This window comes from Symphalangus syndactylus, chromosome 8 (genome assembly GCF_028878055.3).
Source record: "Symphalangus syndactylus isolate Jambi chromosome 8, NHGRI_mSymSyn1-v2.1_pri, whole genome shotgun sequence".
Classification (NCBI taxonomy): Eukaryota; Metazoa; Chordata; class Mammalia; order Primates; family Hylobatidae; genus Symphalangus; species Symphalangus syndactylus.
In genome coordinates this window covers 94,774,818-94,846,906 of record NC_072430.2, presented here as the reverse complement: position 1 = coordinate 94,846,906, position 72,089 = coordinate 94,774,818, and the positions used below count along the sequence as shown (strand labels likewise).

At 38.9% G+C, this 72,089-nt stretch overlaps 1 protein-coding gene across 10 annotated transcripts; it reads right to left on the bottom strand.

The window, feature by feature from the left end:
- Positions 1-23,791: 23,791 nt before the first annotated feature.
- NAB1 (NGFI-A binding protein 1) lies at positions 23,792-68,816 on the bottom strand. 10 transcript variants are annotated; one of them, XM_063644830.1, is made up of 9 exons: positions 68,726-68,816; positions 67,686-67,837; positions 57,345-58,182; positions 46,804-46,937; positions 43,482-43,533; positions 32,823-32,912; positions 31,000-31,162; positions 29,277-29,393; positions 23,792-26,300 (listed from the first exon to the last, which is right to left on the bottom strand). In XM_063644830.1, the coding sequence occupies exons 2-9, from the start codon at positions 67,691-67,693 to the stop codon at positions 26,212-26,214; spliced, it is 1,491 nt and encodes a 496-aa protein (XP_063500900.1). In that variant the 5' UTR covers positions 67,694-67,837; positions 68,726-68,816; the 3' UTR covers positions 23,792-26,211. The 10 variants fall into 10 exon arrangements, with proteins under 10 accessions (XP_063500900.1, XP_063500898.1, XP_063500902.1 ...); XM_063644828.1 differs by having other exon boundaries at positions 67,686-67,822; positions 68,726-68,797; XM_063644832.1 differs by having other exon boundaries at positions 31,000-31,159; positions 67,686-67,822; positions 68,739-68,797.
- Between the last annotated feature and the right edge of the window lie 3,273 nt (positions 68,817-72,089).

Below are 72,089 nucleotides of genomic sequence, written 5' to 3'. Positions count from 1 at the left end.
CCTAACTCCAGCCACCAGCTGTGTTCACTCTCTCAGAGTCTCTTTGGCCATCATTTTAGGCAGCCTTCCCCCTGGCCTCTGCCTTTCTGGAAGGGTCTCCCTGAATGTCTTCATTAGTTATAAAACAAACAGGTTGGCTGGGCTTAGTAGCACAGCCTGTAATCCCTGTAATCCCTGTAATCCCAGCACTTTGGGAGGCCGAGGTGGGTGGATCACCTGAGGTCAGGAGTTTGAGACCAGCCTGGCCAATATGGTGAAAACCGTCTCTACTAAAAATACAAAAATTAGCTGGGCATGGTGGCAGGCGCCTGTAATCCCAGCTTCTTGGGAGGGTGAGGCACAAGAATTGCTTGAAGCCAGGAGGCAGAGGTTGTAGTGAGCCGAGATCACATCAGCCTAGGCAACAGAGTGAGATTCCGTATATATATATAAAAGTCTAAAACCCAAGAAGGCCAATTCTCAGTGTCCACACCTACATACTTCCTTCCCACAATCATGCTAGACAGTACTAATCAATCAGGCACTGGATTGTTCTGAGCCAAGTCGTGGCTTTGGCATCCTACTCAACCCAGTGCTCCAGGCAGGCACTATTAGCCAATTAGAAGAGGCCTTGAAAATGAAACTTTAAACACTCAGGGAAAATGACTGTAATAATATCCAAGAAGGGAATATGAAAAGTGTCCTCCTTAGTAACTCAGATCCTATTTTTACACCATTCTTATAAAGGGGCCCTCGAAACAGAGAGATACGGGGACAACGTGATCTGTGATACCTCATGTTTGAATGTGATGTGACTGCTGACTGTTTCTTGTCTTCTATTGTGGGCTCACCCAGTTCATTCACTAAACACAGAATAACCGCCCTACATTTTACTTGATTAAAAATTTTAGCTTCTTGAGAAAAGTGTGGTTCATTGAATGGCTAGAGAAATGAGCAGGTCTCATCTAAACTGGATTATAAATTCCTTGAGGGTGTATCTTTCCAAGCACACTTTTTGTCATTTTCTGTAATTTTGAAATGAGTAGTACTAAATTTAAAGCCAAGAAATGTACATGAAAATGCCTATTCTGCCATAGTGCAATAATTGTACTCTCTGGACAGCTCACATTACCAAAAAATTTATTATAAACATAATTGTTTCCATGGGTGATGCGGTTAGGATCTGGAGGGTCTCTAACACAATTCTAACACCTTCATTGTTATTATAGACAAAACACAAAATTGGTATAAGGAAGAGATAAAGAAAAGAAATCAGAGTTAAATGAGCAGCCAGCCACACAGCAAAGCAGTGATGTATTCCCAGACTGTGCTGGCCACAGCTTTTTTATTTTTCTTATTTTGGTGTAGTTCTTGATTGTAACTGTTATGATCAAAGATACCTGTGTTATGCAAAACATGCTCCCTAATTAGCCAATTGTCTTTCAAGCAATTCATGTTAAGAAAACTTGTTTTGAGGAGGAATTGTCTGTACTTAATACCAATAAATGAAAGTGTGGTTCACCTCCTTCTAATCTTTTAAGAAGGTGCAGCCCATCCTCCCAAGCCCTTCAGAGCCTCTGATTTTGACTATTCATCCTATTTTGGTTCCCCATCTTGAGCCTCAGTCTCCCCTCAAGCCCCTGGTTAGGCATCCTGATTTCAGACTTAGCACCTCAGAAGCATCTCCAGGAAACAGTCTCAGGTACTCCACCTAGCCTCAAGCATCCTAACCAGGGATGAGAAGAGATCTGTCCCTGAACACTTGCCACAGCCCCCGAAATCTGCCAGCCTTTGCCCGATTCTCACCTTTTAGGGGAGGGATACTGTGTAGGTGTGACCTGTAAAGAACGCTCACCAGCATTCTCAATTCTTTTCAGACTAATCTGCGAATTACTCATTGATCTGAATGATTAGAACAAGACAGATTCTTGTCCCTCTAGGAGGTTTGATCCAATCTAGTTTAGAAGAGAAGATTTGCACTAGACTAGAATTTCTTCCCATCTGGTGATTCCATAACCTATTCTTATCAGTGCTTGCAACTAGAGAACCAAGTTATTTTGGGTGAGGATTTGTGGTTTACAGCTCAATTCCTTTAGTGTGAACAGCAAGGCTATTTATAGTTATCTCATTTTATTGCTTTAATTTATGTATCTGAAAGAGTCTACTCTAATTGTGGGTGATTATCAGAAGGGAAATGTGCTCTCATGCACCTCAGGGGATTTGTTTGTGGGCCTATGGTTTTATATAGCCCATTTATTCCCTAGTGGGTAGAAAATCAATTTTATGGATCTTCAAACATATATAATAACCATCATAAATAGAAAAGTTAAATATTAAAGTGGTATTAGCACATTATATATTTGCTTTACTGATTTTTCCTTTTGGTCTGTAAACAGCTACCTACGTTTCTACTATGTACTTCCAAGGGTATTTCTAGTGTAATACAAAACAGAGAGATTTTGCCCCTCTCTGTGGATTGCTGGGAGTAGTTGAGATCAGCTAATGGCACTGATGTGGAGACACAAGGCCTCAAGCAACAAAGAAGACTCTCCAACGCATAAGAAAAGTAGGGTTGAATTTCTACTTGCTGCAGGTGGCCTTATGGAAATTTGACATGTCCAAGCAAAGCTCAGCAGCCCTGTCAAGAAGCATTTGATATGTACACCTTTCCAATCTGGTCTTCTCACTGATACTAGAGTTGTATTTCTCAACCAAAATTTAGGTGAGAATATTATTCTGCTCAAAAACTGGAATGCATTTTTGTCCTTAAATTCCTAGCATGATTCTTTACCCATACCGTTTCCCCAACAGTGCCATATTCTCCAACACTCTAGGCCTTTCTTATGTAATTTCATCTGACCCTAATGTCATTGTCCCCAATCAAAACCCTACTCACACTGAAGGATATTAAATGGCATCACATTCAAGAAAACTTTTCTGATCAAAGTCAACCCTCTGCAATCAAAATCAACTCTCCTCCATCCTCATTTGCAACCTCTTAGTTATTTCATTTTGTGCATCATGACTAGTTGCTGACATACTTACCTTGCTTGTTAGCTTGCATACTTCTGAAATTCAGATTATCTCATTTCTTTGTGTATGTACCATAAGGTTCACAGGTATCTTCTGCATATAAGTTGTGAAGGAAAAGTTAAGTAATTGCTGCCTGAGCACAATACTGAGAGGTGGGATGAACTAGAATATCCGTCTCATTGTTCTAACCCTATAAAAGGGAAACTTGGAATTTAAAGCTGATCTAAGCCTAAGCCACCCCTCTCGGACAGCTGGTGTGGTAACCTATTGAAGAAACAAGTTCAATTGGGTGCAGTGGCTCATGCCTATAATCCCAGCACATTGGGCGGCCAAGGCGGGAGGATTGCTTGAACCCAGGAGTTCAAGACCAGCCTAGGCAACATAGAGAGAGACTGTTTCTAAAAAAATAAAATTAAATTCAATTAAGTAGCTGGTTTTTGTAGCTCACACCTGTAGTCCCAGCTAGTTCGGAGGCAAAGCCGGTGGGATTCCTTGAGCCCAGGAGCTTGAGGCTGCAGGGAGCTGTCATCATGCCACTGCATTCCAGCCTCAGCAACAGAGCAAGACACTATCTCTAAGAAGAAATAAAAATAAAAAATAAAGAAGTGCTTTTGACACAACAAACAGTGAGTTCCATTTTTCTCAAAAGGGTAAGAGAAAAGCCAAGCTAACAGAAGAAATAACCGTTTTTAGATGTGAGTTTAGACGGTGTTCTCTTAGGTAAAAACGTGAGAACTTGTTAGGTAACCAGTGAGGAAATCAATTGTAGCTCTCACGGTGGGGAGACTGAACAGCCACTTTCACCCTCATTCAGGGGCCTGGAGCCCATCTCTCCCCTCCAGAGCTGACTGAATAAATAGCAGCGCCCCAGAGAACAATTTTTCAAAGCCTGAGGACCTCAAGCTTTCAAGACTCAAAAAAGGTTTCTCTGGACAAAGCTTCCTCTTCCTTATGTGGAAGGAATTTCCCTAGTTACAGGATGGGGCCCTTAGTGGCAGTGCAGAGAGATGGAGGGAAGAAAGCATGGAAGGATGGATCTCCAAAAGGCATTTTCCATTTAAAGCCCAGGTCAGGAAGGACCTCTCCTCAGGTGGAACAAAGGAATGTGGATAGAGCCACAGCCAGCACTTCTCACACTGCCTTGCAGACAGATCCTGAGATCTGACCCTCCCTTGGGAAAAAGCAACAAAAACACAGGAGTTCCCACAGTCACTGAGGCTCCATTTCGTTTGGCCAAGTTCAGACTGACAGGCCAAAAGGTTGGGCAGAGACAGAACTGGAGGGGACTTTGCCCCCAAGTGGGTTACCAGAAGGGTCCTACCTGGTAATGGCAGTAATGAGGAGACTCATGGCCCACAGAAGCAGGGAACATGATGAGCCACAGAGATGGCCACGCTGGAGTCCTTGATTGTGCCATATGTCAGCAGGGAACATCCTGAACAATTTAACAGGAGGGGCCTTGTCATTCTCTGGTGAGGAGGACTAGGGATTCCGATTTAGGGTACCACAGTTAGACCATTTGCTGAAATAAATCACTTGTGTAATGGGAGAAAGCGAAAAATATCTATGAGGAGGCCATACTGAAGACAGCACTGCAGACCGTCTGATCCCCCTTTCCAGCCGGCTAGTGCCAGAGCGTTGTCCCTCTGCTGGGTTAAGTTTGTCAGGGGATGTCACAGTCTGCACTGTATAAAGCTGGATGCCAAAGGCACCTTTTTAGAAGCTCAATTTAAAGCCAAGCAGGTGCCCAAAATCACTCTCAATCTGAAGGGGCCAGGCAATAAGAAATCTAGGGATGAGACAGCTGGGCGTGGTGGCTTACACTTGTAATCCCAGCACTTTGGGAGGCCCAGGTGGGTGAATCACCTGAGGTCAGGAGTTCAAGACCAGTCTGGCCAAGATGGTGAAACCCTGTCTCTACTAAAAATACAAAACTTAGCCGGGCACGGTGGCGGGCACCTGTAATCCCAGCTACTCAGGAGGCTGAGGCAGGAGAATCTCTTGCACCCGGGAGGCGGAGGTTGCAGTGAGCCGAGATCACGCCACTGCACTCTAGCCTGGGCGACAGAGCAAGACTCTGTCTCAAAAAGAAAAGAAAGAAAAGAAAAGAAAAGAAAAGAGAAGAGAAGAGAAGAGAAGAGAAAAGAAAATAAAAGAGAAGAAAAGAAAAGAAAAGAAATCTAGGGATGAGGCAGCACAGGACAGAAGGTTTGAAGTGCTGGATGCAGGATGCTCTGAGCCAAAGCATATACTTTGTTTTTCCAGTGAGCCAGGGGCTCTGGAATCTGGATAGAGAGAAAACTCAGTGGAACTGACTTAGCCTGAAAAAAATGCCGGCCTAGGGAATTTGGATTGTGTTCTATTAGCAGTAGAGAGTTGTTGACATTGCTTGTTGTATTGTGTTTTGTTTTTCGTTGACAGAGAAAAGTAGTGTTGAGAGAAAATTTTCTAGAAACAATATACAGAATGGAGTGGAAAATAGAAAAAAAGAGAGGTTGAAAATGCATGAGATGAAAAGGACTGAATTAAGGAATGACGATGGGACTAGAAAGAAATAGGAGTGTGTGTGTGTGTATGTGTGTGTGCGTGTGAAAATACAAATGAAGAATTAGCAGGCTTTCATATCTGACTAAACATGAAGAGAAAGATAAGTTTCAAAGATGACTCAGGGTTCAAGTCTGAGTGAAGACAAAAATCTTGGCACCATTTAGGAGTAAGAGTAGTTGGTGTTTCTATCGTCTCCTTCTTCAAGTTTACCCTAAACATATGTTGGTGGGAACAGCTCATTTTATGAAAGTTGATAAGCTTACAATTTTTGAATCAGACCACTGAAGCAGGAGAAAGGAAAGAATGAAACTTTTTCTTTATTACAAAATTCTTCCAACTAGATAGGGAAGATAATGTAAGTGGAGCTCAACCAAGATATACCATCCATTCAAGCCAATATTACTTAAATACTGTTTCATATGTTCAGAGGGAAAAATGAATTTTTTTTAACAAAAGTTGTATACTTTTTTTGTTCAAAAGAGTTGGTTTATTATTTGAACTGTAGCATAAGATTTTCACATTTCAGTTTTTCCATCACTCATGTCAATAATATCAATCACATTTTGTTTGGCTGAATCAATTGGCATTTACTTCATTTAGAAAAGAACATTTCCAATTTCAATCAGCTTTCAGTTACACAGTCATAAAAGTAATTATTTGACCCAACAGATATCCAACACACTGCTTTATTTGATTTTTCCATATCATAATCAGGAAATAAAACCTATTTTGTATAGGAAACTTGTTATTTAGACAGGGTCTTGCTCTGTCACACAAGCTGGAGTACAGTGGCACAATCATGGCTCACTGCAGCATTTAACTCCTGGGCTCATGTGATCCTCCCAAATAACTGAGGCTACAGGCACCTGCCACCACACCCAGCTGATTTTGATTTTTATTTTGTAGAGACAGGATTTTGAGATGCCAAGGCTGGTCTTGAACTCTTGGACTCAATCAGTTTTTCCACCTCAGCCTCCCAAAGCACTGGGATTGCAGTTATGGGCCACCATGTCTGGCCTGTAAAGGAAACTTTTGGAGAAACAGGAAAAAAACGCATTCATTTAGTGCTTTACTCCTGCAGCCCAACGTCAAAACTAAAAAGAAAAAAAAAAGGCAAAAATTATCTAATTTTTCTATAGATTTTTCCCCTCCCTCCCATTAGTCTTTTTTTTTTTTCTTTAGTAGGAAACTTCTTGGGAGTTCTATTACAGGTTTAAATTTTAGACTGAAACAAATTACTTGTTTTGTGTATATGGCACAGTGTCCTAATTGTAGCTGACTGAGACCTCAGAAGACTATCAGCTGATCTCACATGATACGGTTTGGCTCTCTGCCCCCACCCAAACCTCATATTGTAGCTCCCATAATTCCCAGGTGTTGTGGGAGGGACTCAGTGGGAGAGTAACTGAATCATGGGGATGGGTCTTTCCCATGCTGTTCTCTGATAGTGAGTAAGTCTCATGAGATTGATGGCCTTAAAAACGGGAGTTTCCCTGCACAAGCTCTCTCTCTTTGCCTGCCGCCATCCATGTAAGACATGACTTGCTTCTCCTTGCCTTCTGCTATGATTGTGAGGACTCCCCAGCCATGTGGAACTGTAAGCCCATAAAACTTATTTCTTTTGTAAATTGCTCAGTCTTGGGAATGTCTTTATTAGCAGTGTGAAAATGGACTAACATATCATGATTGAGACCCAACTGACATGCATGTGTATGTTGAAAGATACTCCTCAGAGATTTTTGTTTGGTATTTCTTCTCAAGAACACAAAGGAGCAGGACAGCTAACATTTTTCCCATTATGCAAGGAATTCATTAACAAGCACAATATTCTCAATTTGTTATGGTGTGTCCATATGAATTCTTAAAGACCGGGGTCCCAACAGAGTAAAGAAGGTATTTACCTTTTAAACCAGCTCTGAGTTTAAAATAATTTCTTTTGTGGGAAATCCTCAAAAATTAAAGTTAGTTGGTATGTTTCAGAGAACTTTGTTAGGAAATCACATTAAAATGTGGCCAACACACTACCTGTGAGGCCACTGGTCGCCAGCTGAGCTGAAGGTGGAGCTTTTTCTTCTGTTCTGTAGTTTTACAGGATAAAACCAGTGTCTTCTCTTTGTCCCTAAGAAACTACAGTTGTAACTCAGCGAATCTTTTAGTCCCTGATATTAGGAAATCCATAAAATGCAGAGATCTAGAAAGTTCCTTCAGAAAACAGTGTTCTGGTGAATTAGTTTGCTAAGACTGCTGAAACCAAGTACCACAGATTGGGTGACTTAAACAGAAACTTATTTTCTCACGGTTTATAGAGACCAGAAGTCTGAGATCAAGGCATCAGCAGTGTTGGTTATTTCTGAGAGCTGTGAGGGAAAGGTCTGTTCCAGGTCTCTTTCCTTGGCTTGTAGATGGTCTTCTTGTGTCTTCACATCGCCTTCTCTCTGTATGTATCTATGTCCAAATTGCCTCGTCTTCTAAGGATATCAGTCATATTGGATTAAGGCCCATCCTAATGACCTCATTTTGAATTGATCACCTCCTTAAAGACTCTATCTCCAAATATAGTCACATTCTGAGGTCCTTAGAGTTAGGACTTCAATATATGGCTTTGAAGAGGGACACAATTGAGCCCATAACATCTGGACACAAAGTTTTGTGGATCTTAAAGATCTACTCACTTTTAGTCCCTGTTTGAGTTACTGCAGGACCTTGTCCTATAGGGCAAAATGAGTCCTAAATGTGTCCCCTCACCACAACAGCACTGCCCAACATGCACCCTAGCCTTTCTTCTACCTTTACTTCAGCTTCGCTTCGTCCCATCAGCTCCTCACAAGGCTGCTGGGAGAAGAAGGCTTGCTTTGGCCACCAGCCTCCAAGACCTCCAGAGTCCTTGTCCAGGGTGCAGGGCCCATGCTCATGGTTGCTGGTCCTGGGGGTGTCACAGCCATGCTCCCAACCACACCTGTCACCTGAGCTCCTGAATCAACTTGACCTGTCCTCAAGCCTCACAAAGTTCTCTGAATAACTCATGTAGCCCCAGGCTCCAACCCCACACTGCACAGAGGACCCCAAGCCTGCCTAGCCTTGGAGAAAAGACTCCATTCCTCCATTCTGCCCTGTCTAGCCTCTCCTCCCTCTACCACAGCCTGTCCATCCTACAAAACACCCTCTTTCCTCTCAAGTTCAAGACAGAGACTTTAATCCTGAACAGTAGAGACAAGCAACTTCCGGTATGTGAATCTATGTCAGGGTGGGGGTGGGAGACAGTATGGGTGGGTGGGGGCGTGCTGTGTGGTGAGGAGGTGTGCGGCATGTTTGCAGGTATAAAAGGTAATTTTAGAAGAGAATTTGATTTTTCAACATGAACTCTGAATGATCAGCCTGAGCCATGTAGGGGAGGGAGGCTCCCCCTTAAGTTTCCTTTTTGTCTGGGCTTGAGAATTAAATTCACACAAGACAGATCAACTGGAGAAAAGCGTACAAATGAACGTAACAGATGTTTTACATGGCGTGAGAGCCTTGTAATGAAATGAAGACCCAAAGAAGAAATTAGAGTCAATTACTTATATACTGAATTGGCCAAAGATTGGACCAACCAAGTTTTGAAGAAGCAACTAGAGTTCTCGGAAGACTTAAAAAAAATAAGAGTTATTTTAACAAGGTCTGTACAGAATCTCTTGGTCTCAACTTCTCACTGTTGATGATAAGAATGTTGCCTTTTCTTCTCATATAGGGAGAGTGTCTTTCACGTGGGAATTTCATCTCCTGCTTTTTAAAAACAGAAACGAAGTCAGAATGATCTACTTGCACCTGCTGATTTTCAAATGCCTTTAATTCAAAATAGTCAACATGTGAGAGTGGCATATTTTTAACTCCTTCATCATCTAGAGATATGGTGAAATGAAGAGAATCACAGAATCTGAAATAGAGTTATAAGAAATCCTAGAGATACTTTTACCAGTATCTTTATAGTTTAAGTAAAGAAACTGGGACACAGAAATAATGTGTCCAAGTTTACATCATAGTTTATAAAAGATTGAATACTCTAAGTCTAAAAGCTAAGACGTGCAATGGTCTGATACTACAAATTAAAACTGTGGAAAGAGTTCCATATGAAATTGCACTGGGGCCAGGCACAGTGGCTCATGCCTGTAATCCCAGCACTTTGGGAGGCCAAGGTGGGTGGATCACTTGAGGCCAGTAGTTTGAGACCAGCCTGGGCAACATGGCAAAACCTACTCTCTACAAAAAATATAAAAAATTAGCTGGTTATGGTGGTGCACGCCTGTAGTCCCAGCTACTCAGGAAGCTGAAGTGGGAGGATCACATGAGCCTGGGAGGTTGAGGCTGCAGTGAGCCATGATTGTGCCACTGTACTCCAGCCTGGGTGACAGAGTGAGACCTTGTCTCAAGAAAAGAAAAGAAACTGTGCATTGGAGTATCTCTCCAGTTCATAGCGTCTTCCTTAAAGTTCCCTCTTCCCATGCCCAAAGTGGATGAATCTCCATTCCACTTTCCACAGTTGGCTGAACTAGACTGGACACCTGACCCAGGATAAGTCAATCAGAGTCCCTTCTCAGGGAATTTGGAATTAGACTTGGAGATAGACAGTGGCAATTGATGTAGCTAGACCCAGTGACAAGGTCAGATTTGCCACTGTCCAGTGGTACCCAAGCACGGGGCAGTGGCACTCTTTCCCCACAACACTAGCCCTGCTCTGGGATGAGGCCCGCCCTCTGTTGGGGAAGGCTTAGGAATGTCCTGCTCTGTTCAAAAGGCTGCTTGTCCTCTGTGGCCTGAACAGATGGAGATCGCTAAGTCCTGAGTCCAGGAAGCCCTTTTTTTTGCTGGATGGGCCAAGGGTATGTGCTGGCTGCTGCCTGTGGAAGAACTTCTATAGGTCACAAAGCAACAAAACCCAGATAACTGTGGCACCTTGGCAAAAAGGACCAGGGGCAGTGTGGGCTCACTTCACAGTGCTCCCGGATCTGTAGGTCTGGCTAGGCTCCCCAATGTGGCTCCCAGCCCTGGGGAGTGAGGTTCTCGTGGTCTCTGGGTGCCATCCATCCATACGGCTTCCCTAAGATCCTGTTCCTTTATCCCCAGGGCTCCACTGACCTGACCTCTCCTACTCCCTGGGAGAGGGTGGTCACAGTCAGGGTCCTCTTGCAGATTCTTTCTAATGTATTGTTGTTAGGACAGAAATTGTAGACCTTGTTTCCTTCAAGGTCTTTCCTCTCAATTCACAATCCTTTCTTTCTTTCAACAAAACCCACCTCATTCTTTAAATGAAAAGCTTTGGCTTTCAGAACTATTGTTTCTGATAGGTTCTTAGAAAAGAGTCTGTTTTGGCCGTGTGCAGTGGCTCATGCCTATAAACCCAGCACGTTAGGAGGCCGAGGTGGGTGGATCACTTGAGATCAGGAGTTTGAGACCAGCCTGGTGAAACCCCGTCTCTACTAAAAATACAAAAATTAGCAGGGCCTCGTGGCCTGTGCTGGTAGTCCCAGCTACTTAGGAGGCTGAGGCAGGAGAATCACTTCAACCCGGGAGGCAGAGGTCGCAGTGAGCTGAGATCGCGCCACTGCACTCCAGCCTGGGCGACAGAGCGAGACTTCGTCTCAGAAAAAAAAAAAAAAAAAAAAAAAAAGCCTATTTTGTAACAGCCCCTCCCGCACCAACAACAAAAAAGCATTGGCTATTTCTTTATTTTTGCATACCAGCTCTAGCTAACCACTCTAATTCTCTCTTTAAGTCAATGTGGACGGCTCTGGGTGAGCACAAAGAAATGCAAGACAGAAACACACACACACACACACACACACACACAATAATATTTTAAGAAATTACTTCGCTGTGGGGGTAAACTCACTATTGTTGGCAGTCATATTCCACCTTGTAAATTAGGGAGAGGGTATAAGCCAGTTTGCAGAGATGATCATGAAGCTGACTCACAAAGACAAACAGAAGAGATGGTGAAGCCAGGAATAGTGGCTCACGCCTATAATCCTAGCACTTTGGAAGGCTGAAGTGGGCAGATTGCTTGAGCTCAGGAGTTCGAGACCCACCTCGGCAACATGGTGAGTCCCCTGTCTCTATAAAAAAATACAAAAATCTTCTCGGCATGGTGGCATGTGCCTCTAGTCCCAGCTACTTGGGAGGCTAAGGTGGGAGGAACCCTTGAGCCGGGGAGGTCAAGGCTGCAGTGAGCTGAGATCATGCCACGACCCTGCAGCCTGGGCGACAGAGTGAGACTCTGTCACAAAACAAATCAAAAACAAACAAACAAGCAAAACCAGAGGAAACAGTGGAAAGAGAACTGTCTGGGTTCCTGACGCTTCTTAAATTCCCAGTTTTAATCTAAATAGAGCTGTCCTTTGTCCTCAAATCCTTAAACATCATTCTATTCTTAAAATAAATTTATGATTTTTCTTAAGCTAACTCAAGTTTATACTTTTAGCAACCAGAACAGTGCTAATTAATACAGTTTCATGTTTGCAAAGCTAAGCTACATTTTCCCAACTAACTTTAACAATTGTTATAGAGATTAACACTAACAGTTATATGGTCCTATAACTTTTGTTATAACAGTTGGTATTATTTATTGCCCCTCTAGTTAACTTTCCCTGATGAAGATTTCAGAATGTGGTTGCAATTAGTCTTAAATGTTGGTATCCATCTGGAAAGAGATATGACCAAGATAGACTCTCTCTGCCCCTCTTGTTAAATGGTAGTTGCTATGCTATGGGCGTCTTCCCCAGGTAAAGACTTCCTCTCTTTGTGTGTTGGGACCATGGGAGCAAGCATCAGAGGTCCGTGCTTAGCTGGCCACTGCGATGCTCCTGATGCCATTGACTCTCTCGCTTTGATTAGAGGTCTGCCACATGCTACGGAGGAAAGTAATTTCCTTCTCTATTATTTTCACTCTGCCCTGATGCTTTTTTTTTAGGGAACCAATGCAAGCCTCCTCCTTGGGAATTTTGCTCCCATGGCTCCTACTAATCGCTAGCAGGCAGTGATGCAGCCAAATTTCTCCCAGCTCACTGAAATGTATTCCTGCCTTAAACTGCAGCAGTCAAATTCTACCTGCAGAGAATTTGGAATTGGGCTTTAGAGACTCTGGCCAGTCTTGATTGGGGTCTGGATAGAAAGTTGTTGTCAGGCTGGGCTGGGCAGCCATGAGCGTCTTGCAGCAGACATTGCTGGTCTGAGAGAGACAAAGCAAGTGTGCAAAGGGAAGGGAGAATGAGGAACCACTCTGCCTCTCAGAGAGGTATGCAGAGGATGACCTTTTCTTCTGAATTCCCCAGCTTCTTGGACTCCAGTTCCTCCTGAGGCTGGGCTGTACTTCCTGCCCTGGGGTTCCTTAAGATGTCCTTATATTCTTCTCAAAAACTTCCCTGTGCTTAAGCTTATTTGAATGGGCTCTATGCCAGTCAATCACAGAGTCTTGCCAATAGTTCACTATAGGGGTCAGTCATTATATAATTGATAAAGTATGTGACTGTCACTCATTTATGTGATTCTCAAAACAGGTAACATTAAAGAGAGAAAAAGAACACAATTTCAGTTAATTTCTTCCCTTTCCATGTATCTCTTCAGAGTAGAAAATGGCATCTGGATGTATTGACTTTCCTTTTTAATAAGAACAGAGACTTTAGAATTCATTTTACAAAGTTGTATTATATGGCCAGGCACAGTGGCTCACGCCTGTAATCTCAGCACTTTGGGAGGCCAAGGCGGGTGGATCATTTGAGGTCAGGAGTTCAAGACCAGCTTGGCCAACAGGGTAAAACCCTGTCTGTACTAAAAATACAAAAATTAGCCAGGTGGTAGTGGCAGGCACCTGTAATTCCAGCTACTAGGGAGGCTGAGGCAGGAGAATCGCTTGAGCTTAGGAGGCTGAGGTTGCCGTGAGCTGAGATCATGCTGCTGCACTCCAGCCTGGGCAACAGAGTGAGAAAAAAACAGCATTATATATTAGTTGTAGGCATAAATGTGAGAACCAAAAAATTATCAATGCTTAATATATGGGATGACAGATTCAGCAGTCTTGATTTTAAATAATACTGAGGCCATCAGATCCTTTCCCTCACAAATGTCAGCTATTTGTGGAGTGACCCTGTGCTTAGTACTGTTTCAGAAAGCTCCTGACAACTGGAGGAGTTGGGTTGAACTTTAATGAAGAAAAAGCTAACTGAAAATTGAATGTCGTCTTTGTCCAGAGTAGATACAGACAGTTTGGCTGTAGCTTTCCTAGACGATTAAAGCTAGAAGAGATCAAATAGGGCCTCTTAAGCTTGATTTTATTATGTTTTGGGTGAGGCTGTGGACCCACTGAAATTTATGCAAAAGTTGAGGTTAAGTGCATGCACTGTTATAAGGAAAGGAGTAATGTGCTTCATCAGCTAACCAACAGGGCACATGACACAAGAGTTAACAACCAGTTAAAGCCCAATCCCTTTTTAACAGAAAACTGAGGCACGGCAAAAATGCGATTTGATAAGTCACACATAAATACAATGGCCAAGCCAAAGACTGAAATCCACACATCTGAAGCATTATCCAGGGTTCTTCTGCCGCATGACAGTGCCTCCTGAGTGCTCAAATAAAAGCCTCTTTAACGTGGGATTGTAATGAGCAGGCAAAGCATGCTCTTCAACGGCAAGACAAAGGTTGCTGACTCCAAGAATTTGTTTTCCTCCGTAAATATTAGCAATAACTTAAATGTTTATAAGATTCATCTCATGGATTCTTGGGGATATGCATGGAATCAGGTGAGAAAGCACCCCCTAAAAAGGCGGTGACAATTTTATAGCATCTTTATGTCTTGTGTATGCCACAATCTCACCACAATCTCAGGATTTGGAGGGCATCTTTTATGATTCACGTCTTACAAACGAGAAAACTGAAGCTCAAAAAGCTTGAATGACTTGCTTACAAGTCTCATCATCTGAAGATAAAACTAGTTGTAAAATGAAGGGTTTTTGACTCCCCATCCTTTGATCTGTAGCACATGGCTTTGAACTTCCAAAGTGCTCTTCTCTGGATAAGAAAAATGCAGCTATAGATATGGGGATATAAAATGATTTGATGGCAGTCAAATAAATAGTGGATGAGCCAGGACTCAAACTCCTGTTTCCTAAATTATCTCTAACCACTAATAGTAAAAAGTTTGTGTTCATATTGTTGTTGTTTGTTAAGTAATAAAAATCTCACCTAGCAGAGAAGAAGGGTGCCGCAGGGAAACGAGACCTGAACTAGGGAAACAGGGACCTGGGGTCTCTGGCTGTGTCACTTGTTCACTGTGTGAGACCTTTGACAAGTCACTTAACAGCTGGGCCTGGATTTGCTTTGGGAAATGGGACAGGTGACCTCAACATTCTACACTCTTTCAATAGGACAGGCTTTTTTGATTCTTCTGTGTGTGTATCACAGCCCACGTGATAATGTGGCAGAATTCGCATTCTGGTGCCCTATCTGCAGTCAAACAAACAAAATGGACAAACTGTGAGATGTTTTTGAGAGAATGAAGTGAATTTTGAAAGCCATTTTTATTAAGCTAAAAGTAGCAAACTACGAAGGATGGGAACAATTAGTCTAATTTCTTTAACTCAGGGGTCTTTATGAGTTAATTACCTTGCAACTTAGTTCAAGAGTAGTGTATCATAGGCTACTAAAATTTTAAAATATGATAGCTCTTTACTTCCAATTCCAATTTGTGTTTTAGTGGATATTTTCTTCCCCAAATATGTGGTTGAGCACATATTGTTTTCTAGGATTTGTCATGTATAAATTGACTCTCTTTGATGGGAGAAGCTAGAAGCAGATGTAGTTTACTTTCATGGAATTAATGTCATCAAAATTCATCATTTCTGTGAGATCAGGAAGAATATGTTTAGGGTGAACTACTGCTATTAAAGTGTTCTGATCATAAGTCAAAGCTGCTCTTAACAGGAGAAAAACAAATATATTTTAGAGGCTTAAACATATTTCAAGTCCTTTTTTAAAAAATCATTGGTGAATTGTTACTGTTGCCTTCTAAAACTTCTCTTCATGCCTTGATTTTCACTACATATTTTTGAAGCCATAACAACTACAGATAAGCAGTGATAAGATAAGCAAAGTGTTTTAAACCAAAGAAACACGGGCTAGTATATAAAGCCAGATGTCAATGAGGGTGCCCTGGTATCATGAGTCAAGAGTCATTAATATATTGCAGTTAAAAAGTCATTTTACTGACATTTATAGAAAAACAAAGAAAATAAAAAAGTGTTTTCTTTTACACTAATTTGCCGTGCTGTAAAGTTTAGGTGTTGCTGCCTGATCAGTTGTTCTATGGGATTCTTCTTTGACCTTTTTAGGTACAGACAGTGCAAATGTCGTGTGCCTAGTGAGCTTAGATGTATCAAACAGCTGTAAGAAAATCTCTCCAACCTTCTCTGAATAAAGGAGGAATGTGGTGTTTATTGAAGAATAGGCAACCCTTACATTTGAATAAAAGATGCCATATAGTGAGTCCATTACTCATTTTCATATTCTTCCTGTTTACTTCTGTCAGTATGCTGTGTTTTACTTTAGTAAATTAAACTATGGCACCAATTATTCTTCCCAATTACCCTGTTTGGTAGCACTCTCTCAACGTTCTTAAAGTTAACTGTAGCCTCTTTAATAATCCACTTCCACAGCCTGTTTTCACCCTGCTTGACTCTTACCTAGTTTGACATTCCCAATACCCTCTGTTCTGTGGCTTCCTGCCTGTTCTTCCAGGATGTTTCTCTCTCTCCGTTGTCCTCCCATTTCTCTGACTGCTCTTTCTTGGTAGCCTTGGTGGGTTTTGTTGTTGTTCCACCTACCCCATATAGTTAATATTTCCCAGAGATCTAGCCTTACCCATCTTCTCTTTTATTTTCCTGTTGTCTCATTCACTCCCATGGCTTCAGCTGCCAATTAGGAGACTCCAATGACTATCAAATCTAAGATCCCGGTCTTGACCTGAATTCCAGGCTTTCCTGATCTCCAGACTTTTGTCTCCAAGTAAATCCTAAATAGCTCCACTGAAATAAACGGAAGGCGTCTCAAACTCCACACGTCCCAAATAGAATTCATTGTCTCCCTCACTGTGGAAGGCAGTCTCCCGGGTGGCCCCCAGTGGTACCGATTTCCTGGTATGCATTCATGTCCTGGAGTGGAAGCAGAGAATGAGTCTGGGTAGTGGGCAGTTTATAATGCTTTATTACCTTCTTTGTATTTGTTCAGGATAATGCTTGTCTGTTTTAGATTACAACTGTTTCAGGCTCAAAAATCATATTTTAATTTGTTCTTATGGTCACCTTGTCCTTAGACGTGCCTAAAAAGGTTAATGAGGATAATTTTTTGTTGTGTTTAGGAAACTCTTGAGTTTTTAAAAACATTTTCTCCACCTTAAAACAAGACAGTTGGGAGCCATTGTGCCTAATGGCCAGGCACAATGGCTCCCAACTGTAATCCCAGCACTTTGGGAGGCCAAGGTGGGAGGATTGCTTGAGCCCAGGAGTTCAAGCCAGCCTGGGCAACATAGTGAGACTCCATCTCTAAAAAAAATTCAAAAAATTATCCAGACATGTTGTCATGAGCACCTGCAGTCCCAGCTGTTGGGGTTGGGGTCGCAATAAGCCATGGTTACACCACTGCACTCTTCAGCCTGGGTGACAAGTGAGACCCTGTCTCAAAAAAAACAAAACAAAAACAAAAACAAAAACAAACCTCAATTTAAGAAACAGGTAAAATATAATATTTATATTTAATTTTGAATTTCTCTCAAGTCATCAGTATCTATGCTGCTGTGCTGCTGCTTCCTCAGTCCCTGCACAACTGTCTTATTAGGGCCCTCACACTAGCCCACATCAAGGAGCTGGAGAAAACCTATATTTTTAAAATGCACAATCTGATTTTTCCTTCTCATTACAGACAGAAACCAGAGCAAAAATAATACTTATCACCCGCAAACTGATTTCTTCTCTAGGTATCAATGAGTTCCTAAATCTCTTGGTGCAGTTTCTCCTTTCATAAGATGAGGATAATAGTGCCAAATTTGTTGGTTTGTGAAACGGATTAATTAGGTCACAACTAATGATAAAGATAGCCTTGCAACCTTTAAATAAAGGTGTTATTTCTAGAATTTTCCACTTAGTGCAAGAAAGGAGAATAGTCTAGAGTTCACAATTGTAAAATTGACTTGTCTCCTTTGTAATTAATAAATAATTTGTGAGTGAAATCTGGAGATGCAAATTAAGTTAAACCATGGTTTGAAACCTGGCTAATTTGTTTGTTTCCTTCATTTAATCCCTCCTTCCTCCTTGCCCTCTAAATAACACATACAAAAGACACCTCAACCCTTAATCATGGGGTTCTTTAAGGTTTCTTTAGGCCAGGCACGGTGGCTCACGCCTGTAATCCCAGCACTTTGAGAGGCTGAGGCAGGTGGATCACCTGAGGTCAAGAGTTTGACCAGCCTGGCCAACATGGTGAAACCTTGTCTCCACTGAAAATACAAAAATTAGCCAGGCGTGGTGGCATGCACCTGTAATCCCAGCAACTTAAGAGGCTGAGGCAGGAGCACTGGTTGAACCAAGGAGGCAGAGGTTGCAGTGAGCCAAGATCGCACCATCGCACTCCAGCCTGGGCAAGAGTGAGACTCTGTCTCAAAAAAAAGGTTATCAGTATGTCTATAACTAACTTTGCTCTTGGTGGAGCTCTCTAGGAAAATGACTTTGAATTCTCAAAATTCCTCTACTCCAGCTTGGATCTTGTACACTCTCTTTGGTCTGTTATTTCTTGCTGCCTGCAGGACAGCCCTACTCACATATACCAATGACCCCAAAACTGAACTGTCTGACACAAAGTATTATTGAGCACCAAACTCCCTTTCTTTCCTTTCTTTCCTAAATTCTTTTTTGGAAAGCAATGCTACTATTCTTTTCGCTAGGGTCACAACCATTAATTCTTTTTCTCCAATTGGTCGATATGTTCCTTTCTCATGAGCTGGACAATTAACCTGTCATCAAATCCTGCCACTTCATCATCAACAATTTCTGTCTTCCTTTATTAGACGTGAGTGTCCCTAACGGGCAGTTCCTAACACTGTGCCTGGGCATTTTTAAGCAGGTGGCTTAACAAATGCTTGCTAAATGAATGAATGATTGAATGATTGCATATCCTTCACTCTTGTTCCCCTTGGTCTTTATTGTCACTGCTCAAGTTTGACCACCTGAAGGGTGAACAACTGCAACAGCTTCCTAGTCACTGCCTCCACATAACATAGCCAGAATCAAGCCCTTTGGGGGCATCTTGGAACAGCTTATAAACCTTAAAATATTAGCTGAGCACGGTAGCGCACCCCTGCAGTCCCAGCTATTCAGGAGGCTGAGGTGAGAGGATTGCTTGGGCCCAGGAGGCAGAGGTTACAGCGAGCCAAGATTGCAACACTGCACTCGAGGCTGGGCAAGAGAACAATACCCTGTCTCAAAAAACAAAAACAAACAAAACAACTTCTAATTGCTTCCCAGATTGAATGAGAACTTTGTATGAGTTGCAAAGGATTTCATTTAGTAGGCATTCTTTTCTAGATGTTTTATATCTAATTAAACTTTTATTTGAATTTTCTGCTTTAGTCCATTACATTTTCCAGTGGTATTGGAATGTGGCTTTTCTGCTTCCCAACCTGGGCCTTTCAGACATGCTAATCCCAAAGCCGCGCAATGCCCTTTCACTTCTCCGCTTGAGTAGCTGCCTTCAGAATGGCTTGATGTTTACTTTCTTTGGGAAGCCTCTGCTGCAGTCTAGACACCACTAACAACCAGCTGATCAGTACTCACATATGGCCTAGTTCTTTCCACATGTGTGTATTCAAGCTTTATCTATATTTACCATGTAAAATGTCTACACATAGTACAGGCCACTCAGTTCAAAGGATATTTGACAGGATCGGGTGCTCATGGACAAGTGACCGGCCCAAGATCCTACTACTAGTTGTGGAATAACTATTATCTCTTGAGACGTCTGTTTTCTCATCTGCAAAATGGGGGTGATAAGTACCTCCTGGAGTTGCAGAGGATTACATGTAAAGCAGTTGGCCCAATGTGGATTTGTTATATGGCACTACCTACCAGATTAAGAATATAAGCCTGAGTTTTAAATCTTTTGCTTTGCAAGGCAGAACTAGATCCTGTCTTTTAAATAAGGAATCATACAAAAAGTGACTTCCCTTATAAGCCAGCTGTCACATACCTGTGACATGAAATGGAAAAGTCTTGAGAAATGGAATCCTTTCTTCTCACTTTTAAATATTAAAATATATTAAAATTGTTCTTCTCTTTGAATAAATTACGTAACCTCTAATTAATTTCCCCTTTAATGTTAATTTTTAAAGTGGAAATTGCCTTTTATTATCCTAAGAATTGGAATCAAGTACCTGGCTGTACCTGCGATGTCCCTATCTCACTATACAAATTTTTCTGTTGCCTTCTCACCAATAAAAATCAGAAAGATGTGGTCCAATTTGAAAGTTAGCCAATATATGCAAAAGAAACACACAAAAGTCAATGTATGAGCATTTTCTGATGATGGAGACATTGGTTGAATTCAAAAAGAAAATGAATGACCTAGTTCATTTTAACTGCTGATGAAAAACATGCTTACATTATGTCGTCAGGGATCTGGGGGTGGAAAATACATATTTTTGGGGGGAAAAATAATGAAAACAATGAGACTCTGAAGAGCCTACAGTGTAAGAACATGCTACCAAAAAAATCACTTTGTCTTTTGGGAAGGATAATAGCAGGGTATGGTGGGTGCTAGACCACAGATGTTTGGTTTAACAGTTCACAGTCGAAGACGATAGGTAGTCTCAGAAAATTATAAAATGTCTCTGCTGAAACAGTTACCAGTAAGATTCCACCTACGTATGCACTACTTAACTAGCTTCCTACATACTGCAGCCTAAGTGACCTACCAATATAGGGTGTTTGTGACAGTTACGAGAGAATGGCCATGCTTGCTTGGGATTATGTGTGGGTGTTGAACATGGCACTTTAAACAAATTTATGAGGTGCAAGCTTTTAATGCAAAGATGACTCATAAGGTTTCAGAATGTGTACATATGAAGCACATTCTAATTTATACCATCACTAGTGCTCACCCACAGCAAAACTAGGCTAGGTTGATTACCAAATTGTTTGGACTGACAGGAAATTCACAAAATTTGTCACTCTTAGTGAGAAAAATTATTGGGTTCATGATTTTAACGTGTGGCACTACCATCTTGAACCAATGTGATGTACTTAATCTACATTTTGCAACATTATGTTTTGATGGCAACATTCAACTATCACTACTTCTCAGAGACTGTGAAGAAGCTGATTCTTTTAATAAGTTAGAATGGAAAACTTAAATAGAACTGTATAATAAAGCAAACATTTCAATAGAAACTTCTAAAACTTAAAACTGTATTTAGGTAGGTTTCTCGATTTACATAAATGTAGCATAATGCTCCGTGCAGAGGAAATTTTTTAAACATTTTACTGAAAGTTATTCTTTATTAAGATATTTAATAACTAAATTGACTAAACTGCACCAAATATAAAGTCAACAAAAATTAGGAGAGGTAATTTCCCACTTTAGTGTCTTAACTTGATTGTGGTATCAGTATACAATGTACTGGTATAAAAAACCATCATCTTGTATACTTCAATATCTTTTTGTCAAATATTTTAAAATTAAAAGAATAAAATGGAAAAATAATGGTAACTAAGGATTTCATATGGATGTTGAAATAAGAACTAAGATTACTATTTTATGAGTCTGATGTTCCTTGAGGGTTTTACCCCAATTGCTGAAAAAAAAAACAAAACTTATTAAAAATTCCTTTAAGATGAAGTGGTAGAAGCCAGACCTTTAACATTATTGGAGCAATACTTTGAAAGTAAATCACTTAGCAGTCAGAATAACAATTTGGAAATTGTGACCAAATAGTCAAACACAGCTGGGAGACCTAGAATTCAACAGGACATCGTTTTAACACTTAAGAATTGTGTGACCTAACAGATGGGAAGACTGTAAAAGAGTAAGGCTTAATTAACCAACTTTGTAAACACAACCAGTTCACAGTTCCCTTAAAAGTGATTAAGATTTGCTAAACTTAGAAAGTAAAGATTTGTAAGCTGAACTTAACCTTAAGCACAATATATTTTTGCATTGTAACTCTAATAAGTTGATTATGAACTTAAAAAATAAATTTCTGATTAGGCTTTTCTGCACAAAAAATAAAGAACACCTTTGAGGTGATCACAAAAAAAAAATGTCATAGGTCAGCAGAAACATGCCAAAGATTTTTTTTTTTTTTTTTTTTGAGACGGAGTCTTGCACTGTTGCCCAGGCTGGAGTGCAGTGGCACGATCTCGGCTCACTCCAAGCTCTGCCTCCCGACTTCACGCCATTCTCCTGCCTCACCCTCCCGAGTAGTTGGGACTACAGGTGCCTGCCACCATGCCCGGCTAATTTTTTTGTTTTTTTTTTTTTAGTAGAGACAGGGTTTCACCATGTTAGCCAGGATGGTCTTGATCTCCTGACCTCGTGATCTGCCCGCCTCAGCCTCCCAAAGATGTTTTAAAGGTTTAACTGTTGCATACTCAGAAAGTAAGAAAAATCCTAGCTCCAGCATTTTGCTTTTGATCACTTCTACATGAAATAAAAAATTGTCTTACAGGATCACTATGGACATAGTTAACAGTAAGATTTTTGATATTAAATTGTATTTACAATAAAAATGTCAGGCATTGGATCATTCTTTTATTAACTTTGGAGGCCTACTTACAAATTTCATTTATGAGGACACCCACAGATAAGAAGCTTGCATTCCCTGAAACACCACCCATGCACAGCTGGACCATACGGTGGCTTTTAGTAAAAGAGCAACTATCGTATTTGGTCATTCAAGCTGTTACAAACATACAAGGTTTGTTCAATTCTAACTTCAGCTACTTACTAACTGAATTCATTTCCTAAAAGAGGCAGACCTTCTGGCTTCATCAGGTTGGTTAATACCTTGGTTTTCTTTTGAAGACTCGATGTAGTATATTAAGTCACAAGCAAAATGGGCATTGTGTTAATACTTAACCATTTGAGACCCAAGTGGACAGACCATAAGTTAGGAAATCCCCTGCATATTTAGCTTTTAAGTCTTAAATAGTGTCAACTATAGTTGTAAAGGTACACTAGGTGCTAGTAGTCTCATAATTACCAAATCCTAAAGCTTTTACCCAAGTGGTTTCACTAAATAAGGACAGATGAAAAGCACCTTTCCCCGCTGCCTTTTGACAGATTTAGTGGATCTTCAAAGGAATGATTACCCAGGCAAGCAGATCTAACTGCCATGCAGTTTCAAAATAAAATTGCAGTAATTTAACAACAACAAAAAAAACAAAAAAAAGCAGCCTCAAAGTGAAATGTACTGCCACTATGGCTTTTTATCAAATTCTACCTCTGAATGTTTTCAGTCCTGGCCGATCTCTTCTGAATCTCACTCACTAAATGTGCTTTCTCTCACCTGTAAAGTGCCTGCTACCATAATGTCTGCCTAATACACAATGCACTTAAATGTCAGCTCCTCATCTCAATATGTAAGGCACTGAAATTTTTATGTGAGTGGTATTAGTTCCTATCCAACTAGGTTTTGGGCAAGGATCATATATTTCGTTTGTGACCTTTACCTCTTCCCTGGCACCTAGCACAGTGCTTGGCACACTGATGATCTTCATTAATCTACAGAACTCATCAATACTTGTTGAAAGGCTCTTCCTGGTTCTTTACTACAAGTTAGCTCAATTTCATACAATTGACTCATAACACTGAACCCAAATCACATTAATATTATACATATATGTATTATAGATGTTAAATCCTAATGTTCCTTTTATTAATAGTTAGAAATGGTGGAGTTTTAAAAATGTCTTCATAAACTTCTACATAAATGAGAATATAAATTGACCTCTCTCTGCCAGACCAGAGTCTACTGAGAATCTGTTTACCAAATGATTTTTCAGAAATGACGGTAGCTGACAATATTTAGTCCCAACTGAAGACGTTAAGTTCTTGTCCTCTAATACTGAAACCCAGCTTAAATAAGCAGATAAGCGAGGCAGAGTGGGTTAATATTAGTCACTGGAAAACTGCTATGTAGAAAATGCTATAAGCATAAATGTGTGAGGCACAGAAAATCTTTATTGCCACAGGAAGCAAGTGCATTCGTCCCACCTCACCAACAGCTTGAAGAGTCACAAAAACGTGGACATCGCACAATAAAGTGTAAGAGACTCAGGGAGAAATGGTCCCTTGGACTACATTGGCTGTAATACTGAGGTAACCAATTGACCTTGTTCAGTGAAAATACCTCTAACAAAATGAAAAAATCAACTAGTTATAACTTCCAATTCACATATACAATTCAAATAAAAATATATATTATTTGCTTTAATGTATAGCAAGTTTAATACATTAGTGTTTACAAAATAAAAACTGTATTCTACTGAAATTTTTCTTGTGCTTCCACCTTATCACTAAGCTTGAAAGACTAGAAACATAAGATAGTTAAGGAAACTTATTATGAATTTAAAGATGCAATTTGTGGGTCCACAACGAATGGATAAATATTGGAAGTTGGAAGATTACTGCATCTTTTAAAATTGTGGCTTATGAAAATCTACAAACTTGACTGTAAGACACAATTTAAAAAAAAATGTTTCAAAATAGATTAGAATACAGGAAACGTTTCATGAAACTACTGAGATACTAACCAGTGCTATGGCTAATATTAAAAACTGAACAGTCTATTGAAATCGTACTCATACTATTTCTACACACAGTGAACAATACAACCACAATAATCAACCTCAAGCTAGCAACAAAGTTGCAAGGTCCATAAGAAGCTTCTTCAGTGAGCAAAACACTATGGTATAATTAAAACATTTAGGAAGGGGAAAAAAGCCTTTTAACAGTATAAAAGTTGTTTACTGGTGTTTCCTACTGTAAAGTACTTCTACAAATTAAAATGAAGAAGCAATTTATATACGTGACAGTGATCTGAGACTACAGTGCAGACATTTCATCTAACATTTGGCTGACAAATTTTAGTGTAACAGATTATGACTTAATATTTTTTACAGTTATGATCTAGAGCAGAACTAAAAACAAACACATACTCTCTTACACTCGAGTCAATACACTCTTCTCAGTAATATCTGGGTTTAGATGCATCTGTAGGAAGTAGGTAAAGCTGTCAGTTATCTTCTCTTAAACCAACAGAAAAAAACGTATATTGGCAGATGTATGTTTTTTACCATTATGAATTCCAATGTGAAATTCTCATAAGTATGCAAGTACATTATTAACATGTAAGCACACTCCCATATATATGCACATGGTCCATTAATTAAATCTGGGGAACTAAAAACATACTGTCAAGTTAAAATAAATTTTAAGAAAAAACTGCATTCATAAATCTCAAAGGTGTAGAAAAATGAAATCATAAAATAAATACTGAATATAGCTGTCACCTAAACTTCCATAGAAATATGCCTACAGATGTGGATGCAGTGATTGTCCACACTTGTGATGGCTGGGTGGGAAGACATTCCCTAGTGAAAGCATCTAGTCTGACTTCTCTACATAGAGAAGACTTTCTGGATATAAAATAGTACTTAATCTGTTACAGCCTTTGTTAACAGTCGCCATCTTTATAACATGTAGGGTTAACTTACTATGTCTTAATCTATTTAACACATTCTGAAATATCAATGTTTAAGTCAAAGCTTTTATACATGGGTCCACTTATTTCAAGTTCTCTGTCCAAGCAATAGCTTCCTATCTTTGAAACATCTTAAGTAGCTATTAATACAATCTAGGTCAACTAGTTTAAGATATATATTCTACTCTATTGCTCATCTTCTTAACTTTCCTCCACTCAAGTATTTATTGTGTAAATGTGCATTGATAACCAGATGTTATATGAGTGAATGCTAAAAATTTCCTGTTAAACAAAATCAGTTTTATCAAATATTAAATCCACAATATTTTCCTTGGCTTAAACTGAGTATTTGCTTTCTAGTTTTCCATAATCATTGCAATCTTGCCAATAACTACATCACTTAAGCTTTCTTTTTCACAACTGCAGGCAAAGATTCTAAACTCTGACATATATTTACGTTTAACACACAAAGTAGACAACAAAATTTCAAGTAAAATAAACTGTATCCACATCTATTAGACCAAACAGGTCTCAACATCTAGATTTTACTTCTATAAATTACACAAATACATTGTACATTCTTAAATAATGAATGCTTACAATATTGATTTGTAAGCCTTTCCATATAAAATGACTTAACACAGGAATGTGAATGAATCAATATTACTGTTATAGATTGCAACACTCTTGATTTTCTCTTTTGTGGCTGTTGTTTTATCTTCCTGGTTTCCGCAGACTACCGTACCAGTCCTTTTGCTTTGGCTATGAAATCTGTTTGAGCTGAATGAGGCAACACTGGTTATTAAGGCTTATTTCTATGATGGAGTATTATCCTTAAATCTGATGCCATTTCCAGAGAACGGTGAGAGAAATCACAGCTATCTTGAATCTTCAGGCTCTGTTTTGATGACTTTCTTTTCTAAGGTAAAAGCTGAATGAGGGTAGTCTTTCAAAATCCCAAGGCTCTCTACATAAAAATGGAAACAAAGTGAGTTGATATTTTAAATCAATGGACTACAAAAATCAAACAAGGTTTTAAAACAAACCCCCAAACTCCATACCAAATAGTATCAACTATTCATGATTCTGTAATTCCATATAAAATTTTTGTTCATAGAGCTGTTAAGAGCTTGGATTCTGGATTTAAATTTCAACTCTGCCAATTACTAGCTGTATACATCTCTGGGCAAGTTATACACCTCTCTAAGCCTTAGTGTCTTCATTTATAAAATGGGAATAGTATCTACATAAAGTGGCATCAAAGTTAAATAATGAAATGCACATAAAACATTTAGCATACAGAATATATTAATTTTTATTTAATGCTTGATCCAACATGATAAATATATAAAAGGAAGCTGATTATTCATATATAACTGTTACTGGTTAAAATATTTACCATCAATGAAGGAATCAGACTGAAAAATATCTTCATAACCTGGGAACTATTTTTTAAAGTTCTTCCGACAATGACATATTAAGGTGGGAGAAATAGGGATAAAATAATGAACATCTTTTCATAAGAAATCATTCCATGGAGTTCTATGTGTACAGTTATTTCAACTATACACAAACACTACAGAATAACAATCAAATGTAACCTTTATGTAAAGTACAAATACTGGGAGATATGTACACACACATATACATGCAAACGTTCATATCACATACACTCACACCTTGGATTCTAGAAAGTAATCAATACTAATAGCTTATCTGAAATTAAATAGCTGAATTTATGAATCCTCTCTATCTAAACAGAAGGGGATTTTAAGTTCCGCGAAAGAGTAATAAAAAAAAGTAGCTACTATTTATTGAATTCCTGCTGGCTGGAATAGATAGTGTACAATGCAGGTACACTATCTTGTTTAATCCTCATAACTACCCTACGAGGTAGAAATTACTTCTCTTTTACAGATGAAGCAACTGAAGGACGGGTACTTAAGCAACTCAGTCAGGGTCACTCAGTCAAGTATCGGTGCTAAGATCTGGACCAAGGCTTGCACTATATGAAACCTGTATTATTTCTATTCAGTTAAAAATAAAGAAAAAGGCGGCCGGGCACGGTGGCTCACACCTGTAATCCCAACACTTTGTGGGGCCAAGGCGGGCGGATCAGGAGGTCAGGAGATTGAGACCACAGTGAAACTCCGTCTCTACTAAAAATACAAAAAATTAGCCGGGCGCAGTGGCGGGCACTTGTAGTCCCAGCTACTCGGGAGGCTGAGGCAGGAAAATGGCGTAAACCCGGGAGGAGGAGCCTCCAGTGAGCCGAGATTGCGCCACTGCACTCCAGGCTGGGCGAGAGAGCGAGACTCCATCTCAAAAAACGAAAAGAAAGAAAGAAAAGAAAAGAAAGAAAGGAAAGAAGGGAAAGAAGAAAGAAAGAGAAAGAAAGAGAGAGAAAGAGAAAGAGAAAAAGAAAAAAAGAAAAGAAAAAGAAAGAAAAAGAAAGAAAGAAAGAAAGAAAGAAAGAAAGAAAGAAAGAAAGAAAGAAAAGAAAGAAAGAAAGAGAAAGGCAGGCTTTTTCAGGCATTTCTTCATTCGGTTCTACATAAAAACCTAGATCAATTATATCTCTATGAAATATATCTCCATGAAATATGTAAATATGCCCCATGATGAGACACATGATCAATGTAATTGGAGTATTCCTGTTATATAGAGTCTTCTAAGGAATATAAATTGGTAAGAAGTTGTTTTTTGTTCGTTTTCAAAAAAACTTTAAAGAATAGATCACTTTTTTTGTGTTATGGAAAACATAAGACCAGGATGTCATCTTTTTAGGATAATTTCAATTTCTCAACCTCCCTTTGACATTATTAAAATGGCTACAATCATGTATGCAATAGCACGCTTTAAAGTCACAGCACCAGAACATTATTTAGAACTTGTCTTTTTAGCATCTGCTACCAAGAGTATGATCTAAAATTGAAAGACATAAATGCTTTTGATAACACTTTTTTTCTAGTAAATACATAATTCATCCTATCTAGATAACAGATGTAAAGTCAGGTTTAATCCTAATGCTTGTAAAACTACATTTCCTGCTGACTTACAATGCAAATTTGGAGCTGTTTATTTGGCTTTAGCTACCTCATCTATAAAATCAGTGACTTTGATTAAGTGACTCCTAAAGTTACTTTAACTCAAAGACTTGAATGATAATAGATTCTTTCAAATTGTGCTGGTCTCTAATGCTTTAACTAGGTCTAACTCACTTTACTTGGATAAAAATATGTAAATATCTAACTATGATAAGGAGCTGCTCATCCTTTTATGGAATTCAGTTTACTTTTGAAATATGGGTATCAACTCCAAAATACATCTGCATGAAAAGTCTAGATTTTGATACACAAGGTTTTCTCAGTGTCAAACATGTAGTCCATCAATTTCATATTATGTTATTGCCAAAAATGGTAGTAACACAACTCAAACCAGCTATTATTAAACTTTCATATAAACATCACCATTCATATAATGGCTAATCAAAGTAATCTCAACTTTCATGAGTTTTCCCTGTCATTGTTCGGAATATGAAGTTTGCAAAAAGACTAGTGAGAGCAGCCAGCGTTATGGCAATCTATCACTTCCAAGGGGAGAAAAACTGACAATTGAGCATCCCTTATCCAAAATGCCTGGGACAAGGAAGTGCTATGGATTTTGAGTTTTTTCAGATTTTGGACTATTTGCATTATACTAAAGGTTCAGCATACCAAATCTGAAATGTTCTAATGCGGGTTTCCTTTGAGTGTCATTCTGACACTCAAAAAATTTTGGATCCTGGAGCATTTCGAATTTTCCAGTTAGGGATACTCAACCTGTAGGAACACTGTCAGTAATGACATTTTTTTTTTTTTTTTTTTTTTTTGGGAATAGGAGAACAGAATTTAAAGATGCTTTTATTCAAGTGTTACCCTCTCATCATATAGCACATTCTCACCTGATGAGTGGGACTTTGCCTCACTGGGGTAAAGTCTGCTCAGCTCCCCATCCACCACAAAATGATGGGGTTGTCTGTTCTGTAAATTAGGCATTCGGAGATTCAAAGGTCTTTCTCCTAATGAAAAGAAAAAAGAAATATGCATAATATTAAAAACACACAATGATCTTTCTTAAAAATAAATTTTCAAAAATTGCGTGAACACTCCTTAGGAAAAAAGTGAGGAAAGTCAACAAGCACTGAAGAATTTAAATAAGACTTGGAAAAAACATTTTAAATAATAATTTAAGAGGAAAATGGCAAGTCATTTCATGCCAGTCCCAAGGTTTACAATTCTGCCAGGATATTTTTAAGAGCTAAACAAAAGACTGAGAATTCCTGTGAGCCTTCCAGTTTTGGCATATAATACATCTCCTCTATAAGGCATTTTCTTACTAGTGCAACCATTTTACCAAGGCATGTCATTTATCATATAATAACAAGTACTAGAAAGACAGAGAAGGCTTCAAGCCAATTAAAGATTTAAAAAAAAAAAACTACAGCAAAATCCATGAAAAAACAGATTTAGCACAAATATGGGAAAAAATTATACACCCAATCATGTTGTCATGTACTGAAATCCATCACATTAGCAAATTGTCACCCCACACTGAATTATCCCACAAATTAGAGTCACCAAATCTTTAATAATTGCCTTTGCTTCTTAACTGTTAAGGATAATTGGAGAAGTTAAACAAGACCTCAACTCAAAGGTTCCCATAATATTTTTAAAAGGAAGAACTTTCTTCTCTTCCAGTACTCTGATCTGTTGACACATGTAATACTTCAGTCCATGGCTGGAGAATCCTTGTTAAGAGGGTATTCTTACCTAGAAATCCTTTTTTTTTTTTTTTTTCCAATAATAACCACTCTCTAGAAAAGTATAACAATAATATATAAAAAGGAGGCACTATAAAATTATTTTTTTCTTCAAACACTTATTACTATTTGAAACTAGAGGATATATTTATATACTTATAACCTGTACATCTCCCTCCATACTACAGTGTAAGCTCCAGGTAAACAGGGATTTGTTCCCTGCTGCATCTTCAGTGCCTAGGAGAGTGCCTGGCACATAGGAAATGCTAAAATATAAAATGCCTGTTGATTGGGTGAATAACAATGACTTGGGATTTTCCTTATGTGAGGATGTGAAAAGAATGAAGTACTTTTTAGAATGGTAAAAACACTGACGAATCACATGGCTTTCTAAACCTGAGCCGTACTCTGTCATAACACTTTAGATGCAGTTACCATATTCTCTTAAGAACCAAATGTTGTAAATTTCACAAACTTGTTTTTGAAGTCTAAAAAAATATGAAGTTTTGGTCATTTAAAAAGGATAAACATCTCTCCCGGAATCTGCTTCTTTGGGGAAAATAATCTGTACTGTTGACATCTCACACTCCCACCAACCCCTACAAAATAATACATGTCAATCTCAGGTGCCAACTGCTTAAAGATTAAAAAATTTACAAATTAAAATTTGCAGGGTAAATTATCTCCTTTTTAGAAAAATGAATTTAAAAATTCTTGATAATAATTTTGATGAGATAATTTTGATAGGAGAACCTGTAAAATAATCTCTACAAAATATCATAATCTAAAAATCAGCCACTGTCTTCTGTTTCTCTTTGAAGTGCACATAGTGGCCCTAAAGGCGTAGGATATTCTAAATATGTACCTTGTCCATCTGAGTTATCAGAAGTCAAGCCGTTAGGACTGTGCTCTTCTGAGCTCTGCCTGTAAAGCCCTGCAGACAACCTCCTCTCGGCATGCTGCAGTCTCTCATAGCCAGCTTGGTTGCAAAGGAACTCCATCTGCTTTGCCATCACCTTTTCAGGCTGCTAGTAAGTAAAGCAAAAATCAAATCAGTAACTGAAACATTCTAGATTTTTTAATGGTTTAAAGATGCCAATTTCAGACTCCAGCAAATATATTTAGTATTCATTAAAATTAGTTCACACTTCATGTGGTATACAAATTCCATAAATATGCATAGATGTCTATATCATCATGTTAAAACATAAAAGGCTGGATATTGTACAAAAGATAAAAGCTTTCTTCTCAATTCTTTCAAGGGAATTCCATGTCAGCTCAAAAGCAACATAACCTTAGCTTTGTTTTCCAAGGTACTAAGTCCTTTAAAGGATTTTTTAAAACAGAAATCTAAAAGCAACAGCAACATCTGCTATAAACTACTTCTAACACTTGGGGCGAAATCTTGGCATTTTTATTTTAGGATCTGGCAGTACACAGACTCTGATATGATGACAATATGTTTGGGGGAGAAAAGGTGTAAAACGGCTGTCTAGAAGAACAAGACAAACACACTTCCCACTAAAATTAAACAATGTAAATTATGCAGAAAAACATCAGTGCCAATAAGCATCTTCACCTTCATCATGAAATGAAACTGCAGTATTTCACAACCAATCATAAAAAGGCAGATTTTAAATATACGATTAGTCAGCTGACATATAAATTTATCTCTGCATGTGTTTTATAAGTTCCTTTTCAATGCACTGCTCTAAATTACTTATATGTGATATTCAGAGCAGTGTATTTGTGATATTTTGCCAAGGAGATAATAGTCAAAATGCATAGATATGAATCACTACCATGCTATATAAGAGAGTAGGACAAGAAAGCTGCTATATAAAATTGGTTACAAAAAGCCCTGATTCACAATGTAAAAATCAATAGGTAAAATATATTAATTCACAGAATAAACATGATAAACACTTACATTATTTTTCTGAGTGCATATAAACCAAATCAAAAGTAACTACAACTTCATTTCATTTGAACTTGTTACTAAATTGACAAAATTTAAATAAGCATATCTGAGGTAAAAAATGTATTTTTCATCCTAACATGAAAAAAACAAAACTTAGCAGTACTAAATTTGATCAAAAGCAACTTATTACAAGGAAGCTGTTCAACAGGAATAAAAGCTTACAGTGCTTTCTAAAAGATGATGTTTGCAGAAAGCATTTTAAAATTTTAATTTCAGTATACAGACAAAATTAAATAACTTAATGGCCAAAGCACCTGAAACCACATACTCATTTAATAGTTTTTCAATAAATATGAATTTAAAAGATTTAACAATAATTACAATGTTGACTATTAATATTTTATTGAGAACTAGTATTATTTTATCTCAGAGTTGTATTACACACAGCCATGGTCAACATGGCTGGTTTTCCTGATTATCAAACTGTTTAAGTTTTCTTGAGTAGAGAATCTGTCTCACTTCCTACAAAACTACAAGAATAAATAAGTAGCACCATATCAGATTCCGTTCATAAACTGAATCAAACCAAGTTGTTATTGCTCTCATGCTCTCATGTTGATACAGCTGTGGCTCAGATGATGTTTTAAAAAACAAACGGAAATAAAAAGTCAGGCCTCAGATACTTAAAACTGAAGCTAGTTGAAGTAGTCATTTATTTTTTAACCTTCAGATACTATTATGACATAATAACTGGGAGTTTATGTTACCTGTGAACTAAGAGCTGCAAGTTCTTCACTCTTAGCTCTAGCCTGCTGGAAGAGCGTTTGCACAGAATCCTGGAAATCTGGAAACCCATCCTGTGGGTCAAATAAGAAAGCCTTTATATTTAGAGTTTGTAAATAATAAAATATTATCAAAAACTTGAAAATAAAGCAAACTCTTAATCTCACTACCTGAATAATCATGATTAAGATTTTAATGGTTATAAATCTTTCACTGGTTATAAAATATTTCATTTCAGCCTTTTATGAAACATACATTATTTTCTACAGCTGTAACCTCAGTAGAAACATAAATAAGATGAAAAATGTCATCATCCCTATTGTTTTACACTGGAAAGAAGGCTTTATAATCATTGATAATAATGGTTATATAACATTTCACCTAGGCTGGGTGTAGTGGCTCACGCCTGTAATCCCAGCACTTTGGGAGGCCAAGGTGTGCGGATCACCTGAGGTCAGGAGTTCGAGACCAGTCTGTCCAATATGGTAAAACCCTATCTCTACTAAAAAAAAAAAAAAAATTAGCTGGGAATGGTAGCACACGCCAGAAATCCCAGCTACTACAGAGGCTGGACAGCTACTTGGGAGGCTGAGGCATGAGAATCGCTTCAACCCAGGAGGCGGAGGTTGCAGTGAGCTGAGACTGCACCACTGCGCTCCAGCCTGGGTGACAAAGGGTGACAAAGTGAGATTCCGTCTCAAAAAAACAAAAAAAATACATAAAAAACATTTAACCTAGTGGGGGGTTTGACTAGCCACTATCCTCACACTGGACATTTTTTATTCTTTTCCTAATTTTTGGTTTTATGAAAAACACTGCAAAAATATTTTCATGGAGATAGCATTTTCGATAGCTTAGATTATCTACTACAAAAGATTCCCAGAAGCAGAATTACTGCAGAGATGATATTTTTGTGCCTTATGTACTTTCGCTAAACCTATAGGGGCCTTTACTAGTTTATCATACCACAAGCAATATATGACAATTTCCTTGTCAGCACTAAGAATTCTTGTTTTCTTAATTTATGCCAATTTATCTATACTTTTGATACTCAAAAATCATTTAATTTTTATATGCCTGTTTTATATGCTATAGTTGTACATACTTTTATTTTGCGATTTCAACTGCTGCTATAAAGTTTAGAGAAATTCTGCTTCATAAATTTGGTTCAGTACTCAAATCTACCCTCTAATTTTTCTAAAAGTTTGATTTGTTTTTCAAATTTAACCCTCTGACCTATTTGAAATTAATTTTGTTACATGAAATGTGGCTAACGATCCAAACTAAATGTTCTTTAAAGTGCTAACCAATAATCCCAACCTGAATTGCTCAAGGATTCCTTCATGTTGGCTTGTGATTTCTCCTTTATCATATCCTATGACAGGAAATGGAGCTTTGGAATTCGAAAGGCCTGTCACCACTCACTAGCTATCTGACCACCGGATGAGTAACTTAACCTTTCTGAACTTCGGTTTCCTCATAGGAAAATTGAGGATAGGAGAACCTATCTATTAGGACTGTTATGAGGACCAAATGAGATAAAGCAAGCGAGATAATGCCTTCAGCATGTAATAACTACTAAATAGGTATATCAATACATACTAAATTCCTATAATAAATAGGGCCTATCTGGGGGCACTGGACAATACTTCAACTTAAATTACTTCCATTTTATACTTGGTATTCCACTTGCTTTTTTCAAGGTTTTCTTTTTTTGACTGTTTATTGCTCATGATCATTATAACTACAAAATATCATGACAGCACGGTTTTAGTAACTTTAGTGAAACCTCCTAAAGGACTCCTCACAGAAATTAGCATTAACAATTAAACTCCAAAACATTATTTCTCCCCTTCTTTGATAAGCTATATATTTGCAGCAAAGGGCAAGTCCTTAAAAACCAAAGTTCTTACAATACACAGCAGAAAAAGATGTAATAATGTAATAATAACAAAATATTTTACCTTATTTGGGATATAAGATAGTGGTTCAAAAATTTTCCCCCATCAGGGTCTTTTCAATAAATTTCTCCACTGCAGATTTCTTTCAAATATTTTATCTATCAAAATACATTCCCCAAATAATAACTAATTTGCTATTTTTAAAATTCAAAGACATGATATAGAGCCAAGAGCTAATAAACTTAACGTCTTAAGATGGTCCTATGTAGCTTTATCATGGGCCAGTATGTTATTAGCACTTTTGAAGTGTTGAAAATAGCCACTCTTCTAGGTTTCTATGTTGGCTCACAGATGTGTATGGAACATAATCATAAAATAAGCTAAAATGAACTTCATATAAGTGTATACAGTCCAAGCTAAATCCAAAGTTCACTTTTTCTTAGCCATTCCAGTTTTCTTATAAATAAGTTTTCTTATTTATTTAGACTGAAAAATCCAACTTTCTCTTTAGCAAACCCCCACCCCACTGGAACTGCTTAAGTTCTCAAGTTCAGTGAGGTAAGTTAGAACAACTTCAATATGAGCGGTTATCATTTTCCAGGAGTCTACAATATACCAGTCCCTATGTTCTATATTTTATGTTCATTATTTCATTTAATCTTCATCACAGACAAGACTGGGTTTCCTTTTCTTTTTTACAGCTACAACACTAGCTTCTAAGCCTATGCTCAGTCCATAAATTCAAAGTTACTACCTTTATGAAACTCACAGGAACACAGGCATTTCTATAAACAGAAATTACAGCTCTGTTTTTCATAAGCTGAACGGGCTTTAACAGTATGACTTGCACTGAGTTCAAAACTGAACTCTACTACTTATTTGCTGTGATACTGGGTAGATTATTTCATCTCTCTGTGTCTATTTTCTCATCTATAAAATAGGGATAACAATAGTACTTAACTTACAGAATCATTTTAAGGAAGCAGAAAATTCATGAAAAATACTTAACACAGTGCCTGGCCCATAGGAATTACTTGATAAATGTTTGTTACTGATATCTGTTAAGTTCATCCAAAAAGCCACCAGATTTAATCAGGGTAAAGCATGATACTAGGAAAAAAGAGCAATTTTATGGACAATTACAAAGTATTGACATCTTAGAGAAGGAAGAACTCAACATTTAATCTAAAATCAACCAGAGAATATTGAGCACATTCTTGGGGAACTATCTCAGTGAAAAGAACACTGGAAATCTAGAAACATGTGTTTATACATTCAACAAAAATGTCGCATCCACCCAGCTGATTCATACACTGTACTCAATATGGGAATGCAATGGCAAACAAGATGGCCATGCCTCAGGCGCTCCTGACAACACAGTCCAGGGAGGGAAATGGATGGAGACCGACAGCACAGCAGAGGGCGCTGTGGCAGAGCAGGCGTCCCAGAGGCCAGGGTGTCTAGGCTGAGAGTTCTAAAAGAAAGCAGCTGGTACAGACGCCGAGAGGCAAAAAGAACAGGGCACACTCTGGGAAGCCGGAAAATATTCAATATACACTGAAAATGAGGGAGTGGTGAGGGAAGGTGGAAACACAGGGCCAGATTCTGTAAGCCCTTGTAAACTATGTTAAGAATTTTAGATTTTATCTTAAATACAAAGAGAAGCCATTGAAAGTCTCAGGGAAGAGACTGATCGGATTTGCATTTCACAAAGCCCATCACATCTGAATGTGATGGGGAGAATGTACGCGGAGGAGGGGAGTTCAGGGTGGTGACAGGGACACTGGTTAGAGGGCTGCTGGTGAATGCCCAGCCCTGGACAGTGGCAGGTGCCACAGAAATAAGGCAACTGAGAGTTTGTGGTTATGACATTCTCTAGAATAAGGAACTCAAGATCACGAGGTCTGGGAGGGGCCAGAAGGCTGATGAATTCGGTTGAGCTCATTTGCTAGTGAGACCTCCGTGTGTAGATAAGCCAGGTAAGCAGGGACAGTGAGTTTGGAGCTTGGGGTAAAATCAAGGCTGGAGACCCAGATTAGAGGGTTACCAGTTCATCAGCAGAATCCAAGTGGAGTGCACCAATCAGAATCCCCATGAGCCCCAATGCCTCAATACTGTTTCTGGAAGAACTTGGAGGAGAAAGGTGTGATCTAGTCATTTCACATTAGGAACCAGCTGTGTGATCTCATGCAAAAAACTAAACCTCATTATTTCCAGTGATCCAAATTTTTAAATTAGGATTACACCACCTGTGTAACTGCCTACTGGAAGTTTGTGGGGATTAAATAAAGTAACGCAAATAAGTGAACCTTGGAAAAGTACACATTGCCATACAAATACATGGTGGCACTAAAGTCAGGATTATTCAACCATGAGAATACTGAAAAAGCTGGATGGGGTAACCTCAAACTCTACATGTGAAAGTTGCTAGAAAAGGGACACTATTCCACCATTAATAAAGATAAATAAAAGCCTAAAATAAGTAATAAATAACAATATCCAAAGTAATCAGTGATCTCTCTGCAACTGAGTACATTAGTCATTATTTACTCCTACAGTCTTGACAGTTCACTGTGGATGGAAAAACTACAAAATCGAGTAGCAATCACTGCATGTCACATAAAGTAGATTTAAAGTCCCCAAAATATATGACTTAGAAATAAAAGTAAGAACATTCCCAAGAAACCGCTCTCTTTCACATTAGGTGTGGTGCACAATTTCGTTATATGTCTCGTGAGCTTGTTTCCCAGGCACCAGCTAGGTGCACCATACTATGAGCGATCTATCTCCATGTCATATTTTTGGCTGATGCCATTAATCACAGTGTTTCCTTGCTGACGAGACTCTGGGTCTGATCACTGAGAAAATAAAAGCTATAGGACAGAGGCTGGTGCATGACCTAATTACTCTCATCCCATTGGTCTCCATCCCAACGCCTCCTCATCCTTTCTGCCGAACACTAGCAAGCTGCTTTAAAGCCACTGCTTAGCTGTCTCTAGATGACTTGTTACAGCAGATGTTCTCAACCCCACACGTGCATTTTCCTTTTTCCTAATCACACTTTCTGTATGAATAGCATATTGTAATGCTTCTGTTTTTCTCATCCAGAGGGGAAGAGTCTACGTCAAATTAGACCAGCTTTCTTTTCAACAAGCTTAGTAGCAGCGTAGGTGGATATTCTGAACCTCTTTCCTCCCCCTTCCTTGCTCTCCCACCCCCACCTTGCTGGAACTGCTAGCAGATGTTTCCTTTAGGTCTTTCTTCTTCAAGCCCCAATTCTCTGACTTCCTGGGCTCTATTAACAAACCTCATTTCTTTCATCCACTTATCTCTGAATGCTTTGCACCTCTGACTCCCACAGGGTCAAGAATGCTGTCATTTCCCATCTCTGCCCAGTCTCCAGCAATTTCAGCGAATGAAGAAAACTCAAATGAGAAATAGCACTCAGTCCAGTTAGTCAGCTGCCATCACCAGGTCTGAGACTGTAGCTTTATATATCCTTCCTCCCTTCTAAGATGTTACTTATAACATTGGAGTTAACAACAAATTTGTTCATGGAACTGAATGTGTTCTTAATGAAAAAGAAAGGTTACCAATTGAATTCACTTTTAACTAACATTTAAAAAAATTTAGGAGAAGACAAGAGAGCTAGGGACTTTGGCTCTTGATTTTTCATCTCCTTGAATGAGCTGTCAAGCCACCTTAAATATGTTCTTTCATAGGTAGGACATAAGGAAATGAAACTGATTTTTCTGATTTACTGTTTATCTTCCCAACGCAAGGTTTTTACTCATTGTAAACAATCAGCATATCAAATGAAAATTTCTTATATTTAAATATTTTGTAATTATTTGTTAAATTTTCTACTCAAAACTTGTAAATGTTTACTAGATAAAATTTCTTGGATTAGAAAATAATAACTGCCACTATCCACCCTTTTCAAAGACTACCAGTCCTGTACACATTTCGCCCTTCACACGGTACTAGGAGGAAAGGGATAATCCCAATAGTGTTTTTTTCACAGGTAAGATGCTTTGTGAATAATCATTAGCACCTAGGAAGGTGGTACTGCTTTGACATTCAGGAATCAGACATAGATAGGAAGCCCTGGCTCTGCTACTGGATAGCAGTTTGGCAACACAGGCGAAGATACTGAGCCTGTCTGGGTCTCTCCTTGGCTGTAAAATGGAAATCATAAAGCCTCCACATAGGTTAGACAAGAATGTTTGTGATAATGAATTCCAAATGTCTAGTAGGGACTGACACAAAATAAAAGCAATACAAAGTAGCGATTTTTACAATTGCCCCAGAATGAGAAGATTTAATTAGAAGATCTAATTTAAAAGATAAGAATAAACAAAATCTATTTTCATTTCAGCTGAAAGTGGACTCACAGAGGGCTGTTTTCCAGTGAACATGTTATTCATTCCGTCTAAGCAGAAGGATTCCCAACCTCACTAACTAGCTGAAGAAACGTTTCCTTAGAGATTTCATTCAAAATGGTAGGTTCCCTAAGGCACACCTAAGTTAGCAGGCGATCTTTTTCTCCATGTCCATCTCATATATTCTAGGAATTAAAGTTCAAAATCTGTTTTTTAATGTTTAACATACCCTGTAAGGAGGGACACTAGTTAAGGACAACAGATTATCTTGATTACTTCTATGCAATGTGTATACTGCTATTTTTTTTTTTAAATCAAATAAGTCACTAACTATCCTTTAAGGGAGAACAACCTACCACATAAATAAGAGCTTTCCAGGTAGAAAAATCAGACAAGTGAATGAATTAAAACTTCATTCCACCCAAGCCTTCATGTATACATCAGGAAAACACAGTATTTAGCAACGAAAGATCTTACTGAGCTTGAACAAAGCACTACTTGTATTAGTGTACCCTAATGCATTAATAATGACAAGCAAGAAAATGTTTCTCTTTCCTTTACATGTCAAATTATTTTGATGTCATTTTATCTGTTCAACATTACATTTATTTTTGTTCACTGTAAAAATTATGTTTTTAAGATGGAAAAAGCCAGCAATCTGGCACGTATGCTTATCGTTATAAAGGATTTTAGAACGCTTAAAGATTTGAAAAAAGAGAAAAACTTGTCTCATTAGTTTGGGCCTTGTAATTAAAAATCTGTTATACTTTAAAATGGGCTAAGCTTAAGTTTATTTGTACGTTGCTTAAAAACTTTTTTTGCTTTGAGACAAGGTTGTGCTCTGTTGCCTGGGCTGGAGTGCAGTGGTGCAGTGATTCTCCCACCTCAGCCTCCTGATTAGCTGGGACTACAGGCACATGCCATCATGCTTGGCTAATTTTTTAAGGATGGGGTTTTGCCATGTTGCCCAGGCTGGTCTCAAACTCCTGGACTCAAGCAATCTACCTGCCTCAGCCTCCCAAAGTGCTGGGATTACAGTCATAAGCCACCACGCCCAGCCTTGTATATTACTTTCTTTAAATAGAAAATAACAAGCTGAGAATCACAAGAGACTCAAATGAAATAAGAGAAGAAGTATGTTAAAAGAATTCTAAATTCTTTCTAGTTTTATTTATGAGGTCCTTTGTGTCAATCACATTCCCTAGACAAACTTACTATTCTCTAAACATGCTTAGTATTTTCTTACCTCTGTCTTTGCCCATGCTAGTCTATCTTTATAATGCCACCCCAATCCCCTCCCCACATCGCTACCTTTTGAAATTTTACCCTTCTTTAAAAAACCCAGCTCAAATTACACCTTCCCAATAGTCTCCCCTGATCTCTTCTCATACCAGAAATTCTCCCTCTCCCCAGAAGCCGTATAGAAGGTAGACATGAAGCACCAGTACTTGGTGAAAAGTTTTAAGGGAGTGGTAACTTTATACAGCCAGTACTATCTACCTCATAACAGCTTCCGGAAATAGTTCTGGTATCTCAAATTTGACTTATAGTACAGCACAGACAAGGATTCATACCAATACTATATATTTTGCAAAGGATTACACCATCTACATGTGTAGATATACATACACACAAGACACACACATGTTCAAGAGATACCGACGACCTGCAATACAGAAGTGCTTTTTAAGAAAGAGAAACAGAACAAAATTAAAAACAAACCAACAACAAAAAAGTGAGCCACTGTCCTAAATTCAAAGGTATAGTTACTAATTGTTTCTGGGAAGCAAAATCAAGAGTCTAGCGTCTATAAAAGCATTTAAAGAAGGCTGGGGCCGATTGTCGCTTGTCTTATTTAGGAAGGGTTAGAAGAGTTATTCACAGGAAAAAGAAACACTGATTATCTTAATTTTGAATCCAGAGCTGTTCAAGTGGCTTTGTGAACTCCAGTAAACCAATAAACTAACCATATAGAACTATAATTCAAGTATCTCTAGTGGAGTATATCTAAAGGAACAGAAAGGTCACATCTAATGTTACAGCCCAACACTTTGTGCTTCTAATAAGAAACTGAAAGCACTGTAATGAAATACAAGGCCTCTGAGAGGGTCAGAAAGACTTACCAATAAAGCTCATCAAGAAACAACTTCAGCTCAAACCGTCCATGAGATTCATGATCACAAATTTCAATATTGAATAGTGACCTCTAAAGCTAGACAAGTGTGGCTTAAATGTGAGCAGCCTGAATCATGATCACACTTAGGGCCAATGGTGAAAAACAGATAGAGATGTATTTCTAGCCTAGCAACTGACTAATTTTTTGGTCCCTGGGTAGTTTCTGTGCTTTCTTTCCTCTCAACCCTCCAATGGCACATGCTTTCTTAGCAGTTTCTATGTTCACCTGCCTTTCCCTTTCAGTGGCAGTGAGTCACTAACAGCCAAATCCACAAGGACCCTCTGTTACCTGTTATCTGGCGGAGCAAGAGATAAAACATCTCACTAGTTATATCATCATTCAATGTAGCCTTTTAGATAATGTCAACATTTTCTGGGTTAACCATCTTAAACATTATTCCAGAGCTAACAGTAAGGTAGGTTACAAAAATAAGTACTTTTTTTGGGGTAGAGACAGGGTCTACCCATGTTGCCCAGGCGGGTCTCGACCTCCTGAGCTCAAGCAATCCTTCTGTCTTGCCTCCCAAAGTGTTGGGATTATAGGTGTGAGCCACCATACCCAGCCCACATTTCTTTTTTTAATGTGGCTTTTTGTTTTTGACAAAATACTTCTCTTCCTTGAGAATCACTGCTTTAGGATAAAGTGTTTATAAGTCAAAGATGCTTATCTGCAGCCATTCATTATTTCATTCTATAGATTTTATTAAGTGCCTATTAGTTGCAAGGCAGTTAGAAACTCTAAGTATACAGCAGCAGATTCACAGATAAGAGACCTATTCTCATCTAATGGGGCAGACTGATAATAAATCTAAAACAAGTATCTAACAGTTTCAAATACTGGCGAATGCTATGAAAACGAACCAGGAGAATAAGCCTGAGTGTGATTTTGGGGAGAGGGTGCCCCTTTAGAAAGGGAGGCAGGGAAGTCAGGGGAAACTCGGCTGTGACTTGAAGCCATCTAAAGAAACAGAAGTCTAGGTAGGGGAAAAACAGTGAATGTTGAGGCATAAATGAGTTTGGCATGTTCAGGAACAGAAAGTCAGTCAGTGCGGCTGGAACACAGTAAGAATGGAGAGTGTGGCAGCAGACAAGGTAGGAGATGCAAGCTACAGTCAGATCATATGGGGTCTTAGATCCTTTAAAAAAAAAAGGTTAGATTTTATTCCAGGTACAGTAGAAAGCCACTGAAAGGATTTAAGCAAGAAAGGGATTTATGTTTTTATAAGATAACTCTGGCTTTGGTATGAATAAAGGATTACTGCCATATAAATAGATACTCTGTAGATATAACTGATGATAGAAATTTAGGGTGGTCAAGCATAGGTTATTTGCTTTAACTTGAAATTAAGTAATAGGATGGCTAAGAGAACACTGACCTCCATCCCCTGCCTAAAAGAAAAAGAAAGGAAGGAGCCACCTGACCAGATTTCCACTCTGCTGGAAACTAGACTTTTTAAAAAGTATTTGTAAGAAACAATAGTTCTGAAACCATTCTATAGTTTTGAGAGTCCTAAGTATGTTTTTCTTAACTCCCACCTTACCACTTGCGAATATAAAATCAAAAGAGCAGCCTCAACCATGACACTCTAAAAGAGGCTTTAGTTACAGTAAAGTCTCTGTAATTTATAGCTACTAAATTATCATTTCTCTTAGATAGTTAATATAAAGAAATGAAAAGTTAGCTCCTCTGTATTTGATGACTAATGATGTAAATACGATTACAAAAGGAATGGTTTAACCAGTAAAGTTTTAAATCTGTAAGAAACACCAATTGCAAATCAACCTTTGATAAACTGACTGGACTAATCACCATAGTTTTCTTTTAAGAATTTCCTTGGACTAGGCATGGTGGTTCACACCTGTAATCCCAGAACTTTGGGAGGCCAAGGAGGGAGGATCACTTGAGCCCAGGAGTTTGAGTGCAAGACCAGCCTGGGCAACATAGCGAGACCACATCTCTACAAGAAAAAAAGTTTAAAAAAATTTTCCTTGGTCTGCTAATTCAAATTGCTGTAAATACTGTATTTCAAGGTAACAAAATTCTACATTTTTAAAAGATTTACTGAAAGCCATTTTTCACTAGTTTATGGGACCATCTTTTTGGTCTGAACTAGTTAAGATTTTGCTTGATCTTAAAATAAAAGCAAACATTATCAGCATAAGAAAATGTAACATATGACCATACCTCCACTTTAATTCTCTTTGGGGATAATTCATCTCTTTCTCCACATTTTGACCTAAGGGAAAGGGGAGAGGAAAAAAAAAAAAAAAAACTTGAGAAAGTAACTGATTTTATTCCAAAGGCATCTCAGCCTATAACCTTCCACCAAAATATATACCCGAAACTCCAACACCAGAAATGACATATTCATAATGAACATTAAAATAATGAAGAAAAGATCTTTCATCATTTCCAAGTTAACACTAGGGAATGTGTAGATACAATTACACATTTTAAAAGGCCACTACCTAAGAACTCCCCACCTCTGGCTTCGATATGAAAGCCACTCAATAATTTTTTTTTTTTAAAGATGGGGTCTCGCTATGTTCAAGCCAGACTAGTCACAAACTCCTAGGCTCAAGTGATCCTTGTTAGGTAACATGGGCACAGTAAGATGGCACCGGTTCCGGGTTCTTCACCCACGGTTCCCGGTTGTCCATCCCGCGAGCCCACCAAGAGAAGAAGGCCAATCAGGGAAGAACACCTCCTGCCTTTCACTCAAACCCCACCCCTAAGCCAATCACCGATGCCACGTAGCCCCACTAAGTATAAAAACCCAGCACCTAAGCAGCTTGCCCCTTCTTCCTTCTTTCTCCTCCTCCATGTGGTGTCGCCTTGGTGCCTCCAATAAAATCTCTTGACTGCGACCAGCGTGTCTTTGGTTTGAGCCCGATCGGGTCCGACTCTTTGAGTCGGTCCGACTCTTTCAATCCTCCCACCTCGGCCTCCCAAATTGCTGGGATTACAGGCGTGAGCCACTGTGCCCAGCCTAGCACTTAATAAATATTTAATGATCATCACATAATGAAAAAAAAATCAAGGAGGATATCCCTTTATGGTTCAGTAGGAATAATTTAGGATAAAATGACTAAAATGACCACTTAAGATGTATGTTTATGGCTACATGAGATTAAAATGCATTTTGTCTATCTACAGAAACAACAGATGTATTTACCCTGACCCAGCAATTTATCTGCTGGGAAAACCTATCCCAGAGGTAACTACATATATATAAAATGATGCTCCATCAATGGTAAGACACATAATTATTTCATGTACCACTAGGAAATTAAACTATGACAAGCCATCAACTACAAGTTATACTTCAATATAAAAGATGTTAAAATGTGAAAAAGTACATCTCAGAATCAACAAAACATATTATGTATGATGTTATTTATTATGGTTTTACAATAAGAGACTAGATACAACCCCAGTAGCCATCAATAGGGGCTAAATGAATCACGGCACATCCACACAATTCAATACCATGCAGCCGTAAAAAAAAATGAGGGCACCTTAGGAGTCCAAGGTGGCTTCTAAATTATGTAAAAGTGTTAATATATTTTAAAGTACATTTAACTCTAATAGGAAAGGTGAGGCTAGGCCCAGTGGCTCACGCCTGTAATCCCAGCACTTTGGGAGGCCAAGGTGGGCGGATCACAAGGTCAAGAGATCGAGACCATCCTGGCCAACATGGTGAAACCTCATCTCTACTGAAAATACAAAAATTAGCTGGGCATGGTGGCGCACGCCTGTAGTCCCAGCTACTTGGGAGGTGGAGGCAAGAGAATCGATGGAACCCACGAGGTGGAGGTTGCAGTGAGCCGAGATAGAGCTACTGCACTCCAGCCTGGCGACAGAGCAAGACTCTGTCTCAAAAAAAAAAAAAAAAAAGGAAAGGTGAAGGTAAATACTAGAGGAAACGGCTAAAAATTGGTGAAGGCAGTTGCCTCTGGAACGTGGAACTGAGAAGCGGGAAGGCAGAGCACAGGAACCATTGAGTTTCGTTGTAAGCCTTTCATATTATACAACTTCTTTTTTTTTTTTTTTTTGAGACAGAGTCTCGCTCTGTTGCCCAGGCTGGAGTGCAGTGGCGCAATCTCGGCTCACTGCAAGCTCCGCCTCCCGGGTTCACACCATTCTCCTGCCTCAGCCTCTCCGAGTAGCTGGGACTACAGGCGCCCGCCACCACGCCTGGCTAATTTTTTTGTATTTTTAGTAGAGACGGGGTTTCACCATGGTCTCGATCTCCTGACCTCGTGATCCGCCCGCATCGGCCTCCCAAAGTGCTGGGATTACAAGGGTGAGCCACCGCACCCGGCCCAAAACTTCTTGAACTGTGGACATGTATCACTTTGATTAAAGAAAATTATTTAAATAAAGTACTCAGAAAGAAAACAGTGTATAATACAATGAAGAAAATTAAAAATCAGTGAATCAGCTCTTGATTACCCAACTCCAAAAAAAAAAACCTTATAAATATTCCCATAGAATGTTGGTGTATATTCTTACCCTGTTCATTTAGTCTACATGATTTTACTTGTCAGTTATAAATACGCCGGTACTGACGTAGGGCAGAAAATGAAACTGCTGTTGAGTTAGGAAAAATAATGGTAATGATGGCAAATGCCTATAGTGCTGGTTTTCAAACTTAGGATGCACAAGAATGCTCTGGGATGCTTGTGAAAGTTCAGATTCCAGGGTTCCATCCCAAAAGAATGTGATTTTTTAGGGCTGGAGAGGGTGCTCAGAATGTGAATTTTCAACAAAAACTTAGAGTTACTCTAATGCAGTGTTCATCTACATCCAGAGAAGCAGTGGCAGGCACAACACAATGTGGGTTGGAAATCAGGGTCCGTGTGGAATCAAGTGAACAAAATCAAATGGTCCTATCCTGTAGACAATGCTTATGGCTCAAGTAAGGATAAGGTGAAGAAAAATATGCTGTGTTTACATTAAATTTTGAAACCACCATTGCTTTTTAACATCACGTTTTATTTCAAACTTGTGTTCCATAACCCATTTGCTAGTAATGTAAGTATCTTTCAATTTTCCCTTAGATACTAGTCAATAGAGTCGTTTTACATATTCAGCTAATCTCATCAGATTGCAAACACCTTGCAAAAAGGACCATTCTATTTCCTCGGAGTTCAACAAGTTCATGTAGTTAGCGGGTGTACAAACACGTCTATAAATGCTGTCTGACTAAATCCCCTCATCACACTCAAAACCAAAGTGTGTGTGTGAGAAGAATGTCTAAAATCACTACCAGAACAATGCTATAGTAATTAGAGAATGATGCCTTTCAAAAGAGAACGGAGAGAATTAAACAACAAAAGTCATCTTAGCAATGTTTTCAAAAGTCACTGCATTGTTTAGTTTCATAGAACAATAATCATACTTCTACTTTTTCGGAAATGCTTATATTCTATCAATAGATGATGTTTCGAACTCTACTTCTCTCAAGCAATGCAAAAATACTGACAATTGGTTAAATACTTACTTGGTGGTTCTGTAAGTATATTTATAGGTGACTTCTCGAGAAATCTGTCGAGCCAAGGCAAAAAGCTCATCTCTTCTTGTCAGCAGGGCATTATCCTTCACACAGAGTTGAGCAGCCGCTTCATTAACAGTGAGCTGGATATCCAAAACAGAGTTTCAAAATTAACAACATTTTAATTTCATCAAAATGCAAAAGGTTTCACTTAAAATATAAGAATGTTACACCATTATATAATGAAATCATTATTCATAAAAAATCAGAATGGTATTTATTCCTAATTATTCCTAATGCCGAATTTCTGAAGAAAATCAACTGATCTGCCATCTCACAGAGCCCAAATTAATCATAATAGTCATCTTGGTTTTATTTATTTATATGCTTTTTTTGGTTAGATAGGAGACTTTATAGACAACAAGGAAAATAAAAAATAAAAAATATTCTGCAACTCGCTTATTAAAAAAAACCAAAATATTAGAATACAGGATTTGCTGACACCATTTCTCTAACCAAAAATGAATGTAGATGATCTGACAGAATTTTTATGAACTGACATGAAAATTCTTAAAAAGGAATCAAGACCATATGATTTTAAACATTTATCAAATCAGTTAGTAAAAAATAGAGTTATCACATACTAGGGCTATATTGGAAAATCAAGGTGTTGGACTAATCTCTAAGATCCATCTAATTCTACCACCTTTTCATAATTCAATAATTATTAAATGTTGCCAATATAGAGTTGCTAGTTGACCAAACACTTTGTACTAAAATTTTGTTACCTTAAACACAAAATCTGTAATTGTTTAACAAACTAGGAAGTTTTTCACATAATTTTGTCAATAGATAATAGGAAATTGTCAAGAGGTATATCAGACTTTTTTAATATGCAAAAGATGTACTTAACCAAGGTATGATGATTAGCAAAAAGAAAATGGGACGTGATGGCAGACAGACCTGAGAAGAGTCCTGCTCCATCATTTACCAGCTGTGATTCTGGACATGCAAAACTTTTGAGAGGCTTGGTATTTGGTGTTCTGAGAGGCAAAATGGGATAATATCACTATCCCAAAAGGCTCTAACAAGATGTAGATGAGGAGACACACCTGGCATAGGGTTGTGGTTAGTGTTAGTTCTTGTTTTCTTTTCATAAGAAATCAGGTACGGCAGTACCCCCTTACCCACAGTTTTGCCGTCTGAGGTTTCAGTTACCTGTGGTCAACTGGGACCCAAAAATATTAAATGAAAAATTATACAAATAAACAATTCATAAGTTTTAAGCTGTGTGCCATCTCACTCTGTCTCATCCGAGTGATGAATCATCCCTTTGTCCAGTGTATCTACACTGTCTATACTCCTGGCCGTCAGTCACTTGGTGGCCATCTCAGTTATCAGATGGACTCTTCTGATATCTCAGTGCTCATGTTCCAGTTACCCTTATTTGACTCAACAATGGCCCCAAAGTGCAAGAGCAGTAATGCTGGCATATTGTTCTAATTGTCCTACTTTATTATTATTAATAGTTGTTGTTGTTAATCTCTTGCTGTGCCTAATTTATACGTTAAACTTTATCATAAGTATGCATATATAGGGACGAACAGTATATATAAGGTTTGGTACCATTTGCAGTTTCAGGCATCCAACTGGGGGTCTTGGAATGTGTCCCAGATAAGAGGGGACTACAGTAGTCACCCTTTCTCCCTACCCAGGCATCTGAATCCAGGTAAATTATTTAGAATAATTTTTCTTAAAATTTTTGAAAACAAAAATAAATAGCATGCAATCATTCCATCCAGAATGACAATATTCTAATATACATTATTCCAATACTTCAGTGTACATATAAACATTAAGTATATATGTACACACAAATTTGTAATCTTTTTTCAGTTACATATGCTATATTTTTTATTTCTACCAATGTATTAAGGCAGAGACATGGCTTGTTTACATTAGCATCTGGCATGGGCTGGAAGTTCAATATATATCTGTTGACTGATGAATGAATTGAAAAATCCTTTATCACTTTTACTACCCACACATACAATATTCCATTGTAGAAAACAACCATATATTATTTAAACTACCTTCGCTCTGGACATCAAACTACTTCCAGTTTTCCATGGACTATTTTAAAAAAAGCTGCATAAGAGGTTCTTAAATGTGCACCTTTGCACACATATCCAATTATTTCTTTGCAATAAATTCCTACAAATAGACCTGTTAGGTCACAGGGTATACTAAATTTTAAGAAATTTATACATCCACCTAACTACCCTCAGAAAAGTTGCTCTAAATCATAATGCTGTCAATAATGATATGATGAGTCCATTTCCTACAATCTTGACCAACACCAGTTATTATCTTTTTAAAACTTTACCAATTTTATATTTCTAAAACAGCATTTGGTTATAATTTGCATCTCTTTGACTATGAAACTAAAGCTTTTTCTTATATCTTTGACTCATTACAATGTTTCATTTTCTTAGAACTTCAGGAATTCTTTATTAACAGCATTAACTCTTTATCACATGTATTGGGATTTTTTTTTTTAAGTTTGTCATTAGCCATACAGTTTCTATGCCTTGGGTGACAGGCACAGAAAAACTCTTCCTACTCTAATAATATATAAATGTTCCATAATTTAGTCTAATCATTTTACTTTTCCCACCTAAGTATTTAAACGATCTAGAATGTGTTATGGTACATGGTATGATATAGATATTTAACATCCTCCTCCGCAAATTTATAACTGTAATTTATATTGATTTGTTCTGAGACAATTAATTTGGCCACTGATAGCAAGTTATAATAATAAACCCAAGTCTCCTATTTTAAACCCATAGCTAAATATGAAAGCATAATTGAAGGAAGAATTTATTTTCAGCCTTCTCCACTCCTCCTAAAGAGTCATCAATAGATAAATTCCTCCCCTAAGTGCCTTTGAAAGGCACAATGTTATTGGAGTTAAAAGTGAAATGTATACTTTAAATAATGATTTTTAAAATAAATCAACTTCAGTTTCAGCATGGCAGTAGCTAAATGACCTTGAAGAGGATTCTCAAATAGCTTTTTATGTAGCGATTTATTTTTCATATTAATAAATCTAAATTACTACGGAAACCTCTGATTTTCAGTAAGATGTTTTAATTGACAACATTTCAGAGGTACTAGCTTACGCACAAACACAGAAAATAACTTTTCAACATAAACTGAAAACAATATTCTAGTATTCCTTCTATTACCTTTCCAGAAACCAAGAAAAATAAACATAATGCATTCACTGTCACTGAATTCAGGCTCCCACAAACCAAAAAAGTAGACTAAACTCCAGGCCCTCAGGGAACCTGGTAAAAAACTGAGGCTAGAGAAATAACTCTAGCTCACTCCCCAGTTGTAATAAAAAGCTGATTCATGAAGCTTCTCCCTTAAAAACATGTGTTCTGTCAGTGTTACCTAGATTTCATGCTCCCTAGTTGCTAATAATGAACAAATCAATAACTCTCCCTTAAAAACATGTGTTCTGTCAGTGTTACCTAGATTTCATGCTCCCTAGTTGCTAATAACGAACAAATCAATAACTATTATGATATAATTACAAAAGAAAAATGAAAATATTCCCAAGCAGTTCGTCACTTGCAGCAGCACTGTCAGCTTTTTCTGAATGCCAATACTCTAATTTTGTTAAAAGGATAAAGTAACAAGATATTCTCCCTTACTGGTTTACTTATTTCCTCCATTTCCTCTTTCTGTGGCCCAAAATACCAAAATTCCACCATATCTTTATGTGAAAGGTTTCTTAAAGTTTGCTTCCCTTTTTTATTTTTATTTTTATTTATTTATTTTTTTTGAGATAGAGTCTCACTCTGTCTCCCAGGCTGTAATGCAGTGGCGCGACCTCAGCCTCCCAGGTTCAAGCGATTCTCCTGTCTCAGCCTCCCAAGTTGCTGGGACTACAGGCATGTGCCACCATGCCCAGCTATTTTTTTTGTATTTTTAGTACAGATGGGGTTTCGTCATGTTGGCCAGGCTGGTCTCGAACTCCTGACCTCAAGCAATCCACCGACCTTGGCCTCCCAAAGTGCTGGGATTACAGGCGTGAGCCACCATTCCCGGCTTCTTAAAGTTGGCTTTCTATCTTTTATAACTGGACTTAAAAACTGGACTTACTACAGTTATCTTTATCCTTAAGAATGGTAGTTTACTGATTCCTAAAAAAACTTTCTTTACAGGTTGTTAAAATTATAATCTCCAACAATTAAATGATTGTGACTTTAAGTACTGTTGGCACAAAAACACTGTGAACAACTGTGTGATAGGGAGGCTCAAAAGGCAATCAGGACTTTCATTTCCAGCACTGGGAGGGCTAGGTACCATTACTGGCCCCTCTCAGAAGAAAAAACTAAAAATGTTAAATAAAATAGGGAAGGGATCATCTTTTAAATGCTCAGTGAGCTGATGAGCATAAGGACATTGAGGCCAAAATGAATGAGTACAGTACCTCAAAGAAGCTAAGGACAGTTGCTAAACTTGATGAACTTGAGTTTCAATCTTCATGGCCTCATGGGGTTGAGAATGGGAAGGAAAAAAGAGGCAAAGCCCACAGCCCATCAGAATTGAAGAGTCTAAGATGCCTCCTCCATAAAGCTGAAACCTCAGCACACACACCCAATGTAAGGCTGAATTAGAAATACATCTGTACCCCCAGGAGAATGCAAAGAAAATTATCTGTCTTGAACCCTAGTAATGACTGAGAGAGAATAGAAGATACTCTCTTGAGATTTCATAACCCCCAATCAACCATAATTCACACTAAGTGGGCTGAGAATTTATTTCCACAGGGTCTTAGATTTGTAATGTCCCCAGATGCCCAGTAAAAAGAAAAAGCAAATAACCTCTAGGGAATTCACTTTCTTCCCAGGACTCTAAATGTTCTCACAGTTAAAGTTCCAAGAAATATGAATTCACATAAATCATAAAACATTAAAAGAAACAAGAAAACAAAACTGAAAACTAGTAGAAACAACAGACAGCAAAATCAGACCCTCAAAGACTTCATTTGAAGAAACAAAGGGATTTGAAAACACGACTAAAATGCAATACAGTAAAAATAACCAAGAAACTTGAGAATCAGGAGAGGAGGATTGGACAGAAACAAGATTTAAAAAGTACACAAGTACACAATAAATAACAGAATAACCACTAACTGTTTTTTTTTTGTTTTTTTTTTTTTTGAGATGGGAGTCTCACTCTGTCGCCCAGGCTGGAGTGCAGTGGTATGATCTTGGCTCACTGCAAGCTCCACTTCCCAGGTTCACGCCATTCTCCTGCCTCAGCATCCCGAGTAGCTGGGACTACAGGTGCCCGCCACCACACCCGGCTAATTTACACAAAGGTATCTTTAATTACTAAGGGAAAACCACTAACATTATAGAATTTAATACCCCAAATAAATAGTAATTGAAAATGAGGGCAAAACAAAGATATTTTCTAGTAGGTAGGGAAGGACAGAGTTTGCCACCAGTAGGCCTTCATTAAGAAAATCCTAAATGAGCTTTAGATAGAAGGAAGCTAATCCCAGATGATAAATCTGTACAGAAAGAATATCAGGGCTAGAGGGGAGATACAAATAAAATAATGGAAAAAATCCAAAATATTAGTCATATAATAAATGTACATGGACCAAATGTTCCAGTTTCAACTGATCAGTATTTATAAAAGATATATATAAAACATGGATTCAGAAAGGCTGAAAATAAAAGGATGATATAAAGATATAATAAGGAATAGACCAGGTGTGGTGGCTCACGCCTGTAATCCCAACACTTGGGGAGGCTGCAGCAGATAGATCGCTTGAGCCCAGGAGTTTGAGACCAGCCTGGGCAATGTGGAAACCCCGTCCCTACAAAAAAAAAAAAAAAAAAAAGAAAGAAGAAAGAGGAAGGAAGGAAGCAAGGAAGGAAGGAAGGAAGAAAAAATAGGAAAAGACAAGACAAGAAAAAAGAAAAGAAAGAAATTAGCTAGGTGTGGTGGTGCAGGCCTGTGGTCCCAGCTACCCAGGAAGCTGAGTGGGGGAATCACCTAAGCCTGGGAGGTCAAGGATACAGTGAGCTGTGATCTCACCACTGCACTCCAGCTTGGGTGACAAAGTGAACCCTGTCTCCAGAAAAAAAAAAAAAAAAAAGATATAAAGATGTAATAGGCAATGACTAACAAAAAGAGAGCTCATGTATTTATATCAACATTAAATAAAATAGCTTTTTAAAGCAAAACGCATTATTAAAGGTTAATAAGATTACTGCATAATACAAAGAGAAACAGACAACACTACAATCACAGTAAAATTTTAGTATACAACTTTTTTTTACTGATAGAGCAAGCAGACAAAATAATAGTTAAGAATATAAGATTTGAATAACAGAGTTAATAATCTTGTTAGAACAGACACATATAGAACACTCTACTAACAACTGCTTAAGATATCGTTTCCAAACGTAAAAAACACAGACCACAAACTGAATCATAACTGAACCCTCAACAAATTTTAAAGGGTTGGCATCACACAAACCATGTTCTCTTGCCCTCAATGTAATTAAGTCAGAAATCATTAGGAAAAATAAGGAAAAAAAATTACTCATATTTGGAAATAAAGAAACACTTTTAAATAACTCATGGTCAGAAATCATAAAAATAATTAAAATTGAAAAATAATAAAATAACCTCATAACAAAACTTTGAGAATAACACTGAATCAATACATGTGAAAATTATACTTTAATTGTTCATATTAGAAAAAGAATGACTAAAAATTAATGAACTAAGCACCCAAATTAAGTTAGATAAGAACAATAAAATAACTAAGAAAGGAGACAAATATATACACGTGTACAGCACAAGCAAGAATAGCAACTAAGCCTAGAGTGGCTTCTTCAAAAAGATCAGAGGTTGGCAAGCTTTTTCTGTAAAAGGCCAGAGAGTAAATACTTTAGGCTTTACAGGCCAGCCTGTGTCACAACTACTTAACTCACCATTGTAGCTCAAAATCAGCCACAAACAGTACATAAATAAATAGGCCCAGCTGTGTGCCAATAAAAGTTTATTTATAAAAACAGGAGTTGAGTGACACTGGGCACACAGACCCTAGTTTGCAGATCTCTGAAAAAGAATAAAATTGGCAAAACTTTGGCAAGGTTGATCAGGGGCTAAGGAGAGATAAGTGTAAAATCAATATTAGGTCAACATTAGGTCTTAAAAAACTATAAATAACTTTATGCCACTAAGTTTGAAAACTCAGATGAAATGGGTATTCTTAGAAAAATGTAACTTACCAAAATTGACTCAAGAAATAGACTACCATAATTCATTTTTAAAAATCATCAGAAGGAAAAGTCTAGCATTTCAAGTGTTAGATGCTGAAATCGATGAATTCTGAGATTGAGAGTTCAGAATAAAACAAGCTAACTTAATGTGTCCACGTTTATGCGGTTCTCAGATTCAGCATTCCTCCTCTCTCAAAGGTGAAGTTGCTGGCCTCCTGTGAAACACTCAGCCTTGACTTCTCAGCACTACAATGGAAACTGACCTAAGCTTGGCATCACTGTTTATTCTATAGGCCTGGGTCCTTATCTTGGTAACCTGCTCAGCACCCCAATTCCTGCAGAATTTCTTCTGCTCAGCCTACAGGTACCTGCTGACTACATTCTCCTCTTCTGCTTCTTATCTTTCTAGAGCTCTTTGACTGGAAGCTGCTATCTGCTGACAAATATTCTGTAATGCCAAATTATCTACCTGCTTACATTTCTGAGTATTACAAGTTTCTACATTCTCTATTGCCTTGCTGTTCCCAAGTTTTAGTTGCTCTCTCCTCATCCATTCACTGATTTAAGATTGGGGGCACACTGCTTGCCTAGTTTACCACCTACTATCTGTTAACGCCCCTTATGATAGATGCAACACTGCCTGCTGGCTTTTTTCTGATATCGCCTCTGGGTTTGTCCCTTGGCACCTGCCGAACGCCCGCAAGGTATGTAGTTCTAAGCTTCAGCCCTCACTCTCTTCACAATCTGACACCTATAAAACAGACTGTACTCAGCCAGGCTGTAGGACTATTGCTGATTCTTTAGCTTAAAAAAAAAAAAGAGGGGCTTAACAGTAAGTCATTCCATAATTCTTTATGGTGTACATTTGGAAACAAATTATGTTATTATAAATATATAAACAAATATTTTCTTCTTCTTCCAAGAAAAAGAATCTTATGTACTTGAACAGTTGAAAAAAACTTACAGGTATAGATAGCTTCCTGAATTTCATCCACTAGTGACCTACATACAGCTCTATGTCTTGAAAGATTAAAAGAACAGTATCCACACAATTTATATGAAGAAAACCCTCAGAACAGTGAGATTAAGCCAACAATGAATTAAGAGTAAATCACGTATTCCTTATGTGGAAATTGAGTACAAACTAGCAACATTCTTTAATCTCAGGAACTTAGAAGAACTAAAAAAACTTCTACTAATTTTAAATAATCAGGAGAAAAAATACAAAATTCTCATAATACCTAAAATATATACCTAATAGTACCTTCTTTCAATTCCCCCAGGATTCTCTAATTTCTTCCAAGATCTTGGATAGTTACTGGTTTTAAGAAAGCTTCCTGATTCACAAGCATTTATCCTAAACTATATTATTGGACCAGATTCACATACTGGAGTACAAGTAACAAGTAGGCCTAAGTTAAGTTTCAAAAACACAAGCCACAACTTCCAAAGCCCCCACCCCCACATTTCAGCCTACTGGCATTCATTTTGAGTATTTCTTTATTTTGGGAAACCCATGGTCTCATTACTTAAATACCATATGTACCTACTTATCTAAAGAGGCAAAGAGCCCCTTAGCAAAAGCTAAGTGTAAAATAATTCTTTTTAGATTTTTTAAAAGTAGGGTATGATTTTTTTTTTAAGTCAGGTTAACTAGGTTTGTTAATCTTTTAGAAACACTTTTACTCTGATAAAAATACACGTATTTCGACTCAACTTTGTGTTTCATCTGCTATGTTTTAAAAATTATAAGAAAACTAGATTAAAGCATGAAACTAAAATTGCCAACACATTTTGCCTTTTGTTTTTCTACTAATGACAGCCATATAGCCCTTTTAGTGGATTCCTCTACTGGTTCAAAGGATACTCCCAAAATAGATCAAGTCACAGACTGGCTATGACTTAAGTAATTCTGCTAACCAATTATCTGATCTCAAGCTCCAACATTTATGTCTAAAATCATTTATTTAAAAAGATCAGGCTAGGTACAGTGGCTCATACCTGTAATCCCAGCACTTTGGGAGGACAAGGCATTTGTATCACTTGAGCCCAGGAGTTTGAGACCAGCCTGGGAAACAATGGAGAGAGTCCTATCTCTATGAAAAACTTAAAAAATTAACTGGGTGTGGTGGCACACACCTGTTGTCCAAGCTACTCAAGAGGCTGAGCACGGAGGACTGCTTGAGCCCTGGAGGTCCAGGCTGCACCCGCTGCACTCCAGCCTGCGTGACAGAGTGAGACCCCCATCTCAAAAAACAAAACAAAAAAAAATTAGCTATGAAATAGTCTTTTTAACTTCTGAAAATGCATTTATTTTCCAAGCACTTATTGCGTACATTTGACTCTGGGGATATAAAGATGAAGGAGACATTATCTCTGCCTTGAAGAAACCCAGAGTACACTGTGAAGCACAGACCAGTATAAAAATAAGTACAATAAGAAGTTAAAGTTACTGTGACAGAAGTATATGTAGGGATAAAAATGGAAAGGAAAGGTCATTCTACTTGAAGGAAAAGATTACAGAAAACACAAGCTTATTCTTGGCTGAGTTTTAAAGATATGTGTTGACCAGATAGACAAGAAGAAAAGGAGTAAATGCCAAAGTTTATACACATGCATAAAGTATAATATGTTATATGGACAAAATGTTATATCTATACACACATATATACACACATGAACTTAAGCAGACTATGTCTAGAGTACTATAAAGATAAAATAAAAATGTTTAATGCCAAACATCACACCAAAACAATGTTCAAAGTGAGAATTCTTCCAACATTCATCTAACTGTTTTCTATGCTAGCTGAGAATTGCTTTAAGTTCTTGCTATTTTTATAAAATTTTTTTCTTTAAAAAAAGCCTACAAAAATGTTTTTTAAAAGTTATACTTAAAACCTAGTTTTATTTCTTAATTAAAAAACAAACTGCCTCACAAATGCAAAGACTTCATGCTTTCACTGCTTAAATTCTGACATTTTTCTAAAAGTCACCTCGTACTGTAGTTCCAAAGCTCAAACATGTTCAAGTTCAATACAAATATACCCCGAACACAATAAATATGGTCTATTTTCACAAAAGAGCTACATGTTGCTAACACCTCAATGTTTTTAATACTGCTTTCAGGTAGTGTATCACATTTGCGGCAAACTATTACCAAATTTATCTCTAACAACTAGCAACATGCCACATACACACACAGAAAGAACAACGCGGGCTTTGTACCTCATGAAGCGTGAGATGTTTCCCATCCTTCCTCTTTGAGTCAAATCTGCCATATATTGCACTGTATTTCCGAATTTCCTCCTCTTTGTGTGGATCATCATCGTTCATCTCAAAGATGTGACCAATCATTTTGGCCAACTTCTTGTTGGTTTTTAGCAGCTCTTTCACTTCGTTCAAGTCACTTTTTGGCAATGTGGGGGCCATCCGCTCCACACACTCGGCCACAGAGAGCGCAGCAGCAGCATCCAGTGCCTCGCTGCTCTCCTTTGGGGACGCGGGGGAGCCCAGGTCTGCTGGGGATAGGCTGTGCTCACTCTCAGTGGCATGGTGGCCTTGCCAGAGTCTGGACTCACCAACACTCTGCAGTGCTAGGCTCCCGACCACATCTGACTTCCCCTGTCCCAAGCTCTGCACACAGGTGGTGGCAGCACATTTGGGGATTTTTAAATGAGGTTCCCGGGCATTGCTACTCCTTTCATAACTACTGCAGGATATTCCCAGCCATGTTGGTGATCCCTCTGGTAATTTATAGATGGGTATGCTACTGACAGGAAGGGAAGTCAGTGGCTGATTGAAAAGCCCAGGGTTTGTGACCCAGTCTCTCAAAGCCTTCTGCAGCCTTCTAACATGAAGGGGCTTGCTAGCCATGCCCACGAGTGCCATGATTTCCAAAAACTCCTCTTCTCCTGCTTCACAGAGTTGCTGGACATCATCACCACCTTGTTGGATAAAGGCATCAAAATAAGAAAGCAGATTGGCTTTTTGTAATATTCTATACAGCTGCAACTCCCCCAGGGTCCTGGGTAAGGCCGCAGCCATTACTCTGGATGGGTTTAACCTGCCAAAAAAAAAAAAAAAAAAGTAAAAACTCATCATACTTGCTTCAAACTCCTTACACCAAATAGGTTAGACTACAGGTTTTAAGAACAAAAACAAGAAGCATCTGCATCATGACTGCCTGTGAAGGCAGCATTCTCTCTACATACTTTATCTCATTCTGAACTCCTAAAAACCTTGTAAGTCAGTAACTAAACTGACCTATCTTCCCGAAAGAGAATAAATGGTAAGCAGGAATCTGGAGGTTCAAACTAAGGCTCAAATCAAGGGTTCCATGTCCCATATTTTTGGCTATATACTTTGCTAGTGCCAAGGTATGGACACAGGTGGAGTGAAAGATAATCAAATTTAGCAGGAGGAAAGAAGCAGAGTATGCTACCATTTGCTGAATACTTACTTTGTGCCAGGCAATACAATAAACACTTTACATTACATATGTCTAATTCTCACAATGGCCCTGTGACACAGGTACAGTTATTCCCATTTTATAGAGAAAAAATGAGCAAGATGAGTCTGGCAGGCAGAGGAAGATAGATTTCAGTATGAATTGGAGGTGAGAAATAGAAGGTGTTAATTTAGGAATCAAGAAAGAAGAGGTAGAGAAAAATCAAACAAGTAACTGACAAGACTTGGTGATCACTTAGATCTAAGTGAGGAAGGAAGTTACCCTTTACTGACATTTATTGATGCAGAAAAGTTACCGTTTATTGACACTGTGGTTTAAGGAAAGAGTTACAGGTGACTATGAGATTACATCTGAGAGTTCAGAATTCTAACAGGCAATGGGGACACAGAAAAATGAGCATGATGGGATTCCCTTTCAAACACATGGCACTCGCACATGGCACAGGGTAGAATGCTTACGTAGAATGGCCCTGCATGCAAAATAATAGACTAGAATCTAACTATGTATCAGGGAGAGGGCTGTAGGATAAAATAACGAGGGTGGGTGATCCCTCCAAAGCAGCAGCAGAAAGCCAAAGACAGAGCCAAGGAAGAAACATACTTTTAGAGCCCAAGCAAGACAAAGAAGTCTGTTTTTAAAGAGACAGAACAAGACTCAGCAAAGTACTTCTTGACCTCTTAGCAGCCTTTAAAAGTTGTTCACAGTTGCCTGGAGACCTCCCACATACAAAGAGGAGTTGGCCAAGTACTTCCATTTAAGAGAAACAAATAAACTTGTTGTAATCAAATGCACCCTTAGGATTAAAAGTACCCTGTAGCCCTCTATGGAGAAAATAACAGAAGGCTAAAAGAGTATGTGCATCAGAGAAAAACGGAAGACCCGCTGGGCGCAGTGGCTCACGCCTGTAATCCCAGCACTTTGGGAGGCCGAGGTGGGCGGATCACGAGGTCAGGAGATTGAGACCATCCTGGCTAACACAGTGAAACCCCGTCTCTACTAAAAATACAAAAAATTAGCCGGGCGAGGTGGCGGGCGCCTGTAGTCCCAGCTACTCAGGAGGCTGAGGCAGGAGAATGGTGTGAACCCGGGGAGGTGGAGCTTGCAGTGAGCCGAGATCGCGCCACTGCACTCCAGCCTGGGCGACAGCGAGACTCCATCTCAAAAAAAAAAAAAAAAAAATGGAAGACCCACTCTCAACTCTGACAGTATGAAGCAATAGTTAACTGGGACGTCCCTGAAAGCCAAGAAGTCACTGAACTTGGGACTTGTTTTATGCCACCAATCAGAATGCTACACAAAATTCTAGTCTCAGCCACTCCAAGCCAGGAGAATGGGTGTCCCTACCACTCTAAGCACTGACTACCGGAAGCCCCATCTCCTGGAACCTCTGTGTCATCCACAATCTGTTTTGACTCCCACAGATTTTATGTCTCTTTCTTTGCAAGGGCTAGTATGGGCATAACCAGGTTACCTGATGACTTCCCAAAAGACAACAAAGGCTGAATTAGGGCCCAGTAGCTTCTACTAAAACCCAGGAAATCACTTGGGGTGCTTTTGAAAAATACAGTTTCCCAGGTGCCTGAGATGCATCTCAGGAGACTCCCATGATTAGGCAAATATGACAAACTGCACAAGTTCCTACTTAATAAATCCTCCGGGCACCACAAACTCCTACAGGTACTGTGATGACCCAGGTAATTCTTTAGGTCAACCTTCACATTCATGCCACCTCAGTCCTCTGGATAAAAACATTCTTGCATCTTCTAAATCATCTAAAGAAGGCTCTGCGTGTCCTCCCACTCCAGGGAGAGTCTATCATCCACCTGGGCACTAACTCACAAAAACAGAGCTCTCAGGAGTTACAGACCCAAGTTTAGGGCTATATTAAACTACACTATACCAAATAGAAGGGCTGTTATAAAGTGTCGGAGGTGGAAGAAAGGACATTTACTTTCCTATCATACACCTCATGCAATTCCTCCATGGGCTTTCAATGCAAGAATACAAAAAAAAAAAGTACATGTATAATGTGTATATACATACACATGATCAAAATAGACTGTGGAAGACACAGAAGTTCCAAGACATGAGACTTCCCAGTAGTATATACACTATCTTTTTTTTTATAAGAGGACTGTAACTTTGCAAGGTTTACAGGGTGATCGATTAACTCAGCGTATGTACTCCTCACATTATGGAATAGAGGAGAGATTATATGAGGAAATCTGGAAAAATACTTTTTAATCTTTTTATGAGCAATAAGAAAAAATATATGTTAGGCAAATACAAAAGAGAAACTTAAGAACTAAAAGACCCAAGCTTATATTTTATTCTTCTGAGATAAGGCAATGATTTCAGAAAATAATTTTCAAGTTTTATCCTTTCTCATCTTTACCCATTTAAAAAAAAATGAAACCCCCTAGTTCTTAAGAGAAAGCCCTCTGTATGGGTAAGAAAGTAGTTATGAATATAGTATCTCCATAAAGACTGATAGGACCAAGTGTACATTTCCAAAGCCAAGATAACAGATGCAAGATAACTAAGTAGCCGATTCGGTCCCTGGAGGCTTTCTAGAGGCCCACACTTACTACTGGAAAAGGAGTTTTCCTCCTAAGCTTTTGCTTTAAGAGAATGTTTCAGTTTCCTTCCAAAGCCTGCTGTGATAATTTAAACACCCACCCCTTTATACATTAACTTGATGTGATTTAAAAGAAAACTTTTACAAGATTTTCTGTTTTCATAAAATCTAAAACCATTAATGATTCAACATGAAGGTCAAATAAGTCAAAAGAAAGCTTCTAACCTGCATCTCTCCGATCTGAAGTAAATATAAAATGGGTCCTTAACACGTTATATACAGGTAGCTTATAGTATTGTAAATCCATTCAGCTGAAAACTACTGTTACCTGGGCTTTTCAGTCCTGGAACGACCACTCTGAGTCTGACTTTTCAATGAATTCCAGTTAAGAGAAACCAGTTAACTGCATTCAAAAGCTAACTCGGAGGCCTCGCTGCCAATGTACAGTAACTTCCACTTCCACCAGCTTAAATGTTCCTCCCCCTGCTCAGTCCAATAAAAAGAATCCCAATGATGTTAGGGGAAGAGGAATTAAACAATGCATTAATTTAAGACCATTTGTTGTTGTTTTTCACTGATCTTTTAAACGGCAATCATTTGCTCCAAAACTTTTTAAAAAACTCACTTTGGCTCCTTACAGGGTAGCATCAGTCACCCGCCAGATTCCAACTGTGCTAAGTGAAGTAGGGAGCTAGTCTGGCCCACAAAACTACTGGTCAACTCCTGTTTCACTATGGAAAACAAAATTTCCCTGACAGTCTCCAAGCTGGGATGTGAGGATTTTTTGATAGGACAGAGGGCTTTAATTGTCACTAGAGAAAAGAAGAACCATTCCTTCGAATCTGACTCAGGCCAGCTTGTTTTCTGGGCTCACCATTCTATCGAAACTCTGGGCCTCTCTCTCATTAATCTCTCTGCTGCATGGTATCACTCACTGAGATGCTCTTCACCTTACTTTGGTAACGCTATATTATTTGTTTTTCCTTCTTTCTCTTATTATATTCTAAGAATTCTCCAAATTTTTATATTACATCTCTTTTCTACTGTGTGTCCATAATTTTCTTTTGATGATCTCACCCATTCCCAGGCTTTAATTATCACTATAGGCAGATGACCTCCAAATCTGTATTTGTAGCTTGGACCAGGGCCATGGAGTCACTCCAAGTGTTCTCAAATCCAAACACACACAAAGCACTGACTGCTGAGTGAAAAAGATGTCTCTCACACACATCTACTTTGCAAATGAAGGTAAATAGACACTTCTGTTATTTAGTAAAACTCACTTAACAGTGTAGTTGAATTTTTGTTTTGTCTTTATATGTATTCTCAAAAAACAAATACTAAAAGTAGTCATGAATAGTTGCAAGTTTTTATTTAAAAAGCTATCCTCACACCTGAAAAGTTCAGAACCATCAGCCCAAATTGTTCTTCTAAACTTAATTTGGCATTCCACCTGGGCATTGTCAAAACCTCAAATGTGATGTGTCCAAAAGCAAGTACATTCTCTCATTTTCTTCCCTTCTTCCAGATTCCCAAGTCTACTCTTTCCAACTCTCTTAGTTCTTTCAGTTGCACCATTAGTCTTTCAGTTTCCCAGATTTAAGTAAGTTTAGATTCCATTTTTGCTTTTTCTTCTTTCTTCCTCAAATCTACATGTCCTTAGGCTACACTGCCACTTCTTTCTCTGCCTCAAAAGCACCAAATTCTAGTGTTTATTGCTTCTTGCCCCAATTTTGAAAAAACCTCCTTCACCTTCAATAGATCCCACACTGCAATGCCAAGTTCACAAATTTGCGAACTTCTCCGCCAGTGCATAAAGAAATCCAAACTACTCATATAGGCAAGACCCAGACCCAAGCCTACCTTTCCAGCCTTCTCTCTGTTCCTTAACATGCCCACATACTTGTGCCAAGCAGATACACTAGGCATTCCTCAAATATGCCTTCCACTTCCCTGCCCCTGTGCCAGGCATCCTCTCTCCCTCCAACCTCCACAGCCTTTCCCAAAATGTCTTTCCCACTACCCCTGGCTGCAGCTGTCATCTCCCTTCTCTGAACCCCGCAACACTTTGTCTCTTTCTCTTATATTTTGAACTTATTCAAATAACACCAAGAACTAAACCAGTTCTGGGGAATAGAGGAAAGACAGTCCTTCATGGAGAGTCAGTTAAGAGCAGGAGAAAGACAAGAAGCAGAGACTTAAACAATGTGGTAAATGCTGTGCAGCTGTGAAGGAGTCATGGCACAAGGAAGGCAACCTGCCTGGCTCTGCAGAACAAGTCACTGTTAGGTTATAAGCAGCCCGAGGGTAGGAATTAGGTTTCATTACTCTTTTATCCCCCTTTATTCCTAGCAAAGTTTCTATGACGAATAACATCTCTGGAAAGGTTGCTGTGCAATGAAACCCAATGTCTGAGTCAGAATCTGATCAGCAACCTTTCATATTCCAAAGGGGAGGCCTTCTGTGTAAACCAGTATCTCAATGAATTGCCAATCCAATAACAGGGCATCCTGTTACTTTACCTACAATCCTTTTCATTCTCCTTAATACTTCTTCTTTCTTAAAAAGCTATACGGTGCACTCCTGTAACATGGCTATTCTCCCAAGAAAGCAAAAGATGCTCTCCCAATACAAGAACTACAAGTGGTTAGTGTTATACATCATGCATCGAGTCCAGCCCCAACACCTGCCTTTTAAGAATTCAAGTTCAGTCATGAGATCCTAGGTCTTTTTCTTCTCTGTTCCTATAAATTAAACACGGTGTAAGTTATCAAGTATCTATCTCATTAATGATCCATATACTCAAAGGGATTTATAATCACTATTCTTGCATCTTCTCCCCTCCATGCTATGGGAATCATTATTAGATACACATACACAAACATATATAGCAATACACATATGCACACACTTCCAGGAGTGGGAAGACACCAAAGGCAAAATCCTAGTAAGGCCTGACTTATTTATGCATAAGACTAGAAATTCCTTCCCCCAACATGGACTGCAATTTTAACTTTAAAATTATCTGAGTTAATAGCAACCTCTTACAGACTTACAAAAAATGTGAAAAACCTTCGGAAGAGTTAAGAGCTCATGAGTCATTTACAGATTAAGGTAAATTAGTTCCACCAGATTGTTTTCCTCTTAACATCTAGACAAGATCTGATGCACGTTGATGAAAGATTGAGATGTGAAATGGGGACAACGAAAATAGGAACTCTGAGGACAGAAAGACTACACTTAGAGCCTCTGAAGTATTCCAAGTTCAGGAGAGTATGGCTCGAAGGTACAGGGGCCTGAGAGAAGGGTGAAATGGGTACACGAGAGGCTGAAACTGAAAAGGTTTATAACAACCAAGAATTTGACTTAGGGAAGGATGAGCCTCTATGTCAGGGGTGTACAATCTTTTGGCTTCCCTGAGCCACATTGGAAGAATTGTCTTGGGCCACACAAAAAATACATTAACGATAGCTGACGAGCTTTAAAAAAAAAATCGCAAAAATAATCTCATAATGTTTTAAGAAAGTTTACGCATTTGTGTTGGGCCGCATTCAAAGCCCTCCTGGGCTACATGCAACCACAGGCCTCGGATTGGACAAGCTTGCCCTATGCAATTAATTATTTTCGCTTTTATTGTCATCCTAGATCCCAGAACTCAAGATAAAATGATTAAATGTAGTTCAGCTACACTTTATGGGTTACTTAAGATTGCAGGGTTGGCCTAGGTACTAACTCCCATGTATGTGTTTCAAGTTCCCAATGATTTACCTAGGCACACATACTAGTAAGCATTCAGTGGTGTATCATATAAGTCAAGATACTTTTGGATCTTAGCTATGAATTAAATATATACCTTCTAATGAATTGACGGTAATTTGGGAAACTTAAAATGTTGTCTCACTGATTCATTTCTAAATTCTGAATGGAATGAATGAAGCTGGAAAAAAACTTTAGAGACACCTTAAAATTTTAATAAAAATATTCAGTGTGAGGTTACATTTACTTGCCAAAATTAGAAAAAACTAAACCAGATTTATTTTGCTAAATGATAACTATGTATTCATTTAACTATAGTAACAATAGGCAAATACTAGCATTTCATATAATGGCTGGAAATTCTTAACCAACCAACCATCAAGTCATTCAATAAACATTAAGTACCCACTGAGCCCAGAGTATGCAGGCAATATTTATAAGTTTTTTCACCTTTTCAGAAGTTTCTCTGTAAAAATCAGTAAATTAATATACCATGCAAATTAATGGGTCACCCCCTAAATACAATGTATTGAGAAATGACAAACTCTTTGAAAGCTTAATGGTATGTTTTAGCTGTGTGAATTCTCACAAGATTAGGATTACTATTTTTTCCAAGCATCAACTTCCCAAATTTTCCATTTGTTCCATTATTAAGGAGTATACGCTACTGTTGTATGAGTTATTGAACATGTCAGATCGGAAAGGGAATTTGCATTTAATATAATAACTGTACCATTCTTCATCCTACTGTTGAAAAGGATAAAAGAAGCAGGTAAGATAAAAAATAAATCCAAAGCAAAGGGGCTAGCAACCTTCTATTATGCTCAAGTGGGTATTATTTATGCTATAATATGTTTAGCAAATTCCACAATGAAATATGCACAGACGGTTGATTATACATTAACATGATCTTAAACTGTTCAAAACATATTATAAAATGGTCACTTCCATCCAGAACACAGCTTTGTATTTAAAGGTAAATTTTACAAAGATTTCATTTCCAAAAATGTACATAAACAGCACTCACAAAAAACAGCTCCAGGCTTGTTATAATGGAATAAATGAGTCCTAAGTCTTAGGCCAATTAAACCTGACATAACTTCGGAGGCTAAGGTGGGATAATCCCTTGGCCCCAGGAGTTTGAAGCCAACCTGGGCAACATAGCGAGACCCCATGTCTATATTTTCTTTAAAAACTTACATACTTCTGTTTTCATCCAACCTGAACTTTAAATATTTAAAGTTCATTAACAAACTCATCAAAGATGTCCCCCACTTTATAATTTCTTCTTTCAAAGAAGCATCCACAGTGCAAACCCCCAAAATCTTTAATAAACCAATAGGTTCTTAACTATACCGTAATGAAAATACCTAATGTTTTCACTGTTTCTCTAACAAGGAGAATAAACATCTATTAACTTTCTCATACGACAGTGGATGTTATTTGCCACTTACAAAAAAGAGATTACTCAATTGAATTAATAATTTTGAAATAAGATGAGATAAAGTATTTCTTAGATAGACTAAGTTATTTACTAGACATATAAGCTTACTAAATGTCCTTGTAACAACCATAGTAATCCTAAGAATTTCTGTCATTTGAATTACATCCATAATTAGCAGGCAGAATAAAATAAAAATCTACAGTGCCTCAATGTTTTCATTATTACATTATTATTGATAACTTCACAAGTAACAAGAGACCATCAGAGCCAGGAAAAAAACATTTTTAATATCGAAATGGCATATTAACTTTAGTGCAAAATAGTAAAAATAATAAAATTGAAACAAGAAAGCTTCTTCCAGAAGTTCCTTGAAATTTTCTTTCAAGACCTAATGTTCCAATATCTAATACCCAAATCAGGGATAAAAAAAGGCTGACCTAGACAGTCATCTACAAAGTCTCAAGAAAACCCTTATTAGCATGTTAATACCGATGACAAAATATAATCTTTTAAACTTAAAGATAATATTATATGTCTTAAATGACACAAATATGGAGGAGAAAAAGCCTTTCATCTAAGAGCCACTTTTACTGGCACTCAGATTAGATCAGAAGCAGCTCTTTCAGGTCTTCAGGAAAAGCTCAATCTCCACCCAAAACAGAAAAAGCAAATCCTATGCATCCTCTCTTCTCATACTTCTTATAACCCACACACAAATTATGAAATATCATAATTCAGTATGTTGTTCAGGGAAAAATTTTCAAACAAGTGAAAACCTAGGAAGTTAAGTCATTGCGTGAACACTTTAACAACAGCTAAGCATTTCCTACGTGACTAATCTATTTTAAATTCGGTTCCTCTGTTCCTATGCAATCTCATATTATCTATTAAAACTGCCAAAATATTTTTAAACAAGATCTGAGAATTCCTCTTTCAGCTTCTGATCTTTGCACTCTTTGAGTTGGCAGACACGTCACTGGCAAACCAACTGGTAGTGACAAGTTACTCCAAATCGACTCTTTCAGATGAAATTTTAAATTAACAGCCATCCCAAAATTTTCCGTGCCTCCGGAATCTCAGGGAGCGAGGGGTAAGTACATGCAAGTCTACGATTCCTCCCGATCACTTGCTGCAAAACTTGGTCTGCAGAATCTACAAATGCATATTCCATCTCAACTATCCCTTTCCCCGAGATCCTGCAACATTCAGGTTTAACAGAAGTGTCATTTCCTATCTCCAGCTTTGGAAACTCTGAGCTTGCAGACCACAAAGATTTGACAGTATTTTCAGTGTTTCTCCATGATAAGGTCACACACACACCTCTGCATCCAAGGCTTGTATGTCCCACATGTGTTTGCAAATTCCTCATCGGCCTTAGAGACACAAAGAGTTTCTGGCTTCCCTGCACCTCAGTGCCAAGTTTCTGTAAGCCACTTCCATGCAAAACTCTCCTTCCGCTTTTAAAAAGAAAACTACATTCGGAAAGGGAAGATACCCAAGAAGAAAATCGAGACGGTAAGTACAGCACTTTTATAAAGCAAACAAACAAAAAGACTGCCCTGACGAAGGTGGCTGCAAAACTCTGGGGCCGGCGCGCACAACCCACATCGCACACCCCCACAGCGCCCCGCGGTTCCTCAGAGCGCCGCGTGACGCCCCCAGCCCCGTTAGCAGAACGGACTCGGCACCCCAACCTTTCTCGGAGGGAAAATGCACGAGTCAGGGCCGCGCTCCGCGCTCCCCGCGCTCCTGGCACACCGAATGTCTCCGGGAATCGCCCACACGAGCCCGGGGCCGCCCTCTCCTTCCGGCGGCGGCGGCACGGAACCCGCTCCCCCGGACACCGCCCCCAAAGTGCCCGCGCGGCCCCGCGACTCAGCCGCCCCAAGTTCGCCCGCGGCCGCTCCGCCGCGAAAGTGTCCCGCACTTGGCGGACCGGGAGTGGCGACCGTCCGCTCCGGTACGTACTCAGCCAGCGGCTGCAGCGGTCTTGGCGCGCTCTCCCCGAAGACTGCTCAGCCCCAACTCCGAAGCAGCGGCCCCCGGCTCTCCCTCCTCTGTCGGCTGCGGGAGCCGGGACGCCCCCGCTCCCATCGAGGGGGGAAGGGAAGGTGGTGGGCGCGCTCTCTCTGCTCCCCCCCAGCTCGGGCCCGCCGCTTCTTCCCGCCCACCCGCCCCGACGGCGCTCGCTTGGCCGCGGCGGCGGCGGCGGCTCCTCCGGGCTGAGGCGCGCGGGCGGCGGCGGCGGCAGCGGCAGCGCCTCCCCCGCCGCGCCCTGCCCTCCCCTCCCCTGCTTTCCCCGCGCGCGCTGCACCCTCCTCCCCCTCCCCCGCCCGCCTCCGCCGCCTCCACTCCCCCACCCCGCGCTGTCACATTGGGAGATTCCGCTCTTGCTACATTCGCCGCTCCGGCTCCCGCCCACGCGCGGCCGAGTGACGCAGATCCCGGCGTGGGCCGCGCCGGGCGGGGGCGGGGGCGGGGGCGGCCGTTGGGGGCGGCCGTTGGGCCCGGGGCTCGGCCCCTTCCTACCGCCCCCTCCGCGGAATCCGGAGGACGGCCCATTCACACGGCAGCTGGGAGAAACCAAGTGGGCGCCGGGAGTGGGCGGCTCCCGCGAGTCCCGCTCCGGGCGCGGGGAGGGGACGACCCGGAGGGAGACGGGTGGGGGACGCCGCCTCGGGCCTGCTCTCCAGCTGCGGAGTGAACTGGGAAGGTTTGCAATTAAAAAAAAGAATTATGTGTGAGGTTCCCGATATAGTATTTCAAAGAGCACACCCGCCAAATCCAACATCCTCTAGGAGGCTGACTTGAAAAAAAAAAAAAAAAAAAAAAAAAAAAAAACAGCGCGCCGGGCTCCCCTCGCCCCCGCAGGCTCGAGGCAGAGGCGGGGAGGCAGGTGATCCAGGTGCGCCGCTGCCCGGGGGGCGAGGCGTCCGGCGGGAAGGCGGCAGCGACCGCACGGAGGAAGGGGCGGCAGGTGCGCGGCGCTGGAAGAACCGGCGGCTGGGGGAGCATCTCTGCCTCGCCCATCTTGCCCCCTCCCCACCTCCGCTCTGGCGTTGGGACGGGAGGAGGAGGGAGGAATGGAACCAGGGAGTCCGAAGTACAGCTTTGACAACTGTCGCACTGGCCGGGTAATTTAATTCCAACCTTTTTAACCTCCTGAAAATCTGCCTTTTATTTTACTGTTTAATGTTTTCTGTGTCCATGGTGTAGAAAAACTACGGCTCTAGTATAGTGCTGGTGTGTGTTAAATTAGAATTCCCAAGGCACAACATAGAATTTTTTGGTTTGCATAAACTTTGCTAACCAAAGTGTTAAAGCACCTTCAAAAATGTACTTAGGCTGGCCAGGGCTCACGCCTGTAATCCCAGCACTTTGGGAGGCCGAGGCGGGCTGATCACCTGAGGTCAGGAGTTGGACACCAGCCTGGCTAATGTGAAATCCCGTCTCTACAAAAAATACAAAATTTGCCGGGCGTGGTGGCGCATGCCTGACATCCCACCTACTTGGGAGGCTGAGGCAGGAGAATAGCTTGAACCCGGGAGGCGGAGGTTGCAGTGAGCCAAGATCGTGCCATTGCACTCCAGCTTGGGCAACAAGAGCGAAACTCCGTCTCAAAAAAAAAAAAAAAAAAAAAATGTACTTAAGCTATTGCCAAAAAAATTTTGGAAGTCTGTTTTTTAAATCTATATTTCAATTCTTTGCAAAAATGGAAAAATTAAATAATTTTAGCATTGTGTTCTTGAAGATTAGAGAGCATTCATTAACATAAAACTACTGCAAAGACAGGTAGAATCCCATTTTAACATACACATAAAAATCGAGTTTTATAGGAGGCCATTCCCACACCCTGGCTGGCCTCCCAGAGTGTGCCTACTTCGCTGATGGGGATACAAGGCATTCTTTGAGATGGGAAATTCTTCAAACCACATCTTTATGTTGCAGCAATGGATAGGATGATGATGACATTGAAAGAAAAAGACTTTAATGAAGTACAGAACCTTTTTTTTTCTTTTTGCGAACTCATGTTATAGAAATGAGTAATGCCACAATGGAATACATATAATTAAAGTTAGATCTTTTTCTTCAGTATTAGTGACAGGTTTTGTCTGGAGTAGTTAAGTTGATATTTCAAATGAATAAGTCTGCTTAATTCCTGAAATTCTTCAACTGCAGAAATCACTGCTGGAAGTTTCTCTTAGTCTTCCTAATTGTCACGGTTTTTGCAGCCGTGGATCCTGTTCTACTAAAGAGAAAGTTAGATGGTTATGTTAAAGACGATTTAGGCAATTTCTTGGCTGGTGGGGAAGGTAATGTTCAGGCAGCGAAATCTGTAAAATTCTCTTCTAATTCCTATGTGGAATCTTGATGTTTTGCAAACACTCTTGGTTCTGAACAGCTAGAAAAAAAGAACTTTTTTCCATAAAGATGTATAGTCACTGATTCATGAGTCACGAAATTAGTGGTCTTACCTGAACTATGGAGCCTTAAAGTGGAATTGTTTCCAGAGTTGGAAGAAACAACATTAAATCCTCTTCCCAAGCTTGTCTGTGTCTGGCTGAACATGATGCTGAAAAGGAAATGTGTCAGGACAGATACTTTTTCTTCTGAGTTGTATCTGGTTTCTACAGTTAAACAGTGGAATCTATCCTTGTTTGTTTTCTGGGCACATTTAGATAGTATATTCTTCCCACATTAAGAATGGCATTTTTGGCCCACTTTACTCTGCCTTAAATGCCCTATGGTGCTGGGGGAAGTGGTGGGAGGAAGGAAAATGAAGGAAAGATAAAATTTTAAGCTTTTAAGCATCCAATTCTGTATGTCTGTATGACCACACTGTAGTCAATATGGTAGCTCAAAAAGAACTGAAGCATTCGCCTGTATCTGAGACAAGTCAGACGATGCATTTTTTTTTTTCCACCTTACCAGGTTTTGTCACTCACGCCATTCCTAATACCTCCTCCCGACTCCAGCACACACACAGTCTTCTCCCACTCCCACACCCTGAGGATTTGTTAGAGGAAAGCAAAGAGATGCACATTCCATCCTGGAAGGTAACAATTATGGTGTCTGATTATCCTCTGAAGGCCCTCTGGAAGAAATCAAACAGTTTCAAGGCTTTAGAGTGTTCTTGGACGCATCCCAGACAGGTGTAAGAATGTGGTAACACAAATAGTTCCCATTCAGACCACTTTGGTTATCTTTTGTTAAACGTCCATGCAATAGTTTTGGTTTCTCCTGGTGTGATTTTATTATAAATACCTGTATATTGAAATTATTCATTTATTCAGTACAGCTTGTTGAGCACCAAGAATGTGCCAGGTTTAGGGTTGGATGCTTGGAACACAAAGACAAGTAAGTCATGGATGGTTCCCTGCCCCCAGGGCCTTGCTGTAAAACAGTGAAAATAAGGAGAACAGAAGGAAGTCTAAAAGACAAAGGAAAATGTTTTGTCTCTGTTTATAGTTTTTAATTGTCTTTTCATGGACTCTAAAGGATGAATATAAAAACTACTGAGGAATGAGACTATATTGTTTTTGTAATACTTCATCAAATGCAAATAGTAAAATAAAAATAATTTTCTTATAAATGGAAAATCACATTTCATGTTACATTTCAATAAGAGCCTAAAGGACACGAATGTAATTTCCAAGAGGGCAGAATTTTTTATTAACTGCTGTATATTCAGTGGCTAGAACATTGGCTGACGCATACTAGTCA

Excerpts from the sequence above, each read along its gene's own strand:
- NAB1 (XM_063644830.1), bottom strand. Across the intron at positions 31,163-32,822 it reads TTGCAGCTCTTAGTTCACAG|CAGCCTGAAAAGGTGATGGC; the intron begins GTAACATAAACT and ends TTTACTTACTAG. Across the intron at positions 26,301-29,276 it reads GGCAAAGTCCCACTCATCAG|AGAGCCTTGGGATTTTGAAA; the intron begins GTGAGAATGTGC and ends ATTTTTATGTAG.